We start from the raw sequence: 72,089 nt of genomic DNA on the forward strand, positions 1-72,089 counted from the left end.
GCCTGCTGTCTTTGAGATATGAAGGACCTTCCTTCACCAGTGGTTGTAGAAACCCATCAATGTAGGCTCCTAATCTTGAGAACAGTGAATCGATCCCACTTATGATCGGTCTGCCTGGTGGGTTGGCCTGATCTTTATGTATTTTTGGGACATAATAAATAACTGGAGTTACTAACTAAGCAAATCAAAATTTTCAAAAACCTTAAGGGATTTCACAAATGTGGGAGGTGCCTACCCTGCCGGGTCAGCAAGAAAACCATGAAGAAATCATGATTTCTTCATGAACCCCATGAAGAAATCATTTCGATGAAACATGTCGGGGAGTGATTACTGAAGTCACAACCGCACACCTTAACTTTCTAAAGCTTGAACGTGGAATGGTCTAATCTGCCATCAGCTCAATTACCTAAGCAGCAGCTCCAGTACACCTGCACAAGGGCTGTGAGTAACACTTGGGCTATTCGTTGGTCCGCTGTGACCACTAGTTCACCTGGAGGATATCTTTATTTTTTGTTTTACACCGTGTCAGTTTTTGGATTTATACACTGCTTGTAACAAGAGTTACCTTTGTGAGTGCATTCTTTGGGAGATTTGTAGTGTGTTATTAAAAGTTGTGTTACAGTATCACACTATTGTGCTCTCTTTTTCTTATTTGCATATGGCTGTTATCTTGGAGTTTTCTTTTTGCTTCGGATCTCCATCTGTTTAACTGAATGCTCCACTCTATATGAAAAGAAGGAGTTCTATCAACTAAACTGAGGGGGTCAGTTAACAAGCCTGTGTGCCTAAACACGAAAGTGTCAGGCCATTTGTTGCGGTGAGTTTGCATTTCTGATGGGTGGTGGAAGCACGCAGTCACTGTGGTGTGGTGAAAGCACTTATTGAAGATCGGGAAGGATTTTTTCTTTTCCTTTGTTCTCCATTTATGAACTATTTATATATATTTTTTTGTTCACTTAGACAGTTTATGGACTTTATTTGCCAACCTGGTATTTTTTGATGCGATTTTTGCACGGATTTTTGGACACTTATATATTGACTCACTTAGAGGGTGGATTATTTATTTATTTTTCACCATGTCACTGTACCAATATTATATTTGTTGATTTACATCTTCACTTATTTTTCTGAGCGCTGTTTAATATCACATTTGGCACCTTATTTATAATAGGTATCACTGTATTTGCATATTAACTTTTTCAGCAAGAAAACCAACAAGAAGAAAACTGAGTTCACTTCTACATCAAACGGATCAATACATCAGATCAGACAACTAATAACGTGCAATAGTACACATGTGATCGTCATCGAATGTCCATGTAAAAAACAATATGTAGGAAGGACTACTAGGGAATTGCATGTAAGAATCCGAGAACACATTGCCAACATAAAGAAAGGGTTCAACAAGCATAGTGTGTTGAGACACTTCAGGGATTATCACAATAAAGACCCTGGATGTATGACTTTTTATGCCATCAACAAAATAAAAGAGCATTGGAGAGGTGAAAACAAAACAATAAAAGTTTCACAAAATGAAACCCGTTGGATTTTTGACATTGATATCATCCAACCTATGGGAATGAACATAGACTTTGACCTAAACTGTTTCCTGACCAATTTTTAAAATTGCTTTTTAAAATTTTATTTTTTTAAAATATAGTATTTTAAATTAGCATTTTTTTATATACTGCCACTTTAAAAAATCTTTTAATAATTTTTTAATTAATTTTAAACACCACATTAATTTCATATGTATATCTTATGGCCCATAGTTCATAGCTAGAACATTATATGGGTTGATTTTTGGGTAGGCAATTTTAGCACGTAGGGATGTTTTTTCATATATGATGTCCACATCTATACTTACGTACACAACATACATTTTCTCATCACTATTAGTAATATTCTGCCATTTATTTCTCAATGCCTTCTAATAGGTAACAGTGCAAAGGGACATTAACATTGTAGGCTCATTTGTTTAAACTGTATATATATATATTTTTTTATTTTTTATATATATATATATATATATATATATATATTTTGTATATTTATATATAATTTTCCTTTGTTTTCCTTATTTCGTTTTTAAAATATATTGCTTATACATTTATATAGGTATTATGCATCTATATAATCACCATTGTTTATATTTTATATTTAATACCTCCTATTGAACTGGTATAGTTATGCAGCAGCAGTAAGGGGGAATACCTTTGTGTAACATATCACTTATTAGTTAATCCACTGCTGACAACAAGCAATCGTTTTTCAATATATACTCTCTTCATTATTATTCTTTCCCATTTAATAGTTAGCGGATCCTGTGTATAAAATCATTTAATATATATACGTTTTTTGTTATCTGCGAATGTGTAAAGTAGGATGTATGGGCCAAATCCTCAAAAGAGATACGCAGGCGTAACTGCTGTTCAGCCTGCGTATCCCTGTGCCTATCTTTGGAACTGATCCACAGAAGGATTTTTCCAAAGATAGGCATAAGATCTGACATCTGTAAGACACTTACACTGTCAGATCTTAAGATGCAGTACCGCATCCGCCGCTGGGGGCATTTCGAGTCTAAATGCCGCTTTGCGTATGCAAATGAGTACTTAGGCAGATCCACAAAGCTTTTTAGCTTTGTGTTTTCTGCGTAAGTTACGTTTTGCATGCGTAAAATTAGGGATGCTTTTACAAGGTGTAAACTAGTAACACCTTGTAAAAACATACCTTTTTTTCGCCGCTATTTTTTTTAAATTTCAAATTTTATTTTTCGCCACGTAACTTTTTTTTTTCCGACGCAACTTTATTGTCCCGTCGCATCCACAAAGCCCGACGTAACGTAATTTCGCGCGCTGCCCGTCGGGAAAAATTACGTCACACGCATGCGCAGAATGTCCGGCACGGGAGCGCACCTCATTTAAATTGTCATCGCCCCCTGGATGAGAAGACCGCCTTGCGATGGAGGCACTTAAGTTACACAGCCGAAAATTTCTAGGTAAGTGCTTTGTGGATCGGGCACTTAGGTAGAAATTTTCCGCCAGTGTAACTTAACTGCTAAAAGTTAAGTTAGGCAGGTTTTTTGAGGATTTGCCCCTATATGTTTATTTTTTCACATTGCGGCAAGCGTAAACATAGAGGAGCACGATTGGCATAGTTTACATACAGACTACGGTCTGCAAAACCTCCACAAATATGGCGCTGGTCAATAGTCATACCAGTGGCCGGGATTCTGTCTTTAGCTCCGGCAAGATGGTGGCCGCTACCACGCAATTTGTAAATACATAAATAGGGAAGTGGGTGTAACTGCCTGCACGGTCCAGACGACGTCATCACGACGAAACCGGTCGAGCGGACGCACGCTGTTACAACACTTCCACGAGCACATACAACGCCTGATTTGTTCTTATGAAATGTGAGTTACCAGTGTTTTTAATTAATAAACAACAGCTTTTTTAAAACGGTATCACACTATTTGGCTATCCTTTTTCCTTCTTCTGAGTGGTTTCTGGGAACAAAGCCATACACAGGAGGACAATTAAAGATTTGCCAGAGCACAGCACAGGGCGTACACTGTGGATGCCTGCTACCCCAGGAGGGGGATTTAATCTGGTGAGTGCGGGAAATACTTGAGCATGGAGGAAGGGTGCACAGAGTGAATCACCAGATTATCTCATTAACCACTTGGTAACTGCCCCATAGACAATATACGTCTACAGGGCGGGTGGTTAACTCTAGGAGGGCGTTAAAGTACGTCCTCCCAGAGTCCGTTTCCCGCGCGTCCCCTGGGGCGCGCACACGGGAACATTCGTGACCGCCGGGTCCAGAGGACCCGGCCGATCACGAATCGCGGTAAACGGCCGCTGATAGCGGCCGTTTACCACGTGATCGCTCCGTCCAATGACGGAGCGATCACATGTAAACAAACCGGTTCCTCCCTCCTCTCTCTGTACCGAGCGGTACAGTGTGAGAGGGGGGAGCGCGGGTGTCAGCAGCGCTGTGGATGGATCTGTGACTATTGCAGTTACAGATCCATCCATCCCTGCTCAGCCATCCCTGAAACCCCCTGCAATACTGTGCAATACCCCCCCCCTACAATACCCCCCCTGCGCAATACTCTGCATACCCCCTACAATACTCTGCAATACCCCCCCTGCGCAATACTCTGCATACCCCCGGCAATACTCTGCATACCCCCCTGCGCAATACTCTGCATACCCCCCTGCGCAATACTCTGCATATCCCCCTGCGCAATACTCTGCATACCCCCCTGCGCAATACTCTGCATACCCCCCTGCGCAATACTCTGCATATCCCCCTGCGCAATACTCTGCATATCCCCCTGCGCAATACTCTGCATACCCCCCTGCGCAATACTCTGCATACCCCCCTGCGCAATACTCTGCATACCCCCCTGCGCAATACTCTGCATACCCCCCTGCGCAATACTCTGCATACCCCCCTGCGCAATACTCTGCATACCCCCCTGCGCAATACTCTGCATATCCCCCTGCGCAATACTCTGCATATCCCCCTGCAAAATACTCTGCATACCCCCCCTGCGAAATACTCTGCATACCCCCCCTGCGGAATACTCTGCATACCCCCCCTGCGCAATACTCTGCATACCCCCCTGCGTAATACTCTGCATACCCCCCTGCGAAATACTCTGCATACCTCCCCTGCGCAATACTCTGCATACCCCCCTTCGCAATACTCTGCATACCCCCCTGCGCAATACTCTGCATACCCCCCTGCGAAATACTCTGCATACCCCCTCCGAAATACTCTGCATACCCCCCCCTGCGAAATACTCTGCATACTCCCCCCTGCGAAATACTCTGCATACCCCCCCCTGCGAAATACTCTGCATACCCCCCCTGCGAAATACTCTGCATACCCCCCCTGCGCAATACTCTGCATACCCCCCTGCGCAATACTCTGCATACCCCCCTGCAAAATACTCTGCATACCTCCCCTGCGCAATACTCTGCATACCCCCCTTCGCAATACTCTGCATACCCCCCTGCGCAATACTCTGCATACCCCCCTGCGAAATACTCTGCATACCCCCCTGCGCAATACTCTGCATACCCCCCTGCGCAATACTCTGCATACCACCCCCTGCGCAATACTCTGCATACCCCCCCTGCTCAATACTCTGCATACCCCCCTGCGCAATACTCTGCATTACTCCCCGGCAATACTCTGCATTACTCCCCGGCAATACTCTGCATTACTCCCCGGCAATACTCTGCATTACCCCTGCACAATTACTCTGCAATACCCCCCGCACCAATACTCTGCAATACCCCCGCACCAATACTCTGCAATACCCCCGCACCAATACTCTGCAATACCCCCGCACCAATACTCTGCAATACCCCCGCACCAATACTCTGCAATACCCCCACACCAATACTCTGCAATTCCCCAACACCAATACTCTGCAATACCCCAACACCAATACTCTGCAATACCCCGGCTAATACTCTGCAGTACCCAGAAAATACTCTGGGGAAAAAATGCGTTTTAACCACTTCCCGCCCGCCGGCCGTCATGACGTCCTTGACTTTGTGCGGGGATATCTGAATGATGCCTGCAGCTACAGGCATCATTCAGATATCATTTTTTTCAGCCGCCGATTCCCTACACCATAAGAACAATCATGTCGGCTGTTCCACCTCTTGATTGTTCTTACGGGAGGCGAAAGGGGACGTCTCCCCTCCCTTCTCCCTCCGGTGCCTCTTCTGACTCACCGCTACGATCGAAACCAGGATCGTTTTATTTTTTTTTATTTTTTTTTCAGGCTTCCCAGCCTAGAGGTGAGATGTGGGGTCTTATTGACCCCACATCTCACTGTAAAGAGGACCTGTCATGCTATATTCCTATTACAAGGGATGTTTACATTCCTTGTAATAGGAATAAAAGTGATCAAAACATTTATTTTTGGGGAAAAACGTATCAAACTAAAATAAATAAAGTGAAATGAACAATACAATTTTTTTTTTTTTAAAGCGCCCCTGTTCCTGCGTGCTCGTATACAGAAGCGACCGCACACGCAAGTCCCGCCCACATATGAAAACGGTGTTCAAACCACACATGTGAGGTATCGCTGCGAACGTTGGAGCAAGAGCAATACTTTTGGCCCTAGAGCTCTTCTCCAACTAAAAAGATGTAACCAGTAAAAATATTTAAAGCGTCGCCTATGGGGATTTTTAAGTAGCGAAGTTTGCCGCCATTCCACAAGCGTGTGCAATTTTGAAGGGTGACATGTTGGGTATCTATTGACTCGGCGTAACTTCATCTTTCATATTATGCAAAAACATTGGGCTAACTTTAATGTTTTTTTTTTTTTAAAAGCACAAAACCGTTTTATTTCCAAAAAAACACATTCGAACAATTGCTGCGAAAATAACGTGCGCGATAAAAAGTTGCAACGACCGCCATTGTATTCTCTAGGGTTTTTGCTAAAAAAGCATATATAATGTTTTGGGGTTCTATGTAATTTTCTAGCAAATAAATGATGATTTTTCCATGTAGGAGAGGAATGTCAGAATTGGTCTGGGTGTTCCAGAACGCCTGATGGTGCTCCCTGCATGTCGGGCCTCTGTATGTGGCCACGCTGTGTAAAAGTCTCACACATTTGGTATCGGCATACTCGGGAGGAATAGCAGAATGTGTTTTGGGGTGTAATTAGTGTTATGCATATGCTGTGTGTGAGAAATAACCGGCGAATATGAACATTTTGTTAAAAAAAAAAAAAAAATTTGCAAAGAATTGTGGGAAAAAATTACAACTTCTAAAAACTCACCATGCCTCTTTCTAAATACCTTGGAATGTCTTCTTTCCAAAAAGGGGTCATTTGGGGGGTATTTGTACTTTTCTGGCTTGTTAGGGTCTCAAGAAATGAGAGAGGCTGTCAGTACTTCAGATGTGATCAAATTGATCAATTTTCAGTAATTGGTACCATAGCTTGTAGACCCTATAACTTTCACCCAGACTAAATAATAACCCAATTTTTTTCTTTTTTTACCAAAGATATGTAGCAGTATACATTTTAGGCCAAATTTATGAAAAAAAAATACTTTTTTGCAAAATGTTATAATAGAAATGAAGAAAAATTCATTTTTTTTACAAAATTTTCTTTCTTTTTTCATTTATAGCGGAAAAAATAAAAACCGCAGAGGTGATCAAATACCACCAAAAGAAAGCTCTATTTGTGGGAAAAAAAGAACAAAAATTTCATTTGGTTACAGTGTTGTATGACTGAGTTATTGTCATTCAAAATGTGAGAGCACCGAAAGCTGAAAATTGGTCTGGTTATTAAGGGTGTTTAAGTGCCCAGTTGTCAAGTGGTTAAGAGTGGCATGCAGCACCTTTGCACGGACTAATCAGCACTTTATATTGCAGCACAAATTTTTAGAATATCAACTATTCAGCACGATTAAATATTATATGGACTTTATGCATGTATTGGTCATTATAAGATTTATTCACTATCACTTATTGCATTTATGTTATTTATTTATTTATTTTATTTAATTTAATGAATCTATTTTCACCAAGTAATTATATTTCACTTAAGTAATTAAGTAGCACCAGCACATTTATGGTAACATTTACACAGCAGGCGCCACCACCTACTAATCCCCCTTTTTTCACACCCCTATATAACTTGGTAAAAAATATATATATATATATATATATATATATATATATATATATATATATATACACACACATTATCTCCCAAAAGTGAGTACACCCCTCATATTTTTGTAAATATTTTATTATATCTATTCATGTGACAACACTGAAGAAATTACACTTTGCTACAATGCAAAGTAATGATTGCATAGCTTGTATAACTGTGTAAATGTTCTCAATACACAGCAATTAATGTCTAAACCACTGGCAACAAAAGTGAGTACACCCCTAAGTGAAAATGTCCAAATTGGGCCCAAAGTGTCAATATTGTGTGTGGCCACCATCATTTCTCAGCACTGCCTTGACCCTCTTGGGCATGGAGTTCACCAGAGCTTCACAGGTTGCCACTGGAGTCCTCTTCCACTCCTCTATGACAACATCATGGAGCTGGTGGATGTTAGAGACTTTGTGCTCCTCCACCTTCCGTTTGAGGATGCCCCACAGATGCTCAATAGGATTTAGGTCTGGAGACATGCTTGGCCAGTCCATCACCTTTACCCTCATCTTCTTTAGCAAGGCAGTGGTTGTCTTGGAGGTGTGTTTGGGCAGCCCCAGACCATTACACTCCCACCACCATGCTTGACTGTAGGCAAGACTTTGTACTTCTCACCTGGTTGCCGCCACACACGCTTGACACCATCTGAACCAAATATGTTTATCTTGGTCTCATCAGACTACAGGACATGGTTCCAGTAATCCATATCCTTAGTCTGCTTGTCTTCAGCAAACTGTCTGATACTTGAGACACCACCATCTACTGGTACCCCGCTTATGAACACTTACAAATACCAAAATCAGGGGGTATTAGTTTAGAGTGCACTCAAGAACATTACCTTTGCATTGACTAGGTCTGATCTCACTTGTTATTAGCTATTTTATTGAAAACCTGATTCAACACTGCCGCAGTTCAGTTCAAAAACACTGCTGTTCAATTATCCTGTTACAGGCTAGTGTCCATTCCGCTTAGTTCTACAACCTAAAAGAGTTTTATTGTTTGAGGTTAAAGTGGAGTACACACTATAATAAATTCAGGCAAACGTTTGTCCGATTTTTCTCAATGTTTCACAGCAAATCAGAACGATGAATGAAAATTCTCGTACGACAAAGGCTTTTTTTTTTGTTGTTTATTGTTTCTGATCATGCACAGTCATTCTTTTCAGATTTTTATTGTACAAAAACGGCACACATTAAACAAAAATCATTCATTCTGTTCCTGTACGAGAATTTTTTTTGAGTTTGTCCTTTCAGGAATTTTCTAGGGCTGTTACTGATTCAAATGTTTGTGTTAGATTAATCGATTTTTTTTTTAATCGATTAATCGACTAATTTCGATTAATTATAACGCACATACAGATCAAACTACTTTTAGCTGATCTCCTTGCAGGCTTATTCCCAGTGCAGCTACCAACCACTGGAAAAATGGATAGCAGGATACAAAAAACACACAAAGGCAGCGCTCGATGGGAATAGCATTAAAACTTTTATAGTCTTCAAGTAGGTAACAAAATAAATATTGCACTGGAGATAAAATCGATGTAGCTACATAAACTGTAAAAATGGTGTGAGTAATACCAAACGGTAGCAAAAGCAGTCATAAAAACATGTAGCTAAGTATGATACTGGTATAAAAATGGGTACAACGATGCCACTGCTGAATCCAGATGAGGAGAGGTTAACATCAGTCCGTCGGCATGTAGATGTCCCGTGAAGGGAACTATCACAACTCCCAGTGGAATGCTGTAGAATCCCAGATTGATAGAGGGAAGTGTAACAGCCCTTGTGTGTGGCAGATAGTAAGATCCCGCCGGCATGTTATTAAAGATTAATCGATGAATTAATAGTTAACTTCCACAGCCCTAGAATTTTCATATGAAAATTCGGAATCGGCTGTCAAAGTTGTGTGAACACTATGCGATAATTGTCGGAAAATTCTTTGGACGAAAGTCTTCGTCTGATTTTCTTATAGTTTGTACGAGCCTTAAGTCTTGAACTGTTTACCTGCTTTGACATAATACACTTACTTAATGTACCTGTTAGTCTGTGGCCTAATTTCTGTACAATGTTACATATTTGTGACTTACTAAAGCTTATGTTATTCAGGGGTGAGAGGTCCTCTACCTCTAACCTGGTGTGTCAGTGGGGACCAACCGTTTTTCAGAGTTGTGGCAGAACAGCGATTATCACCAGCGGCACCTACGGGGGTAAGCGTTTGCATTTCCATTTGCCAGCGGAGATTTCACATAAATCTTACATTTTATCATGGCAAAAACATTGGTTAATGTCTTGAAATAGTTTTTTTATGGCTTTTTTGACTTCTTGGTTTCTCAGACTGTATACCAGGGGATTTAACATTGGAACAACACCAATGTACAGTATAGAGAGCAGTTTATTTTGTTCCTGAGAAAACCTAGATTCTGGTTTTATATTAAGAGTAAGAGATGTGAGACAAAATAAAAGAACAATGGTGATATGAGCAGAACAGCTGGAAAATGCCTTTAGTCTTCCTGAAGATGTGTGGATCTTCATAACTGTAGATATAATGTACATGTAAGATATAAGAATAAGTATAAAGGGTAACAAACCCAAAACTAAACCATCTACATTTATTAGGACTGATATGCTACTGCTGTCACTACAGGAGATACTAAGTATTGTCTTCATATGACAAAAGAAATGATTAATTTCACTGAAACTGTAGAATGATAACTTAGATATCAACAACACATACATCAAGGCATTAAATGTACCTAGAATGATGCAGAATAAGCTCAGGGTTAAGCAAATGATTTTGCTCATTATAAGAATGTAGTGAAGCGGAATGCAAATGGCGATGTATCGATCATATGCCATAGAAGTTAACAAAAAAAATTCTGTGCCAATACAAAAAACATAGAAAAAAACTTGCGTAAAACATCCTTGATAGGAGATGATGGTATCACCCGTGATTGTTATAAACAACAGCTTTGGCAAGATGGCAGAGATGTATAAAATATCCAAGACTGTTAGATTACACAGAAAAAAGTACATTGGGGTATGCAACTGCTGAGTTCGGCATACAATTAAAGTAACTAACATGTTTCCAAGCATGCCAAACAAATAAATAAATAACAGACCAATAAAAAACACATATTGGACATTTGGATAGTTCGAAAATGCTAGCATATGGAATTCATTGTAGAGTGTGAAATTATCAATATTTCCTCTGTAGCAAAGTAGATCCAATGAAATATTTGAAACTGGTCTCTCATTGTAGAGGGTGAAATTATCAATTTTTCCTTTGTAGCAAAGTAGATCCAATGAAATAATTGAAACTGGTGTTAAAAAGTGCATTTAACATGTTCGTATTTAAAATCATATTTTTATGATACACATACTATACATTTTAAACTTAACAGCAATAAGAAAATAAGAGCAAACTACAATCTAGTATGTTTTTTTTACTTAAAGGGGTTGTAAAGGTACAATTTTTTTCCCCTAAATAGCTTCCTTTACCTTAGTGCAGTCCTCCTTCACTTACCTCATCCTTCGATTTTGCTTTTAAATGTCCTTATTTCTTCTGAGAAATCCTCACTTCCTGTTCTTCTGTCTGTAACTCCACACAGTAATGCAAGGCTTTCTCCCTGGTGTGGAGTGTCGTGCTCCCTCCTCCCTTGGACTACAGGAGAGTCAGGACACCCACTAACACACAGCTCCTTTCTCTGTCTGCAACGTAGAGAGCGTCCTGACTCTCCCGTAGTCCAAGGGAGGGGGCGAGCACGACACTCCACACCAGGGAGAAAGCCTCGCATTACTGTGTTGAGTTACAGACAGAAGAACAGGAAGTGAGGATTTCTCAGAAGAAATAAGGACATTTAAAAGCAAAATGGAAGGATGAGGAAAGAGCCCATTCACACCTCCGCGACAAAACGCCCGACGCCGGACGCTCGTGCCGCTGGAGGGGAGAATTCCCATTGCTGTCTATGGAGATGGTTCACATCTCATAGACGCCGTACGCCTGTCGCCTGAAAAAAAGTCCCGGACCCTTTTTTTCAGGCGGCATTGGCGTTCGGCCATACAAAGCAATGGGAAGGCTTTGTTAAAAAAAAAAAAAAGTTACACACTCGCGGCAAAATACGCCTAAGTGAAGGAGGACTGCAATAAGGTAAAGGAAGCTATTTAGGAAAAAAAAATTGTACCTTTACAACCCCTTAACCACTTGCCACCCAGGCCATTTCTGGCCATTTCTGACATTTCTCTCCTACATGTAAAAATCATATTTCTTTTTGCTAGAAAATGACACAGAAACCCAAAACATTATATATGGTTTTTTTTAGCAAAGACCCTAGAGAATACAATGACGGTTTTATCTTGCACTGTATTTGCGCAGCAATTTTTCGAACGCGTTTTTTTGGGGGAAAACTTAAAAAAACAACAACAGTAAAGTTATCCCAATTTTTATGCATATTGTGAAAGATGAAGTTACGCCAAGTAAATAGATACCTAACATGTCACCCTTCAAAATTGCACACGCTCGTGGAATGGCGCCAAACTTCAGTACTTGAAAATCCCCATAGGCGACGCTAATATTTGACTGGTTACATGCTTTGAGTTACAGAGGAGGTCTAGGGCCAAACTGATTGCTCTCACTCTAACGTTCATGGTGACACCTCACATGTGTGGTTTGAACACCGGTTTCATATGTGGGCGCGATTTACGTAAGCGTTTGCTTCTGCGTGCGAGCACACGGGGACAGGGGCACTTTACATTTTTTGCTTTTTTTATTGTTAATTATACTTTATTCTTTGACACTTTAAAAAAAATAAAAATTGATAACTTTTATTCCTATTACAAGGAATGTAAACATCCCTTGTAATAGGAATATGACATGACAGGTCCTATTTACAGTGAGATATGGGGTCAACAAGACCCCACATCTCACCTCTAGACTGGGAAGCCAGAAACAAAAAGAAAATGATCTCGGCTTCCAAGCCGAGGCGGCGCCGATTGTTTGAATGCAAAGGCCGGGCGTGATGTCATAACATCACGCCGGTCTCCGATGATCATAGAGATCTCCGACGACCATCTGGTCCACCGGAAATCTCTATGGTAAACATCCAGGGCCGGCGGATTCATTCTCCGACTCAATGATCGCAGCAGTGAGTCGGTATAAGCACCGGAGGGCGGTGGGAGGGAGTATGTCCGTAAGAACAGCCGCTATGATCATTCTTACGGTGTAGTGAATGGCCGGCTGAAAAAGATGATATCTGAATGATGCCTGTAGCTGCAGGCATCATTTAGATATCCCCGCTCAAAGTCAAGGATGTCATATCACGGTCGGTGGGCGGGAAGTGGTTAAAGAGGAGTTCCGCCCCCACAAAAAATCTAAAGTCAGCAGCTACAAAGACTGTAGCTGCTGACTTTTAATATTAGGACACTTACCTGTCCATTGATCCTGTGATGTCAGCACTCCAGACAATTTACTAATTGGCTCTCGGGTGCCGCCGCTGCCATTCCTGTTAAGGGAACCCGGAACTTTTCGGCTTCACAGTCGGTTCCCTACTGTGCATGCGCAAGTGCGCTGTGCTTTCTAACTGGCCCAGCGGCAGAGGAAGGAGGAGATGGACAGAGGTCGTCGCAGTGCAGTCTCCCGGAAGTGGGTGACGGGTACCTGTCAAGAATAGGTACCCGATCCCCCCCCTCCCCTAGAAAGGTGCCAAATGTGATTTCTCCTCTATTACTTTTCTGGGGACAACCCAATATTTATTGTTCTTTACATAATACTGGAGTCCCTTTAACAGAGTCTGTTCTGTACACCCAGGGGGCAGAAAGGATTGTCTAATCACATAACCACTGTCACATTGGTCACATATGTCACATGATTGGTAGCCAGTACTGCTGGCTCCGGATCATTAGCATGGACCGAGAGCTGCCTTTAAAGTGGTTGTAAAAATAAATAAAAATCCTGTGAGGCAATGTCATAATGTACTAGTATGCAATGCATACTAGCACATTATGATAGACTTACCTTAGAACTAGGGATGGGCTGGATGCTCGAGTCGAACGTAAGTACACTCTGTACACACACCGCTTCTGGTTTCACTTGGCGCTTATAGGCCTACTGAGGAGAGTTTATTAAAGCTATGGGGATTTTACACTATGCAGAGTCTTCTTTATTTTAGGGTCATTTTCACTGGATTATTTATGGACTTTTTATTGGATAATTTTCACAGTTTGATTTAATTTAGCTATTGGGTCACTCTTAACTATTGGATCATTATTTACTGTAATAATGTCACTGGTCTCAAAAACGTGTCAAAAGTGTCCGATCTGTCCGCCGAAATGTCGCAGTCCCGCTAAAAATCGTTGATTACCGCTAGAGTTGAGAGGACACCTGGATGTTCGGGTACGACGGGTTCGGCCAAACTTCGGAAAAAAGTCCGGTTTGGGGACCCGAACTTGACCTGAACTTGACCCCGAACCCCATTGAAGTCAATGGGGACCCGAACTTTTCAGTACTAAAATGTCTCTAAAAAACTAATGGAAAGGGCTAGAGGGCTGCAAATGGCAGCAAAATGTTGGTAAGAGTGTGGCAAGTACTCTACAAACAAATGTGGATAGGGAAATAACTTAAAATAACATAAAATACATAAAAAATTTAAATATGGAGGAAACACTACAAACACTGGAGGAAACACTGCAAAATATATTTTTTTGCCCTAAATGGGTGTTTTTTGAATAGAACAATAGAAGAACAGTAGCTAAAATGTTTATCTCACACGTACAGATATGGAGGAAACACTGCAAACACTGGAGGAAACACTGCAAAAACATTCCCCCCCCCCTAAATGGATGTTTTTTGAATAGCACAATAGAAGAAAAGTATCTAAAGGGTGTATCTCACACATACAGATATGGTGGAAACACTGCAATTTTTTTTTTGCCCTAAATGGATGTTTTTGGAATAGCACAATAGAAGAAAAGTATCTAAAGGGTGTATCTTACAGTAACATATGCAGTGCTGGTGTAATTTGATTTCTGAAGCAGGACTGATTCCTATATATTTCTCTCCCTATAAGCAAAACCAGGAACCTTTCCCTAAGGTATCTAATGCAGAGTGACTTGCTGTGCTATGTAGATCGCTGAGTAATTTGATTTCTGAAGCCTAATTACCGCCATTACTAGTAAAAAAAAAAAAAAAACATGCCTTAAATCTATTCCTTTTTTACACACTATGGGCCAGATTCAGAGACAACTTACGCCGACGTATCTATGCGCCGTATTCTTAAAACCAGATACGCCTGAATTCTGTCTCCATCCGACCGACGTAAGTCTCCTACGCCGTTGTATCTTGGGTGCATATTTACGCTGGCCGCTAGGGCCGCTTACGTTGATTTACGCGTCAAATATGTAAATGACCTAGATACGCCGATTCACGAACGTACTTGCGCTCGTCGCAGTAAGCTATGCCGTTTACGTAAGGCGTACGTCTGGCGTAAAGTTATCCCACCAAAAGCAGGGGTAAGTCATGCTAAGGTATGGCCGCGGGAACAGCGTTGTATTTTATGTTATTTACGTAAGTCATACGTGAATGGGGCTGGGCGTAGGTTACGTTCACGTCGTACGCATTGAGCCGTCGTATCTTAGGGAGGATATGCAACGTGATTCTGAGCATGCGCGCGCATGCGCCGTTCGTACGGCCATTCATTTACATGGGGTCACGATTCATTTTAATACAACACTCCCACTACCTGCCTACTTTGAATTAGGCGGGCTTACGCCGGCCTATTTACCTTACGCTGGCGTAAATATGGGAGCAAGTGCTTTGTGAATACTCAGCTTGCCTCTCAATGTTACGTCGGTGTAGCGCATATGAGATGCACTACGCCCGCTCAACGATACGCCAAGCTACCTGAATCTGGCCCTATAACTTTTGTGCAAACCAATAAATATACACGTATTGAGACTTTTTTAATCAAAAATATGTAGCAGAATACCAAAAGAAAGCTCTATTTGTAGGAAAAAAATGACATACATTTTATTTGGGTACAGCGTTGCGCGACCGCGCAATTTTCAGTTATAGTAACGCAGTGCCGTATCACAAAAAATGGCCTAGTCATTAAGGGGAGTAAATCCTTCTGGTCCTTAAGTGGTTAAACAATGCTCAATTGGTAATAAGAGGCCCAAAGTGTGCCAAGCAAATATCCTACCACACCATCACACCACCACCACCAACCTGCAACAATGGTACAAGGCAGGATGGATCCATGCTTTAATGTTGTTTTCGCCAAATTCTGACCCTACCATCTCAATGCCGGCAACGTGTATTTAATCTTCTGTTGTCCAATTTTGGTGAGCCTGTGTCAATTGTAGCCTCAGTTTCCTGTTCTTAGCCGACACGAGTGGCACCCGGTGTGTTTTTCTGCTGCTGTAGCCCATCTGCTTCAAGGTGGGGTGTGTTGTGAATTCAGAGATGGTATTCTGCTTACCTTGGTTGTAACGAGTACCGTATTTTTCGCACTATAAGACGCACTTTTTTCACCACAAAAAGTGGTTGAAAATGCCTGTGCGTCTTATGGAGTGAATATAGACCGGCCGGCCGCCCAATACCTCCCCCCCGCCCGCCAGCCGCCGCCGAATGCTGAGCAAGCCGCATAACTCCTCAGCTGTCAGGACGTGAGCATCTGTGTGTCCGTGACAGGGAGCGTGTTCCCCCTCCTTCTCTGGGCAGAGTCTGTGTTCTCCCAGCCACAGACAGCCAGGCAAAGTAGGCTGTCCGTATACACCCCTCCTTCTCTGGGCAGACTGAGCTGGACGTCTCTGTTTGTCTGCCGTGTTCTCCCAGCTTCTCATGGCAGAGAGGGCTCTCTGTGTCCCCCCCCCTCCTTCTCTGGGCAGACTGAGCTGGACGTCTCTGTTTGTCTGCAGTGTTCTCCCAGCTTCTCATGGCAGAGAGGGCTCTCTGTGTTCCCCCCTCCTTCTCTGGGCAGCAGCACAAGCTGAGTAAGAGATGAAAGACATACAAAGTGGGCTGTGTCTGTGTGAATTGCAGTGGCGCCCCCCCCAAGTCAGTTAAAAAAATAAAAAACTGAAAAAAAGGTCCTTATGTGCACTGTGTCAGGCGCTGGGCGCAGTGCAGTACGAGTAGCGCCACGTCTGTGCAATCACAAGATTGCAGACGAGGCGCTACATTAGCAGAAAAAAAATGCCTTTGTGGTGAAGCCCATCGCGCCACAGCTTCCGGCGCAATGGACTATATTGTGGCCGGGCGGGTGCACTGCACCCAGTATATTGCTGTGCATAGTGCCAACATCAGGAAGTGACGTCGGCACTCTGCAACTCAGAGGGACGCATCCCCGTGAGCCACACATCCCCGTGAGCCACACATCCCCGTGAGCAACACATCCCCATGAGCCAGCCGTTCTACAGGTAAAGAAGCAGGCTCAGTAATTAGCAAAAGTGTCCCTGTTTGTTGAATACAGAAGGGTGCATTATGGTCATAGTCAGTGCCGGCCCAAGACATTGTGCTGCCTGGTACCAAGAATGAAATGCTACCCCCCCCCCCAAAAAAAAAATTACGCCCACCAAAATGCCCCCACATCCATTATTTTATATCATGATAACTAAAGTGGACCTATCATGGCTCTATACATGTATATAGGAGTATAAAAAAGGACCTTTTATGGCTCTATTCATGTAATTAACTCCACAGTGGAGCGGAGAGCGGAGCTGGCGGAATGGGATGGCGTGCAGGCAGGAAATTTGCTGCCCCCCTGAAAGTGCTGCCTGGTACAATGGTACAATCGGGTCCCATGGTAGGGCCGGCCCTGGTCATAGTGGTAAACACAAGGAATGAGTGCAGTGATAAATGAAATGGTGACAAGCAACCAGAGGGGTGATAGCAAGAGGGAAGGGTGAGGATCAGGTGCAGTGGAGAGTGTGGGGGTTGGTATGCGGGGTGGTGGAGGTACTGTGATCTGAGCAGAGCAGAGCGTGCGTTACCCTGTCAGTGTCATACAGCAGCACCTTGTACTGTGATCTGTGATGATCGGACTGCAGGTGAAGGGTGATCTGCTTCTGTGTCCCGGGAATCAACTCTGCCCTAAAATCAGCCTTCAGCCAGAGCCATTCACCCGACAGTGTGCTGCTGTGTCAGAGACATGTGTCAGGCAGGAGAGGGGAGAGAAGGGGGGGCCATGGGGGACTGATCTAATACTTCTCTTATTCATTACTAAATCCCTGGGGAAGGACAGTGATACATCTCCCTCTCTCTCATCTATATATCTTCATATCCATCTATCTATCTACATGTCTGTCTCTCTAGTTATCTATCTATCTATCTATCTATCTATCTATCTATCTATCTATCTATCTATCTATCTATCTATCTATCTATCTATCTATCTATCTATCTATCTATCTACATGTCTGTCTCTCTAGTTATCTAGTTATCTATCTATCTATCTATCTATCTATCTATCTATCTATCTATCTATCTATCTATCTATCTATCTATCTATCTATCTATCTATCTATCTACATGTCTGTCTCTCTAGTTATCTATCTATCTATCTATCTATCTATCTATCTATCTATCTATCTATCTATCTATCTATCTATCTATCTATCTATGTCTATTTCTCTATCTAACTAACTACATGTCTATCTATCTATCTATCTATCTATCTATCTATCTATCCATCTATCTATCTATCTATCTATCTATCTATCTATCTATCTATCTATCTATCTATCTATCTATCTATCTATCTATCTATCTATCTACATGTCTGTCTCTCTAGTTATCTATCTATCTATCTATCTATCTATCTATCTATCTATCTATCTATCTATCTATCTATCTATCTATGTCTATTTCTCTATCTACATGTCTATCTTTCTATCTATCTATCTATCTATCTATCTATCTATCTATCTATCTATCTATCTATCTATCTATCTATCTATCTATCTATCTATCTATCTATCTATCTATCTATCTTTCTACATGTCTATGTATCTATCTAACTACATGTCTATCTCTCTATCTATCTATCTATCTATCTATCTATCTATCTATCTATCTATCTATCTATCTATCTATCTATCTATCTATCTATCTACATGTCTGTCTCTCTATCTATCTATATGTCTTGTCTCTCTATCTATCTACATGTCTTGTCTATCTATCTATTTATCTACATGTCTGTCTGTCTGTCTATCTATCTATCTATCTATCTATCTATCTATCTATCTATCTATCTATCTATCTATCTATCTATCTATCTATCTATCTATCTATCTATCTATTTATACATTTGTGTTACTAAGCAACAAGTGTACACAATAAAGTGGTTGGCCATTTATTATACATGTTTGAAATCTCCCTATAATCTCCAAACATGTCATAAGTGGAAATCAAAGATTTCATAACATTTGAATTACCTGCCTACATAGAATGTGCATTAAGAGTCACATGTGTGTGGAATGTACTGTACCTGCAATAACTCCTGTTCTCATGTTCATAGTAGTTATTATCATTAGGAAGAGCACATTTATATATACTATGCAGGGACATTTCCCTAAGCACCTGGTGAGTTGAGTCTCATAAGACTGACTAAAAATAGTCCTCAGAACAATTAGATTTTTTTATAGGAAAATGTTATCTGAAAAGGAAACTATACAGAATATATTTATATACTAAAGCCAAAATATATATATATATATATAGATACTGTTTTGGCCGATTTTATTTTTACTTTTTGTTTATAACATTTCAGTGGTATTTCTTTTTGACCATTTATATAAAATCTTTATTTCACAAATAAATACCAACTCCTAGATCTACAGAATTCTTAGAGCATTATGGTATGTGTGTTACAAAATTGTAATGTATATGTTTTATCCTAGCTAGTGAGACCTGATTTATTTTTCCAACGATCCCTGAATGTGTCCTAATGAAGCTAGGCAACGAAACGTGTTAATGCACAGGGGCTCACTCCTTATCGTGTATTTTATACATATGCTTTTTTAATTCTCTTAAATGTTCTTTGTGTACCATGTATTATTCTAAATAAATATTGTAACAATTTTGTATACTTTCTACTGTTCATTGTGCCTTTAAAGTCCGACCTGTGGGCTAATATTGCCCACTCCCTTTTCATTATGGATTTTCTACTGAGTCAACAACATCATTTTAATTTATTATGTTATAAAAACTACACAGAATAAATTTCTATGCATAACCAAAATAGTATATAGATACCGTGTTTCCCCAAAAATAAGCCCAGGTCTTATATTAATTTTGTCAACCAAAAACCCGGTAGGGCTTATTTTCAGGGTAGGGCTTACTATTGTGCGGTCTTCTCTACCCCTCTCCCTCTCTGCCTGACAGGAATCCCCTGTGTGAAGTAAAGTAAAATGTATTGTGTCAGGTACCTTATTATAGCGCTGCTCCTGGCTTCTATAGCCCACCTGAGCTATCTTCCACGAACCAAGCTTTGCAGAGAGAGGGGGGCGGACATCCCCCACTGATAGGAGGAGATCTGAGCGCCACTCTGGGCTTCCATAGCCAGTTTGAGCTCTCTTCGCCGAGCATTGCAGAGGGAGGGGGGCAGACATCCCCCACTGACAGGCAGGAGAAGGAGATCTGAGTGCCGTTCTGGGCTTCCATAGCCCGCCTGAGCTATCTTCCACAAGCCAAGCATTGCAGAGGGAGGGGGGTCAAGATCCCCCGCTGACAAGCAGGAGAAGAGGAGGAGACAACCACTTCAAACTAGGTCTTATTTTCGGGGTAGGGCTTATATTGCAGCCCTCCTGGAAAACCAAGGTAGGTCTTATTTTCAGGGTAGGTCTTACTTTCGGGGAACACGGTACTACTATACATACCGTTTTGGTCAATTGTATTTTACTTTTTATTTATAACAACAGTTTTGGGACGCCAGCCTTTACACACAGATAAACTTTAATGGCACCCCAGTCTTAGTCCGTAGGGTTCCATATTGAGTTGGCCCACCCTTTGCAGCCATAACAGCTTCAACTCTTCTGGGGAGTCCATCCACAAGGTTTAGGAGTGTGTCTATGGGAATGTTTGACCATTCTTCCAGAAGTGCATTTGTGAGGTCAGGCGCTGATGTGGATGAGAAGGCCTGGCTCAAAGTCTCCACTCTAATTCATTCCAAAGGTGTTCTATTAGATTGAGGTCAAGTTCCTCCACCCCAAACTCACTCATCCATGTCTTTATGGAGACTGCGAGCCTTCAAGTCAACATCAGTGCCTGACCTCACAAATGCCCCTCCCTCCCGCCACTCTCCGGTGCCCCCTGCCGCTTACCGGAGCCTCCGGCAGCAGCGGAGGCGATTGCGTTCTCTCCCTGGCTTGGTATGAAGATGAGTGAGGGGAAGATGGCCCTCACCCGTCTCCATATCATTGCAGGGCGGAAGTGACGTCAAAATGTCACTTCTGCCCATAGATCTTAAAGGGACATTTTTTATTTATTTATTTCTCAAATGACATTACATTTTTTATTTCTTTTTTTTATTGCATATTAGTGTAAATATGAGATCTGAGGCCCTTTTGACCCCAGATATCATATTTAAGAGGTCCTGTCATGCTTTTTTTCTATTACAAGGGATGTTTACAAAACATGCAACCTGTAGAATTTTTAACCATTGCATATGGAGATTTTAAGGGTAAAAGTTTGTCGCCATTCCACGAGTGGGCGCAACTTTGAAACGTGACTTATTGGGTATTAATTTACTTGGCGTAACATCATCTTTCACAATATAAAAAAAATTGTGCTAACTTTACTGTTGTCTTATTTTTTTATTCAAAAAAGTGATTTTTATCCAAAAAAGAGCACTTGTAAGACCGCTGCACAAATACGGTGTGACAAAACCACCATTTTATTCTCTAGGGTGTTAGAAAAAAAATATATATATAATCTTTGGGGTTCTAAGTAATTTTCTAACAACAAGTTTGAAAAATAGGCCCGGTCCTTAAGTGGTTAAAATTCATGTGCTTGTAAAGGCAGGTGTTCCAATACTTTTGGTAATATAGTGAATTTTTAAACATTTATATAAAAACTTTATTTCACAAATAAATACCAACTTATAGTTCTGTTCATGACACAGAATTCACAGAGCATTATGGGTTTTCTACTGAGACAACACAATTGTTGGACACTTTAGACAACAACTGCACTTTAAGGCCCCTTTCAGACGTCCGCTCCGCCTGTCCATTATTACAAGTCCGTTAACGGACTTGTAATACATCCCTATGGGATCGCGTCCATTAGCGGATGTAGCATCCGCTAACGTCCGCGTTCCTTCGGGATCCGGTTTTCGGACGGAAGAAAACCCTATTTTTCTTCCGTCCGGCGGAACGGAACTGATGCAGACGGACACACGGTCCGTCTGCATCCGGTTCCCCATAGGGCAGAGCGGAGCTGAGACAGGGCACTGACACCTATCCGCCGACAGCTCAGCGGGGATCCCCGCTGAGCCGACGGAGACACACGGAGCGGACCCAGAAACGGTCCGCTCCGTGTGAAAGAGCCCTAATGCATATTTTTTTGGTTTAAAGTACCAGGAAGTTAAAAAATAAATCTATTAGGGGTCTATTTATAAATAGCATGGAACAGTTACTAGAGAGCTGGGATCTCAGATCCACTGCTTTTATTCGTTTATTTTGCAATAGGGCTAGTGAGCAGCTTAAAAAAAACAACATGTCACCAACTTGCAAATAAAAGCACAAAAAAACTCAAAACAAATAGTTTAAGTGCTATAGTGGAGTATAGAAATTTGGTTATCTGGGAGCAGAGTGCATAAATACAATAAAACCTAACTTTTAATTAGTAATCTAAAAAAGCTATTTTAATATTGAAAATACATATACATAAAAGATATAGACACATTTACTGAGGCCTCAGCAAATACTAGAAAAACAAACAAAAATAAAATGGGGAAATTATCAAATATGCCTAAATCAAAATGCCCAATTCCCACTTTTTTTTGCCATTCCTTTTAGCTATTTGCCTTAAAAATTAAGAAAATAGATTTGACAGATTTGGCTCCCATTTACTTCAATGGGGTTCAGATTCAACATCCAAACTTTTAATATGATTTGGCCTAACCTTCCCAACCCGAACCCAGGTGTGCTTGGGTTATTGCCACAAAGGACGACTTTTTGTCACCACCACGATTTAAGGTTGGAGCCCTATCAAGAAAGATGCCTCTAAATTCATGTGTTTGATGCTAAACAAGCGGAATTGTGACCGTTTTTTTCATGATTAATAGACATTTGCTGATGCTGGTTGTCAAGGGTAACTCTGATATTACTATTATGTTTTTACAGCACTCAAAAGGCCTGGTGTTTTTTTCAACATTGACCAGAGAACATTTCAAACCATATGTACAAAAATTTGTGTCACAATTGAAATATTCATGGTTTCATGGACATGAGGATAAATACAAAAAAAAAAGCCACAAATAAGAGCAGTGTAGATAAATAAAGTTTTTTTTTAAATTGAATTTGTTCTTATTTAATTAACCCTTAATTTTACCTAATCAGTCCAAAATAACTCCTTTTCCCCTTTGTCTCTTAATTATTATTTTGCTGCTGATTTTTATGTGTTTATTTAAATTTTTATAAGTGTTAAAATCTTAACTTTTTTCCTTTTTTTATATTGTGTTCATTAATTTTGTTAGGCCCCATGTACACAGGACGGCGGTGCAAACTCTGCTAAACACACATTTTTAAAGGCCAAAACCGGCGTTTAAAAACGCTTGTTTTGTCGCGACTTTCGCAGCGTTTTACCGCGTTTTACCGCGTTTGCGTTTATGAGCGTTTAGTTAAGAAACATCATAAGACCCTCCCTAAGCTCAAAAAACAGTATTATTTAACCATTTCAGCCATTTTGTGAGACCAGAGTGAGTAGCAACTGAGAGAGCAACAGTGTACTTGTATTTAGCGTGTCACTTGCCACATCATCTGCCACAAGCTGCGGATTGTCCACTTGCCACGTCACCTGGCCACGCCACTTGTCACAAGTTGTTGATTGTCCACTGGCCACGTCACCTGGCCACGTCACCTGCCATGTCACCTGGCCATGTCACCTGCCACAAGTTGTGGATTGTCCACTTGCCATGTTACCTGGCCACGTCACCTGCCACGTCACCTGCCACGTCACCTGGCCACATTACCTGCCACGTCACCTGGCCACGTCACCTGCCACAAGTTGTGGATTGTCCTCTGGCCACGTCACCTGCCACGTCAACTGGCCACGACACCTGCCACAAGTTGTGGATTGTCCACTTGCCACATGACCTGGCCATGTCACCTGGACACGTCACCTGCCACAAGTTGTCGATTATCCACCTCCCAAATCACCTGGCCACGTCACCTGCCACAAGTTGTGGATTGTCCACTGGCCACGTCACCTGCCACAAGTTGCGGATTGTCCACTTGCTACATAACCTGGCCATGTCACCTGGCCACGTCACCTGTGACGTCACCTGTTCATGTCACCTGGCACGTCACCTGGCCACAAGTTGTGGATTGTCCACTGACCACGTCACCTGCCACAAGTTGTGGATTGTTCACTTGCCACATCCCCTGGCCACGTCACCTGCCATGTCACCTGGCCATGTCACCTGCCACAAGTTGTGGATTGTCCACTTGCCACGTCACCTAGCCACGTCACCTGGCCACAAGTTGTGGATTGTCCGCTGGCCACGTCACCTGGCAATGTCATCTGGCCACGTCACCTGCCACGTCACCTGCCACAAGTTGTGGATTGTCCACTTGCCACGTCACCTGGCCATGTCACATGGCCACATCACCTGCCACGTCACCTGTTCACATCACCTGGCATGTCACCTGGCCACACGTTGTGGATTGTCCACTGGCCACGTTTACTGCCACAAGTTGTGGATTGTCCACTTGCCACGTCACTAGGACATGTCACCTGGCCACGTCACCTGGCCACATCACCTGCCACAAGTTGTGGATTGTCCACTTGCCACGTCACCTGACACGACACCTGTCACAAGTTGTGGATTGTCCATTAGCCACGCCACCTGGCCATGTCACCTGGCCACGTCACCTGCCACAAGTTGCAGATTATCCACTTGCCACCTCACCTGGCAATGTCATCTGGCCACGTCACCTGCCACGTCACCTGCCACAAGTTGTGGATTGTCCACTTGCCACGTCACCTGCCACAAGTTGCGGATTGTCTACTTGCCACGTCACCTGGCCATGTCACCTGTTCACATCACCTGGCACGTCACCTGGCCACAAGATGTGGATTGTCCACTGGCCACGTCACCTGGCCACATCACCTGCCACAAGTTGTGGATTGTTCACTTGCCACGTCACCAGGCCATGTCACCTTGCCACATCACCTGGCCACGTTACTTGCCACGTCACCTGCCACAAGTTGTGGATTGTCCACTTGCCACGTCACCAGGCCATGTCACCTTGCCACGTCACCTGCCACAAGTTGTGGATTGTCCACTTGCCACATGACCTGGCCACATCACCTGCCACATCACCTGGCCATGTCACCTGCCACAAGTTGTGGATTGTCCACTGGCCACGTCACCTGGCCACGTCACCTGGCCATGTTAACCTGCCACAAGTTGTGGATTGTCCACTGGCCACGTCACCTGCCACAAAATGTAGATTGTCCACAATGCAATGCAAGCAATTTTTTTTATGTTTTTTTAATGGTTTTTCATCATTTGCCATCATTTTTGAGATTTCTAATGTAAAAAAATATGTCACCTTTAAAAACGGCTATAAACGAAATCGCTTCTGGAAAAACGAGGTTAAACGCAACTGCCTAAAAATGTCAATAAACGAGACTGTGTGCATAGACACATAGGGCCAGATTCACGTAGTGCCGGCGTAGCGCATCTCATATGCGCTACGCCGACGTAACTGTGAGAGGCAAGAACAGTATTCACAAAGCACAAGCCCCCTACGTTGCGCCGGCGTAACGTAAATTGGCCGGCGTAAGCCTGCCTAATTCAAAGTAGGGAGGTAGTGGGCGTGATCCATTTAAATGAAGCTTGACCCCATGCAAATGATGGGCCGAACGAATGGCGCATGCACGCGCATGCTCAGAATCACGTTGAATTTACGCCCTAAGATACGACAGCTCAATGCCTACGACGTGAACGTAACCTACGCCCAGCCCCATTAACGTACGACTTACGTAAACAATGTAAAATCCGACGGCTGTTCCGTCGTCCATACCTTTGCATTGGCTGCGCCTCCTATTTGGTGGTTTATCTTTACTCCGGACGTACGCCTTACGTAAATGGCGTATACTCATGCGACGGGCGCAAGTACGTTCGTGAATCGGCGTATCTTGGTCATTTGCATATTCAACGTGTAAATCAATGGAAGCGCCCCTTGCGGCCAGCGTAAATATGCGCCCAAGATACGACGGTGTAAGAGACTTACGTCGGTCGGATGGAGCCGGAATTCAGGCGTATCTCCTTTGCAGAATTAAACGCATAGATACGACGGCGCATCCATGGACTTACGCGGCGTATCAGTAGATACGTCTGCGTAAGTCTTTGTGAATCCGGGCCATAGGATAACATTGAATGTGTTCAGGGGCAGTTGAAAAAGCTGTCCAACTGCCTCTGAACGCGCATTTACCAGCGTTTACCAGCGTCTCGTGTGCATGGGGCCTTAGCGTTGCAATACATTTTAATAAAAAAAAATGGAAAAATAAGCCTTTATTGTATTTGGAAAAATCTTTGTAATGCTCTATACCAGTCATAATTTTAGTGTCTTTTCAAACAGGACAAAGTACAGAATAAAATGTACACTTTTTTCTACAGTGATTTTTGTTTTAAACTAACACTGATCAACGCAGGAAAACTATGTCACCAATAAGAAATCCTTATTTGTTTTAAGAAAAGACATTAATGCAAACATGTTATACTTACCTCTTCTGTGCAAGGATTTTGAGATCCACAGAGTAGCCCCAATCCTCCTCTTCTGGGGTCCCCCAGTAGTGCTCCTGGCTCCTCGCCGCATCGAGTGCCCCCTTGGAGACCCGCATTCCAAGGGGACACTCATGCAGAGGTGCTTCCGAGTCCTTCTGCTGCGTCCATTGACACAGACAGCAGGGCTCAGCCCTGCACCCCGACTCCCGTGTCACTGGATTTAATTTACAGTAGCAGGAGCTAATGGCTGCAAAGCTATCAATCTATCCAATGAGGACCCGAGACAATGGATGGAGCTTCTGTGCTCACCCCTGTCAATGGAACGATCAGGTTCAGGTAGTAAAAGGGGGGCTCTGGGGGGCTGCTGCAGCACAGAAGATTTTTCACCTTAATGCATTATGCATTAAGGTGAAAAACCATGAGGGTTTACAACCTTTTTAAGTGAAGGGAAAGCTTCCTAATGAGAAACATATGGCAAAAAACTTGATGGTTTTTAACCCCTCCCACCCCTACGCTATTTAATGAATACTTGATATGTACTTTAAAATATTTATGTGAGAAATGTACTACAGTGCTAACTATTATTTAAATTTGAAAGGAAAAAACACAACAAAAATACCCAAATGATATCGCTGCATACACACAGGTGTACAAAACCAAAATGATACAAAAAAAAAGGAAAAATAGTGATGTGCTAAAATCAACTTTTGCTGATAATATATATTAAAATATCTAATAGCCAAATGTTCTGCAACAATATATTCCATTATGTAAGCTAGCCAGCCTAAGGTTAGATGGGCCAAAAGGAATCTAAAATTCTTCCTCTAAAACATTATACTGGATTGACATCCACAGGGTGGCTCTGTTATCCTGACTAGGCATCATATAATGTCTAGCAGGATAAGCCGCTTGTACGTGCCCCCGGGGGTGTGCAGCGCAGTGATCGGTGGTGCTGTGTGTCACTCCGACACTCTGCATCTCTGATCGCGGTAAAGGGCCTGTGATGTAGGCTCTTACCATGTGACCAACTGTGACCAATCACAGCTGATCACAGCCGTAACCAGGAAATACCGTTAAACGGCTTTACTCAGTTCGCGCTGACAAGGAGAGCAATCAGCTGCTCTCTTGACAGAGGGGAGGTCTGCGCTGATCATCTGCGCATTGATTTTCAGCGCAGCCCTATCAATGGTGCCCACCACAGATACCAATCAGTGCCCATCAGATGCCAACCAGTGTCCATCAAAATGCCAATCAGTGCCCATCAGTGACACCTGTCAGTGCCCTTCACTGATACCAATCAGTAATGCCTGTCAGTGCCTCCTTATCATTGCTGTCCATCAGTGCCATCTGGGAGTGCAGACCTGGAAAATTGATTTTACAATGTATCTAAACTCAAGAACATGAATTGTGCAATAGATTAGCTTACCAGTCAGTAAATGTGGTGGCTGCTTAGTTTTTCAGGCGGTTTCACCTTTATTTTTATCTTGTGCTCCATTCCTGCCAGGGAATAGAAGGAAATTACTGCTGGGGGGGGCAGTGATTGGGCGGACTTTAAAGGTAAGACGGGAACAACAAAATTTAGAAAATATATATATATTTATTACAAAAAGTACAATTGATATATAAAAAAACATATAGAATATGCAATAGGGTTGAAAATATCCTCTCGTCTACGCGTTTCACCTTTGGGCTTCCTCAGGACGAGGTAGGAGAATTTTAGCAGTAGAACATTAAATACTTCATTTATCAAAATGGTCATCAGCCATCCAGTGCACCACAGATCGCTTATAGTCGCAGATATACCATCAGTCCTTTATACGTAGTTTAAAAAGGGGCTTGGAATGCCAAACAGAAGGAAAAAATTTCCTCTATGTGAGATCATGGTTGCATCATATCCTTTATCGGAAGTGAATCTAGTTAATAACCAGAAAACCATAGAAAACCGGGGCAGGAAAGAGGGAACAGAACCACAGTAGGAATTACATCCATATAGGGTAGCCAGAGTAGATCGTCCAAAGCTGAATGACCAACATCTCACGCCCCGGGGGATAGCCTGTGCTATACAAATGTGCTCACAAATGTGAGTGCCTTTTTGTCCCCCTATTCCCCTTTTATTGATTCTCCATTCCTGCCAGTAACACACTTTCTGTCCTAGGGTGACAGTCCTCATGCACAGTACTGTATCTATGAAGAAGCAGTGTGTTGCCATCCTAGGACAAAAATACAGAACACGTCCCCCTCTTCTCCATGACATTGAATTGAAGTGTTCTGTTGTCCCAACACATTTCCTGATAACATTGATTTAGACAACAGAGCAGAGTGCACAGAACATAGGACACCACTGGATTTCAACTGGTATTTTTTTTTAGAACCTATTGGACAGATATAATTCACACAAAAGAAGGAATACAAAGAGAACATAATATGTTTTCATACAAGTACATGGTACAATAGGCACATATCAGAAATATGAAATGTTGGGTTAACATATTCTTTAAGCCAGGTATACACTAGTAGAATTTTGTTCAACATGTTTCATTGTAAAAATACTGTAAGAATGTCCACTTATTTTTCTAATTATTTTTCTAATTATTAATGAAGTCAAACAAGAATTTTAAACATTAATTTTTGACTGCAAAAATCAAAGGAGGATGGTAAAATGTTTCCCTATTGTACCACTCTAACAGGATATGTGTGTTTTTGCTTTGTAAAGTCCATTCATTCCAAAATCGAATTTTTAAAAGCAAATTAAAATCTTAAACTACTTTTAAACAACATTTAAATGTACTGTAGGATTTTCGTATGGATTTTCTAATACATTTTGTACAAAATTTTATTCAAAATTCTACTAGTGTGTATACCCAACTTTATAATTCTGTTTCAGCTTAATATTTTTATTTTCATATTTGTCACAATAGCGGTTCTCATTTCTGCATTTCTCAGACTGTATATTCAAGGATTCAACATGGGTGTGACAGCAGCAAACAATACAGAAAAGATCAAATCTTGTTTATTTTCCAGATCTGAGGGTGAGCCCATATACATGCAAATAATGGTTCCATAAAAAATAAGGAGGATTATAAGATGAGACGTGCAAGTGGAAAAGGCTTTTTTTCTTCCTTCATTTGATTTAATTTTTAGAATAATGGCAATTATTTTAGCATAAGATATGAGACTGAGTAAAAATGGGCAAACCCCAAATAAGAAGGTATCTACAAATATTAGAACGTTGAGACCTCTGTCTATGCATGCGATTTTCGCAATGGCTTTAATTTCACAGTAGAACTGTTCAATTGTATTGGAAAGGCAAAAAGGTAATTGTGAAACATACAGTGTAACACATGTTGAGTTTCCAAGTCCAGACATCCATGTGCCACCTAACATACATAAGCAATTTTTCTTACTCATAATAGTTTGGTAATGCAGGGGTCTGCAAATTGCAACATAACGATCAAAGGCCATGGAGGATAATAAAGTAATTTCAGTGCTAGCCAAAAATAAGAAAAAGTACAACTGAGAGTAACATTGCATAAAGGATATTGAATGTTTCCTTGTCAGCAGAATGTCCATCAGTTTTGGAAGAGTGACTGTGATGTAACAAATGTCGACGGTAGATAGATTAGATAGAAAGAAATACATTGGGGTATGTAAATTATTTTCCTGCACTGTCACTTTAATGATTACAAAGTTTGCTAGTACGCCAACTAAATAGAGAACTAAAACAAATGAAAAGATATATGGCATATCTTCAGGATAAACAGTGAATGAGGTCAAGTAAAACTGTGTGAAAAATGTTTGATTTTCCATCGCAACCTGCCAAAGTAGGATCACATGTACAATACTCAACTGTGTTGATAATTTAAAAATATGTTGTTTGGTATATTTTTAAGCTTTCATTTGAATTAAAGATTTTTCTTTTTTGAAAACTGTTTTAAGTTGTTTGTAATTTTACATAGGCAACATCACACTTTTAGAAACATTTCAATAATTTCAGTTTTTATTCTGTGTAATTTAACTTTTTGAGTTTAGTTCAGAACATTTTTAGACTGGTTTATAGATTATTTGAAATCCTTAAAAATGTTCTGCATTTAAGCATATAGCAAGGACATTTTAGATGATTAATGAATATTTGCCTTGTAATATAATACCTGAAGGTATGGATCAGCAAAACATAGCATGCTTACCAGTATAAAGAAATATATTTATAGTTTTTAGCACTCTGTTGCACAGTACAATGTTTTAGAATCTAGTCTCCAAGGAGACAATTATTTGGAAATTATATTTTCATGTGAGTCATTATATAATAAATTAAATATCAACACAGCAATAATTAATATATATATTTTTTTTTACAAAACAAAGGTGCTTTATTGGTATCACACAGGACAACATCAGTTCTACAAATTGACATAACACAATGCTTGATATTTTTTACAGCATTTGGAACAGACAAAACAGTTATACGTGTACAGGGAAGCATGTATTGGTAAATCAATACATATTTAGTTCAAATGTGATGATAAAAACATGTTTGACTTGTTTTCATAATTGTTCACCTCAGTGCTGCTGATCTTCTTAAGTCTCTGTCTATATACCCTTTCTTCAGCGACAGCCTCACATTGTTCAGGATGGGTTTATTTTATTTTATTTTATTCGCTCAATAACATAATTTTTTTATAGACAGCTCCATTTTACTGAGATACAGCATGCCTGAAAGGATACTTGTCCTAAGATCTCTATTTAGATAAATCATAGTGCTCTGGGAATTCTTTGTCATGCAGTGATTGTTTGTAAAACAGTGATTGTGTATACAGTATATAATAAAGTATATAAAACATTAGTATAAACATGTACAATAACTACAATTTGACAAAAAAAATTATAGTTATCTGCACCCCCGCAACATCATTGTCCTATTCATGAAAAATCTCAGGCTAAGGTAAATTTAAAGCTCAGGTATGTCCGGATATGTTGACTACACCTGCATAGATAATATGTCCTAAATGCACCTCCAATTTTCTTGGGTGGGAGTTATTTTTGCTTTTGTCTGTTTCCTCATTGGAGAGCCTTCTCATTACTTCTTGTCCTTACAGGAAGTGATGGTAAATCTCTCCAATAAGGATTCGGAAGGCATCAATACCTGACAGAAGCTTTTTCCTTCCCCACTCAGGCCTTAGGTCCTGATCTAGAGTCCAGTTTGTGTGTTCAGGCAACAGGGCAGTGACTCTTGTTAACATTCACTTTAATGAGAACCAAAGCCAATGCAAATCGATGCAATAATTTTAGCCATGCATGGAAATTTGAACGCTCTATTGAGAAATAATCAATTTACGACTTATTGTCTATATTGCTTGACTCTCTACAAATCATATCTGTGAGGGGTCATGTTATTTTTTATTTTTATTTAGTATCTTTACTAAACAACAGTTACTGTATTCCAAGAAAATAAAGAGCCTATAAGAAAATATTTTTTTTAACAAAGAAAATCCATTAAAGTGTTATTAAACCCTTGGGCATTATTCTTATTCATGAATTTAGGAGTATCGGCTACACTTCCTTGCAGGGTTTTCATGAAGTCACACTTATGTGCCTGCTCATGTTTGGAAAAAGAGTCCATATCCTGCAATATTTCTCACTCCAAATCTCTGTAATTCTAGCCAACCAATGAGATGTGGTTGGAATGACTGGGCTCTTCCAATGTGCTGGTATACATGCTTTTGCAGATGTTAAGAGGTGTTTCAACAATGAGCTTTTATAACTTTTATTAGATAAGGATGTATCATGGAGTAAGTATGCTACAGGCTTCCTTTTAAGAGACACTCCAGTTAACACTTTAACCGTTTGTTCAACCATATATCAGAAGATACTCTCTGATTCCTGACAGCACCAACATACATTGGAGGTTTGAGGAAACATACAATGTAAGTCTGATTTCTTTCCCATTGTTGGAGGATTCTGTGGAGCATTGGCCATTATCTTCAAAGTGTACAGATGGGACAAAAAGTGACTTATTAATTTGCCTGCAAGGCAGGTCTGCTCAAACCTGGAAAGGTCTCTTATCTTAAAACCTCCCTCTGGCAGAGTTCAGAGGTATGCACCAAGCTGAGCGCAGTCCAGTGTGTGGGAAAAGTTACATGCAATTTCAAGGCTTGTCATAAGCTGATTTCCTTGAAAATAGTGCATCAGACGGAAGAAACCCTGATGAATGAGTTCATCAAATTGAGGCTTGTTAACTCCAGATTGATAGGATGGGTTACCCAAAGCTGGGGTTAAAGGGCTAGGAAAAGGGGAGAAATCAATATTTTTAAAAAACAATCTGACAGCCTTAAGTGTAGCTCCAGCCAGAGAATGTTGTGTGGCCTCTGTTGGGATGACATCCACTGAAATCCAGGGGAGTTCTGTTAACAGTATACCCATGGTCACCTGTTCCAAGTGTACCCATTGTTTATTATCTCGGGCGCACCAGTAGAGTAGTCTAGATAGTTGAACTGCCTGAGAGGTCGTTCTAAAAGTGAAGCCTTTTCAAGGGCAAGTGCAGGCAGGTTGCTGTTTCCCACATAAACTTGGGGAATTTGCATCTTTGTTCCAGTAGCTTGGGCTGTTTTATGATGGGGTGGATGGTATAGGGTGTAATATTTTAACTTGGTAGCATGTGCAATTATTGCTGATTTTATTGCCACTTATTATCACATTTGTTTTGGCAAGATGAGTGTGTGAGATGTTTCCAGATTTTTTTCCCTTTTTTATTGCATGCATGACATTGACCTTGACAATGTATGAATTATAGCACTATTTATATCTTTATTTCTCAAACTATAAATCAAAGGATTTAGTGTTGGAGTCACTGCCAAATAAAACACTGAAAAGACCTGGTCCAGCTGCTCCGAGTTCTCTGAAGGTGGTATCATATACATGCAGAGTAATGTTCCATAGAAGAGCAACAGGACAGTAAGGTGTGAGGTACACGTGGAGAAAGCTTTCTTTCTTTGGCCCACAGACTTCATTTTTAAAACATTTGAAATTATTTTAGTGTAGGACATCAAAATAAGCACAAAAGGACAAAATCCCATCAACAAGGCCTCGGTAAATATCATAGTTTGAAATTCCTTTTTATCACCACAAGAAATCTTTGTGAGAGTTTTAATGTCGCAAAAAAACTGATTGAGGTTTGTAGCTCCACAAAAGGATAAACGGGATGCAAATATTGTAACAAAGAGAGAATTTGAAAATCCAGAGGTCCAACAACCTGCCACCAGCAGATTACACATTCTTTTGTGCATAATCAGAGTATAATGCAATGGTCTACAGATGGCGATGTATCTATCATAAGACATTGTTGTCAACAAACAGATTTCTGTGCAAGCCAAGGATGTGAAGCAATACATCTGTGTATAACAAGCTATGAATGAAACCTTATTATTTCCTGTTATAATTATGTCCAACAGTTTAGGAACTGCAACAGAAATGTATAATACATCTACAGTTGACAAATTACATAAGAAAAAATACATTGGTTTTTGAAGGTGACTATCCAGAAATATGACCACAAAAATTATCATATTCCAAATTAGAGAAATGAGATAGAGGAGTAAAAATGTAACAAATAACAAAAACAAGGGTCCACCATTTTTGGAAATAGCTATAATGTAGAAATCAATCTGATGTGTCTTATTCCCCATTAAGTTAATATTTTAACAATTACTCATTTTATAAATGAATCTAGCTTAATGTACTTTTCTTACTCTTAGTAGCTGCTGATGTATATAAAGCATGCTTTCCAAATCTTACTGGCAAATAGGTTCACAATATCTTCCAAACAGTTATATTTTATTTAAATTGGGATGATAATTCCCCAAAGAGGTCAAATCAGAGAAAGTACTTTAACAATTGCCAGTTAGGCGAGTAAAGAAAGCCTGTAGAAGCCCCTACAGAGAGAACAATTATAAAACAGACATTTATGAGTTGAGCTTTTATGAAATTGAACAAGATAGTATTAACATTTCAAGCCCAGGCCTATTTTGGCACTCCTCTCCTACATGTTTCCTGCTAGAAAATTACTCAAATACCCCTAAACATTATTTATATATATATATATATATATATATATATATATATATATATATATATATATATATATATATATATATATATATATATATATATTAAGCAGAGACCCTAGAGAATAAAATGGCGGTTGTTGTAATTTTTTATGTCACACCGTAATTGCGCACCAATTTTTTCAACAACATTTTTTGGGGAAAAAAAGAACATTTTCATGAATAAAAAGAACACAAAAGTTAGCCCAATTTTTTTGTATAATGTGAAAGATGATGTTATGGCAAGTAAATAGATACCTAACACATCACGCTTTAAAATTTCGCACACTTGTGGAATGGCGTCAAACTTTGGTACTTTAAAATCTCCATGTGCTAAAAAAATTACAGGTTACAAGTTTAAAGTTACAGAGGATGTCTTGGGCTAGAATTATTGCTCTTGCTTGAATGTTTGGGGGGATACCTCACATGTGTGGTTTGAATGTCGTTTACATATGCAAGCATGACCTACATATGCGTTCGCTTCTGCGTGCGAGGATGAGGGGATAGGGACGCTTTTTTAAAAATATGTTTTCATAATTTATCTTTTTTTTTTTTTACATTTTACCTTAATTTTTTTTTTGTTTGTGATCACTTTTATTCCTATTACAAGATATGTAAACATCCCTTGTAATAAGAATAGGGCACGACAGGCCCTCTTTATGGGGATATCTAGGATTTGGGGTTATTAAGTCCCCAGATCTTTCCTCTATGCTGGAAAGCCTGAGATCAGAAAAACAAAAGCAATCCCAAGCTTCCCAGAAAAAAACGGCAATGTTTAAATGTCATGACGTTGCCTACAGCCTCCAAAGATCATAGAGATGTCAGGTATGGGAATCACCGGCTGAAAAAAACGATATGTGAATGATGCCTGCAGCAGGCATCATTCAGATATCTCCACTTCAACCTAAGAACGTCTGAGGCCTCGTACACACAACCAAGTTTCTTGGCAAAAACCAGCAAGAACCTTGCTGGGAGATATTTTTTTGCCGAGGAAACCGGTTGTGTGTACATTTTCGTCGAGGAAACTGTCGAGAACCTCGATGAGCCAAAAAGAGAGCAAGTTCTCTATTTCCTCGACGGGAGTCTGATTTGGCTCGTCAAGTTTCTGGTCGGGCTGGTTTTCGACGAGAAACTTGAACGTCTGTATGCTAAGAAACCCGCGCTTGCTCAGATTAAAGTATGAGACGGGAGTAAAAGTAGCATTTGTAATGGAGATAACACATTTTTAAAGCTGTAACAGACTGAAAAGTGCAAATCGTCTCTTACCAAACTTTTATTTAACATGCAAACACATGAAATTAGCAAAAGCAGCCCCAAGAGTTTAGCCAGTGGAATCGAACTTCCCCTGCCGTTGTATGTGTTGTATGTCACCACGTTTGAGAACGAGGAGATTTTGGATTAACTGTGTGTACGCAAAGCAAGCTTGTCGAGTTCCTCGACAAGCCTAACAAGGAACTCGACGAGAAAAACGATGCCTCAGGTTAAGTGGTCAAAAATGTATGTTCTTACCCAGCTAATATTATTGATGGGCATTGGTGGTTTGGTTTGCAGAGTTAGCAGGATTTAAGCCCAATGGCTGCCAGTAACTGAAAACTGTGTAAAGTCTACTTGCAAATGTTCTGTCTGGGGGAAATCAGTAACGTACAAATGATTGTAATATATAATAATAGGGTATGTTTTACATTTTCCCTAAGTAGTAGGGTGCCCTTTTATAACTGATCACTAAACAGGTATTTCACTAAATAATTTAATCAAGTTACACATTCATTAAAAATCATTACATCCATAAAGAAATGTTGCTTTAGGCAGACTCTGGCTATACTACTGGCCATGGGTACAGGGTTTCAACAGGGTTCATTCTCTCCCTGTAATGCATCGCACAATATTTTTAAGCTGGGTACACACTTATCAAAATTCCTCAGTTCAGCACGGAAGAGCTATGGTCCATGCAGGCCACACCAAACTAGTTAAACAAAAAGCCAAAGCAATTGTGGCCCTACTTTTCCAGTGCATCACAGATGTGCACTAAGTTCTGCACTCCTGTGACCAAGTTTCAGTCGACGGCGGGCTAAAGTCCACTATTGGCTTACATCACTCAGCTGGTTGAGACTCTGGAGGACTCCCAAATTTAATGTCAGAATCCACCCAGATACCTGGCAGCTGGCTCAGCCCTGAGTCATTCACTCCTACCTCCTTCACATTCCAGCGCTCCAGTGAGCACTAGAGGAGCTGAACACAGAATGTTGACTGACCGTAACCACTCTGTGTTCAGAGGGAGTGATCAGCTGTGTTTGATCACTCAGTTCTTTGTCTTAGGCCCCGTACACACAACCGAACATGTCCGATGAAACTGGTCTGCGGACCAGTTTCATCGGACATGTTCGGTCGGGTGTACGGCCTATCGGACCGTTTTCCAGCGGACAAAAGTTTCTTAGCATGCTTAGAAACTTGTCCGCTGGAAACCTGTCCATCGGACATGTCCGCTGGTTAGTACGTCTAACCAGCGGACTGAAATTCCGCGTATGCGTCGAATTGATTAGACGCATGCGTGGAAGCATTGAACTTCCTGGTTTGCGCACGTCACCGCGTCACCGTCACCGCCATGTCACCGCGTTCTCTGTCCGCTGGGATTTTGGTCTGATGGTGTGTACACACATCAGACCAAAATATCCCAGGAGACATGTCCGATGAAAACGGTCTGCAGACCGTTTTCATCGGACATGTCTCCTCGTGTGTACAGGGCCTCAGAGGTGGTGGGGGACAGATGAACCATTGCACCAATGTTGCATCCACCTAGGTGAGTATGTATGTTTATTATTTGTAAAATCCCACACTTCTCTTCTTAAACCATGCTTTATGTGGCTTTATTTATGCCCATGATCACAAGCATGCTGGAACACAGGTTTGAAAGCACATAATTGTCTAAAATGTCTTTGTTTGTTGTAGCATTAACAATACCCCTAGCTAGAAAGAACTAAATTCAATGATTTAAAGGGGTAAATCACAAGAGTGAATCTTGCACCCAAGGTACGATATGATAATAAAATAAAATCAAGCTGTTAGCCTTAATTTAAATCAAAATAACAGCACACTGCCCCAAACGTACATATAAATCATAAAATCATGTGAAAATTAGTAAACAACAAAGTATTGTAAATACATAAAATAGTGAATTAGTGCACAACTGTTTCAAACTTATTAACAGTGTTCATAAAGTCTGTGGCAAGCAAATTATAATGTCCCAAGCACAATGATGCATGTGCATTTATATCATAATCCTTCTATGTAATCTGCATCATAAAGTTTGTGAACCATCAAATTGATATTTCCCATATATAGGGTTCATGCTCTTTTAGATCCTATAGTGAACAAAATTTGTGCTCAGATTAAATCCACCTCCACTCCTAAGGGCATATTGTCACCTTCTAAAGATGACTATAAATGTAGTAAGGTGTAACAGGCGCCATTGCGCCACCTCTCTTTTGTAAAACAGGCACTCTCAGCGCTCTCAGTGCTGTTACATAAGGTCTCACACACTTGTCCATTGAAATCCTTGCTAACTGCAGTTGTGGTTCACTCCGTTCACCAGTGCTGTTACATAAGGTCTCACACTTGTCCATTTAAAACCAGCGCAAGCCAAAGTCATTGAAGTGCACGATGTATTTATCTTATCGTTTATAGCGATTTTTATCTTTCAGTCAGTCTATTTGCATATTTGCACATTCATTTATCAATTATACTATTCTGGTTATTTATACATTTTACAAATTACACCATTCTATGCTATTGGAGCGCAACACCATCTCTTGATTTTTTCCATGTCTCACTGTGGGTAGTGGTTGGCCCATACGGTAGTTGCCGCACCTTTACCCTCTGCACACATAGGGCCTGATCCACAAAAGGGATACGCCGTCGTATCCCTGTTTCTATCTATGGAACTGATCCACAGAATCAGTTTCTCATAGATAGGCAGAAGATCCGACATGTGTAAGGGACTTACACTGTCGGATCTTAGGATGCAGTACCGCAGCCGCCGCTGGTGGCATTTCTCGTCGAAATCCAGCATCGGGTATGCAAATTAGCACTTACGGAGATCCACAAAGCTTTTACGCTTCGTTTTTTCTCTGTAAGTATTAGTTTGCCGTCGCAAAATTAGGGCTGCTTTTTTAAAGTGTAAAGTTAGTACACCATGTAAAAGTAGACCCTTCTTTCCCGCGACGCTGTCAAATATTTTTTTTCCGCCGCATCTCTTTTTTTTCCTGACGCAACTTTTTTTACCCGGCGCGATTCACAAAACTCGGCGTAACGTAAAACCGCGCAAAGCACGTCGGGAAAATAACGTCGGGAGCATGCGCAGTACGTCCGGCATGGGAGCGCGCCTAATTTAAATAGGACTCGCCCCATTAGATTAGGAACGCCTTGCACTGGACGGATTTAAGTTACACCGCTCAAAGTTTCTAGGTAAGTGCTTTGTGGATCGGGCACTTAGGTAGAGATTTTGCGGCGGTGTAACTTAAACGGGAAAAATTAAGTTACGCCAGGTTTTTGTGGATCAGGCCCATAGTTTCCACTGTAGCGCAGGAATAACTACTTTACCCAAACACAATTATTTGCCTGATAAAAGATGTACTTGTGGGTAAAATTAAGATTGCTTTAAAACTTCCTCTTTCAAAGCTCAGACTGACAAGGCTGATAGGTAGGTGGGATTGTTCATCAGCTCTCACTGTAGAGATCCACTTCATAGAGGCATCATGCCCCTGATGACATCATAATAATAATTATTTGGGAAGAGCCTGGGGAAAATGCTATTGAAGGGAGGCCTGCGTTGGAGGAGCTTGTCTGTGGATCTTTGCAGTGAGAGCTGATACATAGTCCAAAATATCTAGCAACCTTGTGAATCTGAATTTTCAAAGAGATCTTAGTTTTTCCCACATGTAAGTTGCATCTTTTATCTGGATAATAACTGTTTGTTTCTGAAAAGCACTATATTGGTTCCCTTGGACAGGATTTTGTTGTTTACAAATTTTCACATCATTTTCAATGTTTAAATGGAATTATATTCTTAAACAGCACTGAGTGCAATGCTAACTACTCTCTGCATTATGTAAAATTCTAATTAACTTTGTATCTTTGTAACTCTGTAACTAAAACGGTATCTATCTTTAACTATAATGGGTTTCTAAAAGTGGACTTAAGCCTCGTACACACGATCAATCCATCCGATGAGAACGGTCTGATGGACAGTTGTCGTCGGTTAACCGATGAAGCTGACTGATGGTCCGTCACGCCTACACACCATCGGTTAAATAACTGATCGTGTCAGAACGCGGTGACGTAAAACACAACGACGTGCTGAAAAAAACAAAGTTCAATGCTTCCAAGCATGCGTCGACTTGATTCTGAGCATGCATGGATTTTTAACCGATGGTTGTGCCTACTAACGATCGTTTTTTTAAAATTTAAAGCAAGTTGGCTTTTTTTTAACCAATGGTTAAATAACCTATGGGGCCCACACACAATCGTTTTTGACTGATAAAAACGGTCCATCAGACCGTTGTCCTCTTGTTAACCTATCGTGTGTACGAGGCCTTACAGTAGTCTACGAAAGTCTAGCTAGCAAAAATAAACAAACTATTTACCTTGGTTTACCAAAACATAGTTTTCATTTCCAGATAGAAAGAAACTGTTACAAGTACCAGCATGCACTGAATTTATATCCTCTTTGAACGCTAGCATCTTATTCTTCAGGGAGTGGTTTTATAATTACTGGATGTAATTCCCAATCATATATTGCAATTAAAAAGCACTCTGCACATGTGCCTATATAATGTATACATATAAACAAATATAAATATATATATATATATATATATATATATATATATATATATATATATATATATATAAGTATATACAGTATCTCACAAAAGTGCATCCCTCACATTTTTGTAAATATTTTATTATATCTTTATTTTATTATACCTTTATATCTTTTCATGTGACAACACTGAAGAAATTACACTTTGCTACAATGTAAAGTAGTGAGTGTACAGCTTGTATAACAGTGTACATTTGCTGTCCCCTCAAAATAACTCAACACACAGCCATTAATATCTAAACTGCTGGCAACAAAAGTGAGTACACTCTAAGTGAAAATGTCCAAATTGGGCCCAATTAGCCATTTTCCCTCCCAGTGGCATGTGACTCATTAGTGTTACAATGTCTCAGATGTAAATGGGGAGCAGGTGTGTTAAATTTGGTGTTATCGCTCTCATTCTCCCATACTGGTGACTGGAAGTTTAACATGGGACCTCATGGAAAAGAACTCTCTGAGAATCTGAAAAAAACAAACAAACAAAGAATTGCTGCTCTACATAAAAATAGACTAGGCTATAAGAAGATTGTCAAGACCCTGAAATTGAGCTGCGGCACAGTGGCCAAGACCAAACAACGGTTTAACGGGACAGGTTCCACTCAGAACAGGCCTCACCATGGTTGACCAAAGAAGTTGAGTGCACATGCTCAGCATCATATCCAGAGGTTGAGTGCTGCCAGCATTGCTGCAGAGGTTAAAGGGGTGGAGGGTCAGCCTGTCAGTGCTTAGACCATACGCCGCACACTGCATCAAATTGGTCTGCATGGCTGTTTTCCCAGAAGGAAGCCTCTTCTAAAGATGATGCACAAGAAAGCCTGCAAACAGTTTGCTGAAGACAAGCAGATTACTGAAACCATGTCCTGTGGTCTGATAAAACCAAGATAAACTTATTTGGTTCAGATGGTGTCAAGCATGTGTGGTGGCAACCAGGTGAGAAGTACAAAGGCAAGTGTGTCTTGCCTACAGTCAAGTATGGTGGTGGGAGTGTCATGGTCTGGGGCTGCATGAGTGTTGACAGCATGGGGAACTACAGTTCATTGAGGGAACCATGAATGGCAACATGTACTGTGACATACTGAAGCAGAGCATGATCATCTACCTTTGGAAAAGGTGTGAATCTCGCGCCAACCAAATGTATATTTACATTAAGTGTATAGAATACTACAAAATGAAAAATAGAATATAAAGTAAGCTGCACCCCAAAAAAATCAGTGTGAACTGAGATGTGTGATAAATAAAAAGAGGTTAGGGGGCGCTAGAATTAAATAATAATATGTGAATAAAGTTAATAATTAAATTATATACATATCATGATTATAACAATAATAATCACACCAAATCGCCAGCCTCCCCAGCGCTAGGGGCCATCTCTCCACTATTGAAACGCTTTTCAGCCTCAGTGCCGGGTCTAAGGCACCGACAAAAGTAAGCAGCCATTTGGCGCCTTATTTTTATATTTCTTTTAATAAAAATGGAATTATACTATTGCGATTTCTCTCCTTCATTCCGTTCATTGTTACCGGAGTTTTGGTCGAATTCAAGGAACCTGAATACTATATAAAGCCATACACCTGTGTTATAAGCTGTAATTGACCTCTTTTTTGATTAAAAGGGTGAATAACATCTGGTAAGGTGCCATCCTCATTTTTGAGCACTTTTTGTGTGATTTTTCACAGTCGGTGAAGGTGAACATATCTACAGTGGATTTGAAGGATACTGTTTGAGCACACAGCACTTTACTGAATGAATGAATGAATGAATGAATGAAAAACTTATATAGCGCGGCACATGTGAACTGAATCGCCTCTGGGCGCTAGTTGTTCGTGTCTCAATGACATCAAAAGAGCAGAGTTTTAATCTGTCTTCTGAAAGTCAGGTGGTTTTCCTCCAACCGAATGCTGGTTGGTAAAGCGCTCCATAGTCTGGGACCTTGAAAAGCAAACCTTCTTTCTCCTTTGGACTTGTATTTGGTTTTTGGTACCTTGACCAGATTTTGGTCGGTCGATCGCAGAACGCGATTGGAATTGTGAGGTTCTATCTTGTCGCAAAGATATTGCGGAGCCTTCCCATGGATGCACTTATGTGTCAGGCAGAAAGCTTTAAATGCAATTCTGTCTTTTACTGGCAACCAGTGAATGGTTCTCAGCGAAGGTGAGATTGATTCCCATGTTTTTTTCCCAGTCACCAGTCTGGCGGCCGTATTCTGTACGACTTGCAGATGAGAGATTTGGTACTTTGGGAGTCCGAGGTAAAGGGCATTTGCATAGTCCAGTCTGGAATTTACGATTGTTCCCACCATGACTGCTACGTCTTCTTTGGGGATAAATGGAATAAGTCTGCGTAGTAGGCACAACAGATCCGCTGACTACTGACCCTATTTGTGCGTCCATTGTCATGAAGGCGTCGAAAATGACTCCTAGACTTTTGACTTTGGAGCTAGGGGTGATGATTTGGCCCAGAATGGGCAGCGGTGTCCAGATTGTTGCCAGTTGACTCTTTCGGCTGGCGTGAAACATAAGAAGTTCTGTTTTGGAACTGTTGAGTTTAAGATAACTCTTTGGCCCCGTACTCACGACCAAACATGTCTGCTGAAACTGGTCCGCGGACCAGTTTCAGCAGACATGTTTGGCCGTGTGTAGGCCCGAGCGGACCATTTTCGGCCGTGTGTAGGCCCGAGCGGACCATTTTCGGGCGGATCGGACAGATTGGAAACCTGTCCGCCCGGACATGTACGGTCGTCTGTACAGACCTACCGTACATGTCCTCCAGACGGACCGGTTTCATCGGACATGTCTGCTCGTGAGTACTCGGCCTTAGTCATCCAGTTTTCTATCGAAGAGAGACATTTCTCTGAACTGAGATGATGATCCTTTTTGTTGCAGATGCGAAAATACAGTTGCGTATCGTCTGCATAAGAGTGATAGAGTAGTTCTTGGCTACTGATAATATCAAAGAGAGGGCGAAGATAGATGTTGAACAGCACCGGTGACAGGGGGGATCCTTGGGGGACTCCATATGGCACCGTGCGCTTTTCCGACGTGAAAGATCCCAGTTTCACTGTTTGTGATCGGTTTTCAAGAAAGGAGGAAAACCATGGTAAATCACCTTCTGCGACTTTGGCTACCTCGGCCAGTCGCATCAGTAACATTTTGTGGTCTACTGTGTCAAAGGCTGCGCTTAGGTCCAGCAGAACCAGGAGACAGGATTCTCCTTCGTCTGCGGCCTCGAGGGCATCGTCCCATATTTTGAGTAAGGCCGTTTCTGTCCCGTGTCCGGGACGGAAACCTGATTGAAATCGATCGAGTAGATTGTGGGTATCTAGATGCTGTTGCAGCTGTTGTACCACTATTTTCTCCATTATCTTGGAGAGAACGTTTAGGCCTGTTATGGGGCGGCGGTGAGTTGGGTCCTTGGGATCCAGGTTAGGTTTTTTCAAGATGGGCTGGATTATGCCCTCTTTCAACAGGGAGGGCACTATGCCTTCCTTAAATGACTGTTTTATAAGCTGTGTGATGGATGGTGCCAGGATGTCAGCACATTCCTTCAGCAGTTTGGTGGGGATGATATCATTGGTTGCTGTGCTGTTCCGCAAGGCACCAATGATATTTTTTGTGGTCTCGATGGAGATCGGTTCCAGAGTGAACTTTGTTGATTGTAGAAAGTTTCTGTGGGTGTTTTGTGGTTGATTGAAGGGGGGGTTGAGGGGGGTATTGTTTTGCAAAATGCTTTCCCGGATTCTTTCAATTTTGTTGATGAAAAAATCCGATAGTTCATTACAGAACTCTTGGGTGTCTGAATTGGGGACTTCAAGACATCCTGGATTCATGGTCTGGGTGACCATCTTGAAGAGTTCGCGGGGGCGGTTTAGGGCTCTGTTAATCGCCATAGATTAACCAAAATGATGTTTCTTGGCTTTGAAGATTTCTTTATGATATCGTGTTGTTATTGCCTTGTAGATGATAAGGTTCTCCTCTGAAGGACTTCTTTTCCAGGCGGCTTCCGCCCTTCTGCGCTCTTGCTTCAGTAGCGACAGCTGGTTGTTGAACCAGCCAGACTTTTTTTTCCGGATGCGGGCTTTGCGTTTCGGTGCTACTAAGTCGGCTGACTGTAGCAGGGCTGCATTTATGGCATCCAGTGTATCTGAGGCTGTTTGATATGGATGGATTGTTCTGACTCTGTTTCCCAAGGTAGATTTGAAGAGTTCCGAATGGAGCTTCTTCTGAGATCTAGCCCAGTGTATTGTCACCGGCTTGGGTGCTTTTATCAATGGTGGAATTTTGGAAATTATGAAATTAATTGCATGGTGGTCTGTCCATGGCAATGGTTCATTTTCCAAAATGCTTATTTTCAGATTTTGTCTGAAAATTAGGTCGAGTGTGTGACCTGAAGCATGTGTTGGCCCGCGTATAAGTTGCTGTAGCCCTAATCCTTCCAGGTGATCGATGCAGGCGTCCGCAATGGGATCCTGTGAGAAGTTGGCCCACAGATTGAAATCCCTGAGCAGCAAAATGTGTTTGCTGTTAAGGGTATAAGTGGATATAAACTCCGTTAATGATGGCAGAAGCTGCGATTTAGGCCCAGGTGGCCTATAGCAGAGGAGAATGTGAACAGTCTCCTGGGGGTTAGTTTGAAGTTGAAGAGTAAGGGTTTCCATAAATGGAAGGGGATTTTGAAGGGCTGGCTTAGTGATTGAAAGGACTTTCAATCAGTCACTTTTTTGTTAGTGGTATTTACTACATTAATGAATTGCACTGTTGCACTTTGATTTTGTTTATCCATTTCTTGAGTTTGCTAAAGAAGCTGAGCGTAAAGGTAATGCCGCGTACACACGATCATTTTTCGGCATGAAAAAATCTTTGTTTTTTTTTTAAAAATGTCATTTAAAATGATCGTGTGTGGGCTTCACATAATTTTTCGGGTTCTGAAAAACGACAATTTTTTTTTTAGAACATGCTGCATTTTTTAACGACGTTTTAAACAATGTCGTTTTTTGGGTTGTAAAAAATGATCGTGTGTGGGCTAAAACGACGTTAAAAACCTGCGCATGCTTAGAAGCAAGTTATGAGACGGGAGCGCTCGTTCTGTTCATAATGGAGTAAGCACATTCATCACGCTGTAACAGACAGAAAAGCGCGAATTGTCTTTTACTAACACGGAATCAGCTAAAGCAGCCCCAATGGTGGCGTCATTTGTATGGAATTTCCCCTTTATAGTGCCGTTGTACATGTTGTACGTCACCGCGCTTTGCTAGAGCATTTTTTAAAACGATGGTGTGTGGGCAACGTCGTTTTAATGATGAAGTTGGAAAACTTAATTTTTTTCATGCCAAAAAATTATCGTGTGTACGCGGCATAATGGACTGGAAAAGCATGTCTCCAGACCTAAACCCTATTGAGCACTTGTGGGGCATCCTCAAATGAAAGGTGGAGGAACGCAAGGTCTCTAAAATCCACCAGCTCCGTAATGTCATCATGGAGAAGTTGAAGAGAACTCCAGTGGTAACCTGTGAAGCTCTGGTGAACTCCATGCCCAAGAGGGTTAAGGCAGTGCTGGAAAATAATGGTAGCCACACAAAATATTCACACTTTGGGCCCCATTTGGACAATTTCACTTAGGGGTGTACTCACTTTTGTTGCCAGCGGTTTAGACATTAATGGCTGAGTGTTGAGTTATTTTGAAGGGACAGCAAATTTACACTGTGAAGCCTCGTACACACGACCGAGGAACTCGACGGGCGAAACACATCGTTTTGCTCGTCGAGTTCCTTGTTAGGCTGTCGAGGAACTCGACAAGCCAATTTTCTCCATTCCCGTCAAGAAAATAGAGAACATGCTCTCTTTTTGGCTCGTCGAGTTTCTCGACAGTTTCCTCGACGAAAATGTACACACGACCGGTTTCCTCGGCAAAAAAATATCTCCCAGCAAGTTTCTTGCTGGTTTTTGCCGAGAAACTCAGTCGTGTGTACGAGGCCTCATACAAGCTGTACACTCACTACTTTACATGGTAGCAAAGTGTAATTTCTTGTTGTCACATGAAGAGATATACTGACATATTTACAAAAATGTGAGGGCTGTACATGAGATACTGTGTATATATATATATATATATATATATATATATATATATACTGTATGAATTTGTATATCTATAGTTGTATATATTTTTATATAATTATGGATATTTTAATAATATGTTCTAGGCATGCAGTTGAATACATAGTTGAAGTACTTATATTGGGACTTTTTTATCTTAGCCACTTGCCGACCAGCTTACATACATGTACGTTGGCAAAGTGGCTTGTTCCTGCGAATTGCTGTGTGGGTACGTTGGCTCCTTTAAGAGCCATAGCATCGGACGGGGGACCTGATGCATGTGGCCGGCGGACACGGTGACTGCCGGCCACCTGCGATCGCGGGCACTAGAGCCAGAATGGGAAAATGTGTATGTAAACACACAAATCACTGTTCTGACAGGAGAGGAGAGACAGATCTGCTGTTTGTAGTAATTACGAACAGCGATATGTCTCCTCCTACAGTTAGTTCCATCACCCACAGTTAGAAACACACATGTTCCCAGCCTCCTCTGGATCCCTGTAAGATCACACCAGTGCCCCAGGCTGCAAAGGGAAAACAGGACTCTAAATAGGATGTTTATGAGACTCCAGGGCTGGCGATTTTCACCACATACTGAACTCATCTAATTTAACCTGTGAGTAATACTTACTACTTGTTTTTATTAAATATATGATTTATACTCCACTCAGTCTGGCGCCCCTCTGTTCCCATTCTTAGACACAACACTTGCATGTAGACTGCCCTAAGTAATACCCACATGTGATGCTGACTCTCTATATTTGAAAGAACTAAAAATCAAATGAATGACGGGGCAGATCACAAACTATAAGCCAGGTCCAATCTGGCAGGGATCTGTGTCTGTTCTCTATATTGAACCTGCTGTGATCCCTTTGTTAATTAGGTGCTGAAGCGCACATACTCTGAAAAATAAACTGGTGTGGGTCGTGTAGATGGACCTGAAACAGGTCTATCTGCTTTGTTAATGTAGCACTCGCTACTCAGCTCTGCAATTCCTCCCATGGTGCCAATATATGGTAAATTGAAATAGTTGGAGGATAGCCACAGACCCAGGTCTGGAATGTACACAGAATCTCCTGCCTTGTAGTACATGTAATAAGTTCTATATTTTCCAAAAACTGGATCAATGATTGACTTCAACTGCTTGAGAACAGCTTGAATATAACCTGCACACAGGGACGGACTGACCATTCGGGTACTCGGGCACTGCCCGAGGGCCCCATGCCACTTGGGGGCCCCATCAGGGTTGCCAGCCTCAGTAAAACCAGGGAAAGTATGTATACTGTGTGTGTACACTGTGTATGCATACTGTATGTGTGTGTATACTGTGTGGCCCCATAATCTCCTATTGCCCGGGGGCCCCAAAAATTTCCTATTGCCGGGGGGCCCCAAAAATCTCCTATTGCCCGGGGGCCCCATAATCTCCTATTGCCCGTGGGCCCTATAATCTCCTATTGCCCGGGGGCCCCATGAGTTGTCAGTCCGCCCCTGCCTGCACATGAAGTCTCTTTTACACTTCTAGCTTTATTGCGGTTACAATTGGTTGGATAGAGTCTGAAGTATTATTGCTTTAATTAAAATATGCTGGTATTTTTACTACTAAATGGAGTTCCATATTATGATTCAGTCTCTGTAGGTATTAAATGAAATATGCTACCAACATACTGTAATTGCATGAAGCTTATTTAGCAATTTTTTCATAGTAGTAAAACTTATTGAACCACTTTAGCTTCGGAAGGTTTTACCCTCTTCATGACCAGGCCATTTTTTAGTATTTAGCACTGTGCCACTTTAACTGGCAAAAGGCCGAAAATGTTGAAAAAAAACCAACAATATTTTTTACTTCCTGCTACAAAACTTATCCAAGAAGACAATTTAAAGAAATCTAATTTCTTCAATAATTTTAGCCAAAATGTATTCTGCTACATGTCTTTGATGACAAAAATCCCAATAAATACTGTATATACTCGAGTATAAGCCAAGTTTTTCAGCCCTTTTTTTTAAGACTGAAAATACCCCCTTGGCTTATACTCGAGTCAGTGTACCTGATATTTGTGACAGGCTGCGGGCATCCATTGTTTAAAAGTCGCGGCCTCCTCCTGATCCCATTTCGTGATAGGCGTTTCCCAGCAGACACTGTGTTCATTGTTCCGCCTATCACAGATGTCCGTGATTGGCAGAACACTGAACACAGTGTCTGCTGGGAAACTGAGTCCGAGGATGAGAGGAGGAGGCCGCGACTTAAATGATGGACGCCCGCAGCCTGTCACGAATATCAGGTACACTGACTCGGGCACAGTGAGGCGTGCAAATGGGCATTGTTGACCCTCTTTTCCACTTAGGCCTCGTACACACAACCGAGTATCTCGTCGGGCGAGACACATTGTTTTCCTTGACGAGTTCCTTGTTAGGCTTGTCGAGGAACTCGACAGGCTTTCTTTGCGTACACACTGTCAAGACAAAATCTCCTCGTTCTCAAACGTGGTGACGTACAACACATGCAATGGCTGGGAAAGTTCGATTCCCCTGGCACAACCCTTGGGGCTGCTTTTGCTAATCTCATGTTACTGCGAGTTAAGTAAAAGTTTGGTCAGAGATGATTTGCACTTTTCAGTCTGTTACAGCGTGAAAAATGTGTTATCTCCATTACAAATGCTACTTTTACTCCCCTCTCATACTTTATTCTGAGCATGCAAAGGTTTCTTAGCATACACACGCTCAAGTTTCTCGTCGAAAACCAGCCCGATGAGGAACACGGCGAGGAAATTGAGACTCCCATCGAGGAAAAAGAGAACTTGTTCTCTTTTTTTCTCGTCGAGTTCCTCGACAGTTTCCTCAATGAAAAACGTACACACGACCGGTTTCCTCTGCAAAAAAGCTCTGCCACCAAGTTTCTTGATGGATTCTGTCGAGTTTCTCGGTCGTGTGTACGAGGCCTTACAGTAGCTACTGCATTCTCACCCTAGGCTTATACTTGAGTCAATAAGTTTTCCCATTTTTTTTGTGGTAAAATTAGGTGCCTCAGCTTATATTCGGGTCGGCTTATACTCAAGTATATACAGTATATATTGATTGGTTTACGTGAAAGTTATAGCATTTACAAACTATAGTATATACTGTAATTTTCTTTATACTACTAATGGCTGTGGTCAGTGACTTATAATGGGATTGCGATAGTGTGGCTGGCAATCTAAAACTAACTGACGCTGGGAGGAACTAACTGACTGACTGACCTCACTAGTGCCACTAATACAGTGATTAGTGCTAATAATATACACTGTGACTGTACTAATGACACTGGCTTGGAAGGGGTTTACATCTAGGCTGATCAAGGGGTTAAATGTGCACCTAATAATTTGTAATGTGTGCTGCTTTTTACTACAGATCTCTTTGTTTCTTATTCCTGCTTTGCAGAGAGTTTTATCGTCATAATATATTGGTTATTATTGGTAATACATTGTCATGCCAGTAATAAAGGGCCGCAACCATTTATACCACATTTTAAGGCTAATAGTTTATATTATATTCAATATATTTACAGATTTTAAAATAACATTTGAGTTTGGTCTCTAGTCCCATAGGATTGTGAAAGACTTGGGACGCCTTGGGCTAAAATCCAATAACAAAGTCTGTGGCATGCATAGTGCACCACAGTGAATGGTGGCTATAGCAAGATCTAGCAGTGTGAGTGGCTAAAATGGGGATGCATAAGTAGAACCTGAGCCTGTATACACTGCACACATATGTCATAGTTCCCTAGTTCACAAAAATTAATATCTGAGAGATATGGAGGAGGTGGATACTGAAGCCCCAGCTAACATGTCCCTGGAGGGAGCATGTGGAGGAGTACCTTGCTCCTGACAGAGTGCAATGTTCCCCTGTTGATGAGGACAAGGGCCTCTTCCCCAAGACCCTGTCCTGGGAAGGGGACTTATTGGAATCTGAAAGTCTCCTCCACAAATAAGGGGGCCCCTCAGATATAGGCCCTCCTCTGTGAGTGAGTAATGGGTACATAGTACCTATATTCACTCACACAAATGTAAATGTAAATAAACACACATACTTTTTGACAAAACCCTTATTAAACAAAAAAAATATTCTGAAAAAATGCCCCACTGTGTAAATCCATCATCAATCAAGTTGTCTAGAGATACACATCTATAACGATGAATGATGCCCTGAAAACCTTTTTAACTTCTGGCCAACCAACAGACACTTCTGATCCCATTGATACATTTGCTGTGAATGGCATCCCCTGGTCTCCACCACTAATTGTAAACAAAACAGTGATGTCATTGACCAAATATGGACAAAGCCATGATATCAGCACTACCCCTGCCCCTTTATATGGCAGAGGATTCCTGGGCAGCAAATGAATGAACGGGTGATGCCACTGGTTGCTAAGGATCAGGCGAGTGCAGGCACCTGCTGCTTCTTTAACAACCATCAACAGGAAGCTATCACAGTAGCAGTAGCGCAGTAGAGGAAGAATATGTGACATTTGTCTCCCACCAAGCAGGCTAAGGCCTCATGTACACAATACGTTTGAAAACCCTCTTCTGAATGCTTGAACTTGACAGCTTGTAACCAACGCTTAAAAGCATCCATTTTGCCGTGTTTACATGCTGCGTTTAGTGGCATTTATGTGCGTTTGCGTTTAGAAGCGTTTTTGACAGATAACAGTTTTTACACATCAGTAGACCCTCTCAAATGCCTACAATGCAGGAAAAAAAAATCTCTCTGTCTTTTAACATTGCTAATGGTCAGAGATGATTCCCCATTGAAAACGTCTATAAACTAAAACACTTATAAATGCAACATTTGTAACAAAAGACGCGTTTACACGCTGTTACAAGCATTTGGCATTTTAACTGCCCTTGAACTACCGTCCTGAATGCAAATTTTTGCTTTTAAAAGTGCTTCTAATCTCAACTTCTAAACTTCTATAAACACCTGAGTGTACATGTACCCATAAGATAACATTGAGGAGAGTTCATGGGCTGCTGAAGAAATACGCCCAACTGCTCCTAAACGTCCGTTTACCAGTTGTAGTGTACATGTTACCTAAAAGTCAAGTGTTTGGAAGAACACCTGAACAGGCAAAGTCCCACAATCCTCATCATCCTCCCCAGCAGTGCCCAGTACAGATCTCATTGTTTACAGCCATGACCAGTAAGGATGAGTTGAACAGCCCTGGGTTTTGTTCAAGCAGGGTCCTGGGTTTGCAAATCCTTAGAGCTTGGATGCCAAACCCGAACCCCATTGAAATCAATAGGAACATAATCTGTCAAATAAAACATTTCCTTTTTTGTCTGGGCTAATAGGCAGGGGGTTCTTAAAACAATTGCATAGAGGAGAGAATGGGTGAGGGTCCTGCCCAGTAGAATATGAACCAAGACAAAAATACTGTATTTATCGGCGTATATCGCACACTTTTTTGCCCTGAAAATCAGGGGAAAATCGCCGTGTTTGAATAGCTGCGCCGACATATTCGGAGCGCAGTACGCTCGGGTACATTCGGCCAGGCTCGGCTTCACTCGTAGTCACGCTCTGTGACGTTTATGCGTGAGAAGCCGAGCCTGGCCAAATATATCCGAGTGTACTGCGCTCGGTATACGTCGACGAAGGCTTCAAACTGAGCGCGGGAAGCGGGGATTCGACATGAAGACAGCACGGGAGAAGCCGGGAGGACACCACCGAGGCCGCATTTACGCTACGCCGCCGTAACTTAGGAGGCAAGTGCTTTGTGAATACAGCACTTGCCTCTCTGACTTACGGCGGCATAGCTTAAATACGATACACTACGCGGGGTCAAAATTACGCCGCCCTACCTGAATCCAGCTAATTGTATTCAATGACGGTCGTTCACATACATACGTTGCGATTCCTCTACGAATGCTATGCGATAGAAAAAGGGTCTTGTGCGAGTTTACTGCGTTGCCTTGCGAATTAAGTCTCCATAGACATCATTGTAAATCGTTCTGGAATCGCATTGATGGTTCACATATGTGCGAATTTCATAACACTACTCTCCACAAAAAGCTATGCCGCCGTAAGTCAGGAAGTTAACAGTTTTTTTTGGACATTATGATTTTATTGGCTAGATTATTAATCGCAGCTATGTCCCACTCCTGACATTTGCATTAAATTTGCGGTAAATTCACACCTCAGAATGGACAAAAAACATACCAAATTCACAGCGCATCAGTGTAAACCCGGGCCTTAATGGTGGCCTAAATACATACAATAGCTTAATTTGCCGCTATGACCTATAAGCCAATCAGCTTCTAACTTCAGCTAGTTCAATTAAGCTTTTACAAGAAAACCTGGAAGCTGGTTTCTGTGCACAGCTGCTCCAGATTTTGCACGCTCCAGTTTTAGTAAATTTTCCCCACTGTTTAATTGTGCTATTCTTGTGGGTCCCTTCGGAATTTAGGTGATTCCAAACTAGGGTTTATTTAATAGGGCTGTGAAGGAAACACATAGTAGCTTAAATACATTTTTAGGATGACAGAAAGCTAATGAAGTGACTGGAATGAAAGAAGCATCTTCTAAGAAATGGTATAAGGTACAGATAGGTCTTCCAGCAGTAATTATGACAGAATGTAGAGGATGGTATCTTTGAGCAGAAACCTAGACAGGTTGCAGTAGACAAGGAGATACAGATCATTGGGCCCCATAGCAATAGTTTGATGGGGCTCCCTGGCAACCTCTCTTTGTGACACTTAGCAGTGTAAGCTGTGATACTGATCTTAAAGCGGGATTCCACCCGCAGTTTTTTATTTTAAAAGTCAGCAGCTACTAACAGTGTAGCTGCTGACTTTTAATAAGGACACTTACCTTGTCCTACTTGCCCGCGCTGATGGCTCCCCGATGCCGATCCCACGACTGATGCAGTCACGAAAAAAATCGCTGATCGCCGCCATTAGTAGTAAAAAAATAAATTAAACGCAATTAAACTATCCCCTATTTTGTAAACGCTATAAATTTTGCGCAAACCAACCGATAAACGCTTATTGCGATTTTTTTTACCAAAAATAGGTAGAAGAATACGTATCGGCCTAAACTGAGGAAAAAAATGTATATATGTTTTTGGGGGATATTTATTATAGCAAAAACTAAAAAATATTGATTTTTTTTCAAAATTGTCGCTCTATTTTTGTTTATAGCGCAAAAAATAAAAACCGCAGAGGTGATCAAATACCACCAAAAGAAAGCTCTATTTGTGGGGAAAAAGGATGCCAATTTTGTCTGGGAGCCACGTCGCACGACCGCGCAATTGTCTGTTAAAGCGTCATAATTTGCCTGGGGGGTCAAGTGGTTGAATGAACCACAACCCAATAGTGGGGATATATACCTGCCATCCAGGATCCATCTTGGACTTCCTGTACAATAGGTATACATTTTAAAAATGTATTAATTATTTATTTTATTAGCATGTTTTATGTGCAATAGTGCTTTCCTAGAATGGAGTGCATTCATTATCGCTCTCTTAACTTCTGCATTTTTAAAACTATATATGAGAGGATTTAACAGAGGGGATGCCACAGTATAAAAAATGGAGAAGACCTTGTCAATGCTATCTGAACTTAAACCCAAGCTTGGTCGAAAGTAGATTCCAAACACTGTGCTGTAGAAAGAGATGACTACAGTAAGATGGGAGGCACAGGTAGAGAATGCTTTGGATCTTCCTTCTGTTGAATTGATTCCTAAAATTGTACAAATGATGGAGGTATAGGACATCAATATCACAACAAAAGTAACAACTCCCATTACCAGCGATAGCAAAAAGACAACCAACTTTCTTGTATAAGAATAGACACATGTAAGTTTCAAAAGTGGGGGTATATCACAGTAAAAATGATTAATTTTATTTGAACCACATAAAGGGAATTTAAAAATGGTAATTGTATGAGTTATGGAAGCTAAAAAGCTACTTATATAGGCTCCATATACCAATCCCCAACATGTATGTTTGTTCATCGTGCTATGGTAGAGCAGTGGTTGACATATGGCAACATAACGATCGTATGCCATGGCAGTCACCAAAAAACTTTCAGATGTGGCAAACATGGCAAACAAAAACATTTGACTGGCACATGCTTTAAAGGAGATGGATTTTTTATCTGAGATAAAATCTGACAGCATCTTGGGGGTAATGGTGGAGGAATAAAACAAGTCAATAAAAGATAAATGACTCAGGAAAAAATACATAGGAGCTTGAAGATAATGGTAGGCACTTATTAATATTATCATACCCAGGTTACTTAAGAAGGAGCATGTATAAATGATTAAAAAACAAACAAACAGTACTGATTCGATAAAGCGGTTTGAAGTCAGTCCCAGTAAAATAAAATCATCAAATGTAGTCTGATTCAGAGTATCCATTGAGAATTTGAAAACCTGAAAAACCATAATTAGTAAACAAGTCTACAGTAGTTTTAATAGTAACAATACTAATATTATTATTAATAATAACAAAAGTTTGCATATGAATTGCACTGAGTTTTTTTTGTATGTTTTTAACACTAAATCTAAACTCTGTCAGCCTTTGGAAACAAATTTCGTGTTTCTCCACCCTCATATAGTAAGGGTTAAATACTCTCTTAGCTTTTTTAGTGCGTGGTCCTGTATTGTATGTAAGGTCATCAGTGGCCCAACCACACTGTGGATTTGGAGCAGAGCAATTAAAAAGTGCTAGCTGTCAGGGGAGCGAGGAATAAGGTAAGTATTCCTCTACTTTACACCCCCACCCCACCTAAAAGGTCACTCATACTATATAGGAAGAGTACATCTTTAAAGCTTTTTCTAGTATACAAACTAAGTAGATATAACCAAGTAAGAAGTATTTTAGAGGATGTAGTTTTTCATCATTGACTATTTTGAAAAGCCCTGTGTTGTTTATATTTCTAAATCTATAGGTTTGTAAAATGACTAAACTCACCATGTATACGTAATACAGTCATCCTAATTTGTAGACACTAGTAGATTCTTTTTAAGACCTTAACATGAATAGCTGATGTCAAGTTATAAATTACAATGGACATCAGATGGTAATCTAACAAGCACCTAAAAATGATAATTCATAATTTACTGTAAACCCTCTTGCAGACAGCCTTAGCACTGCTTATATATCATGTAAAAAAATAAGCTGTTCATTAAAAAAAACAAACACAAAAAACAACCAAGCATAGACTTCCAACTAAAATCTGCCTTAATCTTATGATAAATCCTGTGATACCACTTGGACATCCTAGTGATCTCCTGATCCTGCTGTTTCTAACATAATTAGATAAAAATTATTTTATAATATATTTGACTACTTTTAGTATTAAACATCAGTGGAGGTTTAGCAGTAATTCCATAGTAAAAAACATAGTAAAAAAGACAATACTATAAATAATTGTTCTCCTTTCTTTCCCTTTCACCTGTCTCTAGCCTAATGTCTTGTTTTTTTTCCCCATCCCTCTCTCTAGTCATTTTTCTTGTTCTTTCGGAATGGTATGAGTGGCAGTGCTGGTGGCGGTGGGATCAGTGGCAGTGCTGGGGGGAGTTCTGATCAGCCAACTTAGGTGCTCTTGATAAAGGTCATCTGCTGATCTAAGAACTGTAGTGGGGACTTTTAATGGCAACTATAATCACAGCTAGTGTTACTCACTGTGTCTGAGGCTTCACTGTGTCTCCGACTTTGTGGTGTCTCGCAATAGTGACACTTATACCGAAATAAGGAGATTATGGTCTCCTCCAGCCCCTCCCACTTCACATTCCTCACCAGTCAGCTGACCTCTAGTCTCTGCTCCCTAGCCATGCTGTGAACTGAATGAGCGACTGCGAAAAAGCTGAGTGGGCGGTGTGGGCTTCAGGATTTGGTAAACCCCTGGAAAATCGTCATTCGGCCCCCAACGGGGTTCCAACCCCCAGGTTGAGAATCACTGACTTAAAGGTAGGTACCCATTTTGTCTACCAAATCTGTATTAGTCTTTATTAGAGACTACAGAGCAGAGGAATGTTTCTGTTTTTTTTTATATGTTTAAATAAAACATAACAATAAATTAAATATGTTAATACAATATTAAAATTGATTTTTTATATTTCTCATTCTGCAGTTGTCATTAATGTGATGTGGTGATCCTTCTAGGAAAGTTGTGGTTACATCTAATATGAAGGCAACGTCTGAAATGCATGCACGTGGACAGAAAATTACTGAAAAGAGACGGTGGAAGAGAAACACTAAGATACAACATAGGATAAAAAAAATAAGCTGAAAACAAGTATTTTATTTTAAAAAAACATGACATTTGTTTCTGATACAAACTAAATATCATTTAGTTAAGGTTTACATCTATTTTAGACATCTGAAGTTGCTGTTTATAACTTCTACAAAAAACATAGCAATTGACATTAAAGTTAGAACTTTTGTTACCCCAACACTTCATATGTGCCTGCTGTACTATGTACTTGTATGATAAAGTACCCTGTTCTCTTTGTATTGTTTAATTTTTGTGAAATCACTGGTGTCCCTGCCAGTCCTTCTGCTTTCCTAATAGAAACTGACCACACTTAGCAGAAGAACACACCATGGTCAGATCTCTAGCTATGCTTGCTCTCCAATGTTCAGACTTGTCCTGATACACCCCCACTGCACAACCATTCACTGGGAAGCTCAGTGTGCTGCTGCTTCTTCTCCTCCCCTCAGCTATTTGAGATCAGAGGGAATGTGATCACTATTAAAAAAGGGAAAAAAAGGTATTCATATGGGGTTATTTACTAAAGGCAAATCTACTTTGCACTACAAGTGCAAACTCCAAGTGCAAAGTGCACTTGAACGTGCACTTAGAAGTGCAGTTAATGTAGATCCGAGGGGAACATGCAAGGAGAATAAAAAACAGCATTTTAGCTTGCACATGATTGGATGATAAAATCAGCAGAGCTTCCCCTCATTTCAGATCTACCCCTCAGATTTACAGTGACTGCACTTCCAAGTGCACTTTCAGTGCAATTTCAAGTGCAGTTTATTCTTGTAGTGCAAAGTGGATTTGCCTTTCATAAATAACCCCCATAGTGTTTTTATATCTATACATAAATACATGAATTTGCCTTTCATTTCTATTTTAAACATAATGGGTTGTTTTACAAGGTGATTATTTACAATCACTTTAAATAAGCAAAAGTAATGATATCGCTTTAAGCAAACATGTACCAAACACAGAGGTTTAAAAAGCTATGCAATTTAAAATGATTCGAGAAAATTAACCTGCTAATGCAGGTAAATTACTTACACAGTTAAAAGAGAAATGCTCAAAATTTTAAATGTCAGCACTCAAAAAAAGAGGGGCTGATGGTGTGCTTACATATATATCAGCATACATTGAATAAGTATATGCTTCGTTCTTCACTTCTACATCTCTAACCTGTGCTCCTTTTATATCCAAGAACACAAGCTCTTGGGGATTAATTTGTAGCTGTAGGACTAATCATAGCGATTAAATATTAAATATATCTGTATAACAAAAAACAAGCACATAGGAATATTTTAAACTGAAACTCCAGTTTTGTTGAGTGCAAAAAAATAAAGAATAAAAATAAAAAACCCACAATACTCTACAGTCAGTTTTTCACAGGAAGTTTTACACAAATGCAGATTCTTTCTTTAGGATAGGTATTTTTGTTGGCCCTAAGAAGCAAAGAACTGAACATCTGTATAATTAAAGCAAATATATGCCCAAAACATGGGGGGGGCATGTCCTGATGTGAGAGCCGGCGGACGTGTATCTGGGAAGCTCCAACAATCCTTTACCCTAATCCTGTGCCATCCGTGCATCTAACCTGCTAATTTCGGTGGATACCCTGCCAGCCTTCTCCCCTGAGTCCCCTGCTGTGTCCTGGGCCAAAAATTGAGGAGATTCTCTGCCCCGGGGCGCCTGCAGACTACAGCCCCCACACGCCTGTGGCCGCCGCCATCTTACCGGCCTGTGCTGCTCCTGGGCTGGAGGTAAGAGACTGCCCTCCGTCCACGTCTGCCTGCCCATCCTTCTTCCTGGCATGATCCGGAGGCCCGACTGGCTGCTGGAGAGGTCCGTGGAGGCCGCGACTGGGTGTGGCCTAGTACAGCCTGAGAAGCACCGGTGTTTCCTGAGGAGCTGTAGGGACCCGGAGCGTAGATCGTCTTGCTTCACACGTCCTGTCACCCCTTCACATCCCTGCCACGGCCTGGAGTGCTGCCCGGCAGTGACTGTTTATGTACTCCTGGGGCCTGGTATCTCCTATCCTCTGCCATCCCTCTGCCTCAGTCATTCTGTTCTGGGCCTGTCCCACTATTGGACCTTGTCTCTGCCTGCAGTGTGTCCATCCATCAGCCCTGTGGTCTGTGCACACCCCTGTTGCAGCCTGGTGTGCTGGCCTGTGGAGACTGCCTTTGGTTGCCAGTTGTAGCGCCCTGAGTCTTAGCAGCTTCTGCCATTTGGATACCTCTGCTCCGCTGCTCTGGGCCTCCCCCTCCTTGGTATTCCTAGCCTTCCATCCTCGCTAACCTGCCAAGTGTGTGCCCTCTTCGGGATATACCAGATGTCCCCCTCCTCCAAAAAGGGGAAGGGGAATTCCAAAGCCGCTAAGGCCAATACACCGCTCCGACCACCGCCGCCCTCCTCCCCGCAAACGGACCCCCTACTGGTCGGGCGCCTTCGGGCCTTGCTGGCCGACCTGGACATGGATCCTAGTGAGGTCCCAGCGGCAGAGGGGCCGGCTCCATCACCTCCTGATGGTACGGCCGCAATCTTGGCGGCGATAGAGCAGAGCAAGACCTCGCTGCTGGTACGCATTGATCACCTTGCCGCGGAGTGTAATCTCATACGGAACGACCTGGACAAGATAAGGGGAAGGATGACCGAAACAGAATCCAGGGTATCAGCCACTAAAGATCTTACGGCCACACATGCCACCTCCATTGCTGAGCTACAACGCACGGTGCAGTCCCTTGTCGCAAAGTCAGACGACGCAGAGAACAGGCTGCGGCGCAACAACGTTAGGGTCCTCAGCCTGCCTGAGGGAGAAGAGGGGGATCACCCTGTTGTATTCGGCGGGGAGGAGTTCTTCAAAACTCTCCTTGGCTTTGCGGATGTTTCCCCTACCTACGTGGTTGAAAGGGCCCACCGGGTGCCTACGGGCCGAGCTGTTCCGGGGAGACCTCCCAGACCATTCCTAATCCGCTTTCTCAACTATCGGGACAGGGACAGGATCCTCTCTGAAGCCCGCAAACATCCCACACTTAAATATTGCAACACCTCTGTTCTTCTTTTCCCTGATTTTTCAGCTGAGTTACAGAGGAAGAGAAAAACCTTCAATGATGTCCACAGACGCCTCAGAGATAAGGAAATTAAATATAGCATGCTTTATCCCAGCCGTTTGCGAGTCCAGCATGCCGGAGCGGTCCGCTTCTTCGACAACCCAGCAGATGCTGATGATTGGCTGACCACCCTGCACTGAAAGAATCTTCTCACTAATCCATCTGATGCACAGATTTTCCACATCCTTGTTCTCTACATCCTACTGAACTCCTTGCAAATACCGGAGTTACCCCAAACGTACTTTCTTGGAGGTATTCCTATAGCTGGAGGAACTACACCTTCGTTCCAGACTGCCCAATCCTTCTCGATGTGTCGAGATACATGTCCCCCACCCCCTTGTCTGCGGATGTAGGTTGAACACGAGTTGGGGTCACCCCAGAAATTGGCGGAGTCTTTGTCCCGCTGTTCTCCACTCAGCTGTAGAGACATTAAATTAGCCTTAATTGAGCCTGCAGCTTTAGTTCTGTGCTGCAGAGGACTGTAGTGAGGCCTAGTTTTTGGGTCACTGCTTCACAATGTTATGTTCAGTTTTGGGTACAGACCAGCTCCCGGCCCATCCCCCGTGTTTTTGGGGGGTGCCGGGTGCCGGTAGGGAAGGCACATTGTGCTTGGGAAGTTTCATTGTTTTCTTTGTTTTCCATGTGTTATGTGTGGTTGGCTCTGGCTCTCAAAACACTCATCGGGTGGGTCTCTGTTGGGACCCATTCACCCTGAAAATCGCAATTCTCCCCTGGGATCATGGCATCACGTAATCACGGAACAATGTTGGTGATATCCTGGAATGTCAGAGGCCTCAACTCAAAATTTAAAAGGGCGCTGATGTTCCAGTATGTCAGGGCGCATAATCTGCAGGTACTGATCCTACAGGAGACCCACTTGATGGGTGGCAAACTGATGGCCTTGAAGAGACCCTGGGTCCAGAAAACTTTTCATGCCACGTATTCCTCATATGCCAGGGGGGTATCTATATTGATTAATAAATCCTTCCCGTGTAAAGTTGAGGCAGTCCATACAGACCCCCATGGCAGATTTGTAATTGTGGTATTGTTGGCCTGGCAGCAACGGTATATTATTGTAGGAGTTTATATCCCACCACCCTTCAAACCGGAAGTGTTGTATACTATTTTGGAGAGAATTTCCCCGTACTGCCCAGCAAAGTTGTTAATTCTAGGTGACTTCAATAACACCCTCTCCCCTGAGCTTGACAGGCCCGTGCCATCACAATCCTCTGCCGGGAGCCTGCTGGGGTGGGCACACTTGGCAGGAGTTACTGAGGTGTGGAGGTGGTTGCATCCCCTGACTAAAGCATACTCATGTTTCTCTACCTCATACAAAACCTCCTCCAGAATTGATTACGGGTTTGCAAATCAACTCATGTTGACTGACATAGTGGAGGCAGCCTACCTACCTAGCGGGCTGTCTGACCACTCCCCCCTTAAGATCACTATGCGCACCAGAGAAAAACGCAGTGGTTCCATGTGGCGCCTGGGGGCCCATTGGATCTCCCATGACGAGATTTCAGGGCAGACTCCACATACATTGAGGGAATTTTGGGAACACAACGCAGGGTCTTCCTCTCCTCCCACTGTATGGGACGCATTTAAGGCATTCACTAGAGGACACTATATGTCAGCAATTAAGGCAGTGAAGGTGAATCAACAAGCCAACACGTCGCGGTTGGAGGGGGATATCGAGGTGGCGGTGGACACTTACGGGTCTGACCCCTCGGTCTCCAACTTCGAACGGCTGCAGTACACCAAGAGGGATCTCCATCTCAGTGAGGTCACACGTTTAGAAATGTTCCACACAAAACAAAGATACTTTGAGCAGGGGGATAGAAACGGTAGACTACTAGCCATGATGTCTCATCACGACACCCCTATGACTCTGATCCCTGAACTGGTTTCTCCTGCGGGTGAGCCTATCACATCCCGGGAGGGTATCCTGAGGGAGTTTCAGACCTTTTACCAGACACTATACAGTACCACGCTCCCTCCGGATATGACTCCTGGTGAGATGGCACCTCTCCTGGACCCCCTGGCTCTGGGGTAGCTCTCGGATGAGGAGAGGTCCCATCTGGTCAGGCCTATCACTGCGGAGGAAGTACATGCTATTATTCACACATTGGCACCTGGGAAGTCCCTGGGTCCTGATGGTCTACTCGTCGAATTTTATCGTTCTCATGCGGATCTCCTGGCTCCCCTGCTGGCTGACCTGTATACCCACTGTCTGGAGGAGGGAGCGCTCCCACACTCCATGGCAGACGCGCACATTATTCTAATCCTTAAGCCCAATAAAGATCCCAAACAGTGCGCCTCTTACAGGCCCATAGCACTTCTCAACATTGATTTCAAAATGTTATCTAAGTTGATCACCGTTAGGCTCAACCCACTACTGCCCTCTATTATAGACATGGACCAGACTGGATTCATGGCCAATAAATCCACGGATATTAACCTCCGCAGACTATTCACCAACTTGCATGCTGTACATGACAATGTGGGCACTAGAACGATTGCCTCCTTCGACATTGAAAAGGCATTCGATTCGATCGAGTGGCCATTTCTCTGGGAAACTCTGCGGAGGATGGGATTTCCGTTGGTTTTTATTACCTGGCTGCAAATTCTATACAAATCCCAGAGGGCGGCTGTCTGGCTGGGGGGTGACGTCTCTCCCCCCCTTTCCACTTTCCAGGGGTACCAGGCAGGGCTGCCCTCTCTCTCCGGCATTGTTTGCGATTGCTATGGAACCGGTGGCGGAGGCCTTGCGTGTCTCGCCCCACATAAAAGGACTAAGAATAGCGTGGCTGGAGGAGAGGGTAGCTCTGTACGCAGACGACCTCCTACTATTTCTGAACGACGCGGACCCCTCCCTTAAAGGAGCTTTGCAAGTATTGACTGACTTCTCTAAAATAACAGGTTTACGGGTGAACTGGGCAAAATCCCAATTGCTAGCTATAGACCCTGAAGCCAAAAACCTAGCCCCGCCGGATATCCAACTGAAATGGGTCGACGAAATGGTGTACTTGGGGGTGCGCGTCTCGAGGGACGTGTCCAGCTTTATACCCCTTAACCTAGAGCCGGTGATCCAAGGAGTAAAGACCAAACTAAAAGCCTGGGAGAACCTTCCTCTGTCCTTATTAGGCCGCATTAACTTAGTTAAAATGAAAATCATACCAAAATTTACCTACCTATTCAGTAACTCCCCACAGTGGATACCTTGTTCTTTTTTTACAAAATTGAACCGCCTCTTCTCCTCCTTCCTCTGGGGTCCAAATCCTCCTAGATTTAAATTATCCACACTGATGCGTCCGGAGTCGCAGGGGGGTTTGGCGTTTCCGGACTGCCGGAAATATTTTCTGGCAGCCCAGCTGGTCACAGCAGTTTGGTGGCTGGTGCCGGACGCGCCCAACCCAGCGTCTGTTCTGGAGGCGGCGGTGGTCCGTTCGGTAGAGGCCCTCACACATTTACCCCTTCATGGTCCCAAGGCTCCGTATGATTTGACCAACCCTATGCATACAACTCTGAAGGCCTGGGGGGCGGGATTGGGAATTGAGAAGTTCCCACGGACTGCAGTCTCCCCACTTGCCCCTTTATGGAACAACCCTACACTGCCCCATTTTTTTTCATTCCTGGACCCCATAATTTGGGCCAAATGCGGTATTAAACTATTATCTGACCTCGCCACCGGCACGGCTATGCGCCCCTTTAATCATATGGTATCCCATAACAATGTGCCTTCCTCGCATTTATTTCGCTATATGCAACTGTCTCACGCGTTTAAAGCCCAAATAACACCGAATGTCACGCAAATAGTGCAATCTGATCTTGAGAGGGTCATTCGTTATGAATGTACCAAGAAACCGACCTCGGTCCTCTACGCGCATCGCCTAAGGCCCCGTACACACGACCAAACATGTATGCTGAAACTGGTCCGCGGACCAGTTTCAGCATACATGTTTGGTCGTGTGTAGGCGCGAGCGGGCAGATTTCCAGCAAACATTTGCCCGCCGGGCCTTTTCCCAGCAGACAAATATTCCTGGACGTGTTTTAAAACCGTCCGCTGGAATCCTGCCCGCTCAGACATGTACGGTTGTCAGTACAGACCTACCGTACATGTCCGAGCGCCCGCCGTCCCTCGCATGCGTCGAATGAGTTCGACGCATGCGTGGAAGCATTTAAATGGCAGGCCCGCCCACGTCGCCGTGTCATCGCCGCGTCATCGTCGCGGCCACGACGCGGCCACGCCCCACGTATTGTTTACGCGCGGACTTCTGTACGATGGTTAGTACAGCCATCGTACAGAAGCCCTCGGGCAGACATGTACGGTGAAAACGGTCCGACGGAACGGTTTCATCGTACATGTTTGCTCGTTAGTACCCGGCCTTAGAGTCACCTCTCCAGATTTGTCTAAGCTCCGTCAGCGATGGACACAGGACATCCCCGGGACTTGACTCAGAGGATTGGGAGGACATGTGGGATTTCCCCTTCAAAATACTGGTCTCCCTTCGAGATCGTCTCATACAATATAAAATTCTACACAGGGCTTATATTACCCCGTATAGGTTGCATAAAATGAAAGCCTCCCTGTCAGCGGAGTGCTGGAGGTGTACTGGGGACCCGGGCCACTTTATACACATCTCCTGGTCCTGCCCAGTGATTAAACACTACTGGTCACAAGTACTATCTGTGATACAAGAGGTGGTAGGAATAGACATAGCCCCAACCCCACAGATATGCCTTTTGGGCTTAGTAGAGGAATTAGCCCCCAGGGTGGCAGAGAGAACTCTGATTGGACTCCTGTTATTCTATGCCAGGAAAATGATCACTCTCTGCTGGAAAAAACGTGCCCCACCGTCCATACTGCTATGGAAATCACATGTCAATAAAGTACTGCCACTCTATAAAGGAACCTACCAAAATAGAGGATGCCCCAAAAAGTATGATAGAGTGTGGGCCAAATGGCTAGCAGAGGCCTCCACGGCGACCGGAGACTGACTGAGCTTGTACTTGTGTTTTCTTTGTTTTTTGTTATGTTTTTCCTCTCGGTATTAGAATCTCTGCTATGGGTTTGCTGGATATACTTTGCTCTCCCTTGGGCCTCGACTGAAGAATTTGATACTTGGACATTTTAATTGAGCGGGAGCCACTACTGCACTAGATTGTTTATTTGTCCCTTCTTGTAAACGTGCTGCAGCTGTATGTTACTAATGATGGAAACAGCCTATGGCCAGCTGGTACTGACTCCTGCGTGGGTATAGTCCCAATGCTGTGGCAGGTTTACTGATGTGGTTTGTTTGTATGTTTTATACTCAATAAAAAGATTTTCAAAGAAAAAAAAAAAATATATGGCCAAAACATACACTTTCATGCTAAAACATCAGCATTGCAATAAATATAGTTATTTTTGACAATCCAATATAAACTTACTTGCAAGATCAGAGGTTCATGATGATAATTCTGCCTCCCCACTGACCATAACTTCCACAATTCTCTACATGCTTTGCATCTTCTCCTGTGCTATTTATTTCTTATTTCTAAGGACTACATATCCCATGATACCTTGCTGCTAGCATCAATGATTCCTATACTGACTATGCCTCCTGAAACTCCTCCTCTCAGCACCTCTGTAGTTTAGAAGGCAGTCTCTGTGAAATATGTGACACAGCCGTGCCTACCCACAACATATAGTGAATACCTGTCACAGTATTAACGCCTCTAAGTCAGAATCTAGCAGATTTAACGCCCGGCTAGGCATGCCACAGCGTTGGATAAAGTAGTGGGGTATTGTGAACTCCGGAAGTGGATGTAAACAGATGACAGAAAATGAATTAAGTGTGGTCTTTGCCTCGCCATGGTCGACCAAAGAAGTTGTTAAACATGTTTCGCAGTGTAACTGATTTGAAGCCAAGATGGTGTGACGAGGATCATGTGTACTAGACCTAAAGGGTTTAAAACATAAACATAGATATTGAATAAACAAATGTCCATACAGTGTGAACCTCTAGTGCTGTTCTAAATAGTGAAGATGAATTCCTTGATGAACATCCAGTAACAGGGAGTATAATTGATGTGCGTTTTGAACACCCAAGCGCATCTCCACCAATATTGATATAAAATGCCTCCTTACCAGAGGTATAAAATATAAAAGTCTAGAGAAGGTGTGATATGCAATTATAGAAGATTCAATCAGCTTCCTCTATTATATTGCAGGTGATAGTACTGTCGTGGCTGATGGTAAAGTTTACTGCATAGTAGGGCCCATAAAAGAAATGATAAAACAGCCACATAGTGTAAAACTGCTTGACAGTTTATTAAAATAAATCAGTGCTAAGGACTTACAGAAATCCGGTATAAAACAAGCATTAATAGATCCAAGACATCCTAGAAGACAGTCAACCAGTATACAGGATTGGCGTACATGGTACCTCACGGACATGGACTCCACCCGACGCATTTCATTCGAATTAACATCCTCTGGGGCATGAATGTTAATTCTAACAAAACACGTCAGTTAAGTCCATGTGCATGAGGTACCATGGACGCGAATCCTGTATACTGGTCGATCGACTTCTATAATGTTTTGGGTCTATTAAAGTCTGCTTTATAGTGTTTAGCACTGATTTATTTTAAAACTGTCAAGCAGTTTTACACTATGCAACAAAATTTTTTATTGTTTCACGTTTATCATGATTGGGCTTGTTGTGTTGTTGCCAGCAGCTTTCACTTTTATATTTAGTCTGTATACCTTTGCAATAATAGTTTTTTGGTTTATGTTGTAACTTTAAAGATGCATGTGGCGTTACAAAACAGTACAGCATAGTCCTTCAAAAGTGACAGTACACCTTTTAAACAAAGGCTACAAAAAGGTCCTCATTCAAGCACACAGCCTGGGTGTCCAGTAAAGGGAGGGCAGTAAGTGCATGACCCCCCCTTGAAGTACCATACCAGGCCCCATGCCTATTCATATGGGGGGGCACCTTGAAAGAGAGTGGCAACAAAATCCCTTTCCCCCTTCCAAGGCACCTTATCGCAGTGTTAAGGGACAAAAGCTATTTTCCTACATCTGGTTCCTCAAACTAGATGCTGGGGATATAGAGAGGCTTATAGTGGAATCTAATAAATTAAGGAACAAACTGCGCTAGAACCCAAGTGATGAAAACAAGCTGCCAGCACTCCAACAAACAAAGTCAAACAGAAATATAAAATAAATAGTGCAGCGCTAAACAATCAATGGTGAATAATATAAATACCACAATGTGATAAAAAGGAAAATAAGTACAAAAATATTAGAGGAGCCAGAAGGCTTCAATAAAGAATAAAAGTCTATGGGAAATAAAATGTGAGTAATCCTTTCCAAATGATGGCACAGGATACAGGAATGGTAAGTTGACTGCTGAATTGCTCAGGCTCTTCATATAATAAATTAAGTGATCTAGTGTGCTGGAACATGGAAATAGCACTCCTTCCAATAGCAGGTAAATGCCAATTTAGATCCGTACAAGCTCCAAACGAATGGAAAAGGAACAAAAAAGAAAAAGGAAAAAAAAATGCTCCCAATGTTGCAGGTCAAACAAACCAATAAAGGTTTATTAAATAAAATTTGCCATACAGAAAATTACAAAGAAAGTAAAAGGTGATCACGATAAGATAATTAAAAAGCAATGTGGGGTGCAGTAATGCTGGCCAGCATTACTGCACCCCACATTGCTTTTTAATTATCTTATCTTCCAGCACACTAGATCACTTCTCACAGGACTGATCCAGACACTTTGGAAACTATGGAGATCCTCCTACATTGATCCAGGTCTTTGAGACCCCAAGCCCGTCTGACCCACTGTTATATAACAGATGAGTCCAACAGTTGCGGTAAGAGCAGGGGCGGACTGACAACTCATGGGGCCCCCAGGCAATATGAGATTATGGGGCCCCCAGGCAATAGGAGATTATGGGGCCCCCAGGCAATAGGAGATTATGGGGCCACACATACAGTATACATACACAGTATACAGACACACAATATACACACACAGTATACACGCACAGTATTCACATACACACACTAAAAAGGTACTGGAGAGGCGGGCAGCTATAATCTTGGGAGTTTTTTTAAAAACACAGATTTTTACACACTGTCCCTGGTTTTGCTGAGGCTGGCAGCCCTGATGGGGCCCCCTAGTGGCATGGGGCCCTCGGGCAGTGCCCGAATGGTCAGTCCGCCCCTGGGTAAGAGTACCTCCTTCATTTATTGTATGAAGAGCCTGAGCATTTCAGCAGTCAACTTACCATTCCTGTATCCTGTGCCATCATTTGGGAAGGATTACTTCACATTTTATTTCACATAGACTTTTATTGTTTATTGAAGCCTTCTGGCTCCTCTAATATGTTTTTACTTATTTTCCTTTTTATCACATTGTGGTATTTATATTATTCACCATTGATTGTTTAGTGCTGCACTATTTATTTTATATTATAGTCGAATCTGAAAGCCCTCTTTAAAATATGGGTGCCTCCAGGGGAATGAGTGCCCATTATTACTCATTCCCACAAAGAGCTAACTGTAAATAAACACACCAACACAGTGAGTCCTTTAATTAATTCATTTTCCCTTATCTAAATCCATAGTCAATTACATTGACCAATGGCTTCATCATTCACGGCATCCAGGGATGTAAATTCACAGCAATCATGGTGGCCCATGACCATCAAGGTTTACACAACATACTCCTGACACTAAATTACAGATTCCCTGTAGTAATGTATACACATAGGTGTTCCTGGAGGGTGTCATTGGGCTCATAAATTAGTGAGCTATGCACAGGCCTTTAAAGATGTCTATTGACTGAAATTCCAAAGCTGTCTTATTGTCTCTGCTATGTGAGATTTCACTTCTGGGAGAAAGGCTGACTACCAATGGAATGCTAAAAAAGTACCGTATTTGACGGCGTATAAGACGACTGGGCGTATAAGACGACCCCCTAATTTTCCAGCAAAAATTTTGGTTTTGGGATATACTTGCTGTATAAGACGACTACTAGTCATGCCTCGCCTCACCTCACTGTGCCATTACATGCCACACTGTGCCATTACATGCCTCACTGTGCCACCATTACATGCCAGACTGTGCCACCATTACATGCCTCACTGTGCCACCATTACATGTCTCACTGTGCCACCATTGCATGCCTCACTGTGCCACTATTGCATGCCTCACTGTGCCACCATTACATGCCTCGCTGTGCCAGCATTACATGCCTTGCTTGTGCCACCATTACATGCCTCGCTGTGCCACCATTACATGCCTCGACGATCCCTTACCTTATCCCCAACATGCAAAATCTCAGTCAGACCACGGGCGTCCATTTTTCAAAAGCTGCGCCTCCTCCTCGTGCTGTTCTGTGATAGGCAGAACACTCGGCTTCCTAGCAGACACTGTGTTCAGTGTTCCACCTATCACGGCTGCCCTCTCATCCGAGACCGAGGATGAGAGGGCATCCATGATAGGTGGAACACTGAACAGAGGCTCTGCTGGGAAGCTGAGTGTTCCGCCTATCACGGAACAGTATGAGGAAGAGGCGTGGCTTTTGAAAAATGGACGGCCGCAGTCCGACTGAGAGTCTGCATGTTAGGTACCGGCGTATAAGATGACCCCCGACTTTTAAGAAGAATTTCTTGTGTTAAAAAGTCGTCTTATACACCGGAAAATACGGTACATGTCCTGTTTGTTTTGAGAAACATGTTATGGGGGAAACCCCAATCTAATAAATTAAGGAACAAACTGCGCTAGAACCCAAGTGATGAAAACAAGCTGCCAGCACTCCAACAAACAAAGTCAAACAGAAATATAAAATAAATAGTGCAGCGCTAAACAATCAATGGTGAATAATATAAATACCACAATGTGATAAAAAGGAAAATAAGTACAAAAATATTAGAGGAGCCAGAAGGCTTCAATAAAGAATAAAAGTCTATGGGAAATAAAATGTAAGTAATCCTTTCCAAATGATGGCACAGGATACAGGAATGGTAAGTTGACTGCTGAATTGCTCAGGCTCTTCATATAATAAATTAAGTGATCTAGTGTGCTGGAACATGGAAATAGCACTCCTTCCAATAGCAGGTAAATGCCAATTTAGATCCGTACAAGCTCCAAACGAATGGAAAAGGAACAAAAAAGAAAAAGGAAAAAAAATGCTCCCAATGTTGCAGGTCAAACAAACCAATAAAGGTTTATTAAATAAAATTTGCCATACAGAAAATTACAAAGAAAGTAAAAGGTGATCACGATAAGATAATTAAAAAGCAATGTGGGGTGCAGTAATGCTGGCCAGCATTACTGCACCCCACATTGCTTTTTAATTATCTTATCTTCCAGCACACTAGATCACTTCTCACAGGACTGATCCAGACACTTTGGAAACTATGGAGATCCTCCTACATTGATCCAGGTCTTTGAGACCCCAAGCCCGTCTGACCCACTGTTATATAACAGATGAGTCCAACAGTTGCGGTAAGAGCAGGGGCGGACTGACAACTCATGGGGCCCCCAGGCAATATGAGATTATGGGGCCCCCAGGCAATAGGAGATTATGGGGCCACACAGTATACACACACACATACAGTATACATACACAGTATACAGACACACAATATACACACACAGTATACACGCACAGTATTCACATACACACACTAAAAAGGTACTGGAGAGGCGGGCAGCTATAATCTTGGGAGTTTTTTTAAAAACACAGATTTTTACACACTGTCCCTGGTTTTGCTGAGGCTGGCAGCCCTGATGGGGCCCCCTAGTGGCATGGGGCCCTCGGGCAGTGCCCGAATGGTCAGTCCGCCCCTGGGTAAGAGTACCTCCTTCATTTATTGTATGAAGAGCCTGAGCATTTCAGCAGTCAACTTACCATTCCTGTATCCTGTGCCATCATTTGGGAAGGATTACTTCACATTTTATTTCACATAGACTTTTATTGTTTATTGAAGCCTTCTGGCTCCTCTAATATGTTTTTACTTATTTTCCTTTTTATCACATTGTGGTATTTATATTATTCACCATTGATTGTTTAGTGCTGCACTATTTATTTTATATTATAGTCGAATCTGAAAGCCCTCTTTAAAATATGGGTGCCTCCAGGGGAATGAGTGCCCATTATTACTCATTCCCACAAAGAGCTAACTGTAAATAAACACACCAACACAGTGAGTCCTTTAATTAATTCATTTTCCCTTATCTAAATCCATAGTCAATTACATTGACCAATGGCTTCATCATTCACGGCATCCAGGGATGTAAATTCACAGCAATCATGGTGGCCCATGACCATCAAGGTTTACACAACATACTCCTGACACTAAATTACAGATTCCCTGTAGTAATGTATACACATAGGTGTTCCTGGAGGGTGTCATTGGGCTCATAAATTAGTGAGCTATGCACAGGCCTTTAAAGATGTCTATTGACTGAAATTCCAAAGCTGTCTTATTGTCTCTGCTATGTGAGATTTCACTTCTGGGAGAAAGGCTGACTACCAATGGAATGCTAAAAAAGTACCGTATTTGACGGCGTATAAGACGACTGGGCGTATAAGACGACCCCCTAATTTTCCAGCAAAAATTTTGGTTTTGGGATATACTTGCTGTATAAGATGACTACTAGTCATGCCTCGCCTCACCTCACTGTGCCATTACATGCCACACTGTGCCATTACATGCCTCACTGTGCCACCATTACATGCCAGACTGTGCCACCATTACATGCCTCACTGTGCCACCATTACATGTCTCACTGTGCCACCATTGCATGCCTCACTGTGCCACTATTGCATGCCTCACTGTGCCACCATTACATGCCTCGCTGTGCCAGCATTACATGCCTTGCTTGTGCCACCATTACATGCCTCGCTGTGCCACCATTACATGCCTCGACGATCCCTTACCTTATCCCTAACATGCAAAATCTCAGTCAGACCACGGGCGTCCATTTTTCAAAAGCTGCGCCTCCTCCTCGTGCTGTTCTGTGAT

The 72,089-nt window shown here is 42.0% G+C and overlaps 3 protein-coding genes and 1 pseudogene across 3 annotated transcripts; all 4 read right to left on the bottom strand.

Annotated features, from left to right (window-relative positions):
- Positions 1-9,501: 9,501 nt before the first annotated feature.
- LOC120930532 (olfactory receptor 1G1-like) lies at positions 9,502-11,040 on the bottom strand. The gene has a single exon (XM_040341710.1). The coding sequence runs from the start codon at positions 11,038-11,040 to the stop codon at positions 9,958-9,960; it is 1,083 nt and encodes a 360-aa protein (XP_040197644.1). The 3' UTR covers positions 9,502-9,957.
- An 18,491-nt stretch (positions 11,041-29,531) lies between these two features.
- Positions 29,532-30,483, bottom strand: LOC120930533 (annotated as a pseudogene).
- Positions 30,484-33,394: 2,911 nt separating this feature from the next.
- LOC120930534 (olfactory receptor 7C1-like) lies at positions 33,395-34,330 on the bottom strand. Its single transcript, XM_040341711.1, has one exon. It carries the CDS (start codon positions 34,328-34,330, stop codon positions 33,395-33,397), a length of 936 nt encoding a protein of 311 aa, XP_040197645.1.
- A 19,800-nt stretch (positions 34,331-54,130) lies between these two features.
- Positions 54,131-55,102, bottom strand: LOC120930535 (olfactory receptor 154-like). The gene has a single exon (XM_040341713.1). It carries the CDS (start codon positions 55,100-55,102, stop codon positions 54,131-54,133), a length of 972 nt encoding a protein of 323 aa, XP_040197647.1.
- Positions 55,103-72,089: the final 16,987 nt, after the last annotated feature.

The sequence above is a fragment of the Rana temporaria genome, chromosome 3, assembly GCF_905171775.1.
Source record: "Rana temporaria chromosome 3, aRanTem1.1, whole genome shotgun sequence".
Lineage (NCBI taxonomy): Eukaryota > Metazoa > Chordata > Amphibia > Anura > Ranidae > Rana > Rana temporaria.

What these genes read in the sequence shown, in the direction of transcription:
- LOC120930535 (XM_040341713.1), bottom strand. Translation starts at nt 55,102, where the DNA reads ATGGATACTCTGAATCAGACTACATTTGATGATTTTATTTTACTGGGA.
- LOC120930534 (XM_040341711.1), bottom strand. Translation starts at nt 34,330, where the DNA reads ATGGGGAATAAGACACATCAGATTGATTTCTACATTATAGCTATTTCC.
- LOC120930532 (XM_040341710.1), bottom strand. Translation starts at nt 11,040, where the DNA reads ATGCACTTTTTAACACCAGTTTCAATTATTTCATTGGATCTACTTTGC.